At 33.8% G+C, this 58,751-nt stretch overlaps 6 protein-coding genes across 6 annotated transcripts; 2 read left to right on the top strand and 4 right to left on the bottom strand.

Annotated features, from left to right (window-relative positions):
* The first annotated feature begins 3,944 nt into the window (after window positions 1-3,944).
* Window positions 3,945-27,971, top strand: LOC148235551 (uncharacterized). The gene is made up of 12 exons (XM_088184592.1): window positions 3,945-4,090; window positions 18,515-19,253; window positions 19,518-19,753; window positions 19,819-19,936; window positions 20,009-20,279; window positions 20,352-20,448; window positions 20,510-20,613; window positions 20,689-20,882; window positions 23,809-24,677; window positions 24,745-24,969; window positions 25,034-25,793; window positions 26,993-27,971. Exons 1-12 carry the CDS (start codon window positions 4,068-4,070, stop codon window positions 27,569-27,571), a joined length of 4,215 nt encoding a protein of 1,404 aa, XP_088040718.1. The 5' UTR covers window positions 3,945-4,067; the 3' UTR covers window positions 27,572-27,971.
* On the bottom strand, window positions 27,866-30,737 carry LOC148235550 (uncharacterized). The gene is made up of 6 exons (XM_088184796.1): window positions 29,801-30,737; window positions 28,767-28,818; window positions 28,484-28,609; window positions 28,317-28,421; window positions 28,097-28,252; window positions 27,866-28,032 (listed from the first exon to the last, which is right to left on the bottom strand). The coding sequence occupies exons 1-6, from the start codon at window positions 30,730-30,732 to the stop codon at window positions 27,976-27,978; spliced, it is 1,428 nt and encodes a 475-aa protein (XP_088040922.1). The 5' UTR covers window positions 30,733-30,737; the 3' UTR covers window positions 27,866-27,975.
* Window positions 30,738-32,309: 1,572 nt separating this feature from the next.
* On the bottom strand, window positions 32,310-42,890 carry tobi (target of brain insulin). The gene is made up of 7 exons (XM_088184665.1): window positions 42,760-42,890; window positions 35,375-35,612; window positions 35,189-35,302; window positions 34,070-35,124; window positions 33,634-33,999; window positions 32,823-32,979; window positions 32,310-32,751 (listed from the first exon to the last, which is right to left on the bottom strand). Exons 2-7 carry the CDS (start codon window positions 35,400-35,402, stop codon window positions 32,546-32,548), a joined length of 1,926 nt encoding a protein of 641 aa, XP_088040791.1. The 5' UTR covers window positions 35,403-35,612; window positions 42,760-42,890; the 3' UTR covers window positions 32,310-32,545.
* Window positions 37,651-39,015, bottom strand: LOC148235549 (uncharacterized). The gene has a single exon (XM_088184795.1). The coding sequence runs from the start codon at window positions 39,013-39,015 to the stop codon at window positions 37,651-37,653; it is 1,365 nt and encodes a 454-aa protein (XP_088040921.1).
* LOC148235547 (uncharacterized) lies at window positions 42,326-45,312 on the top strand. Its single transcript, XM_088184666.1, has 6 exons — window positions 42,326-42,491; window positions 42,791-43,004; window positions 43,122-43,310; window positions 43,600-43,718; window positions 43,782-44,585; window positions 44,658-45,312. The coding sequence occupies exons 1-6, from the start codon at window positions 42,396-42,398 to the stop codon at window positions 44,799-44,801; spliced, it is 1,566 nt and encodes a 521-aa protein (XP_088040792.1). The 5' UTR covers window positions 42,326-42,395; the 3' UTR covers window positions 44,802-45,312.
* A 1,048-nt stretch (window positions 45,313-46,360) lies between these two features.
* Window positions 46,361-58,455, bottom strand: Lapsyn (Leucine-rich repeat activity-regulated protein at synapses). The gene is made up of 4 exons (XM_088184667.1): window positions 58,224-58,455; window positions 48,354-48,543; window positions 47,328-47,895; window positions 46,361-46,868 (listed from the first exon to the last, which is right to left on the bottom strand). Exons 1-4 carry the CDS (start codon window positions 58,256-58,258, stop codon window positions 46,588-46,590), a joined length of 1,074 nt encoding a protein of 357 aa, XP_088040793.1. The 5' UTR covers window positions 58,259-58,455; the 3' UTR covers window positions 46,361-46,587.
* Between the last annotated feature and the right edge of the window lie 296 nt (window positions 58,456-58,751).

Raw genomic sequence — 58,751 nt, 5'->3', positions numbered from 1 at the left:
AATTTCCCATCATTTCAAGAACAATTTTTTTTAAATAATATCTGCAAAATATTTACAATGAGATAAATATATTTTTTTTCCAACTAATTTAAATACACAAAAACATAGTCTAGGCGTCTTAAAAAAATACCATAAGTATATATACATAAACACATTAAATAAATATAATGTAATCAAAACTACGCATATTTTTTTAATTGATTAGAAAATTCGTTCGTAAACATAATAATTATAGTTTATTGTGTGTGCAACTACATCTCTAAAATGCGTGCTTTAAATTGCGTCACATTCTAAAATATCAGTTCATTGTTTTTCAAAATTTTTGCTTTGACAATATATCAAGAAAAATGTGTAAATTAATGTTTATATATTGAATATATCACTTGAATTCCAAGAATATAACTCGGTCTTCGATACTGTTTAGAGACCATAACATAGGATACTGTTTAGAGACCATAACATAGACGCGTATATCTCATTATTGCTTAAATTATACAGCAACAATTATAAATGTAACATAAACAATACTTTATTGAAACAGGTGAAATTAGGTAATAATTTTACATACAAATATTATGTTTGCAGCAAAAACTTTTTTCATAATTTTAGAAAACGGAAATACCGGCATTGAATACATATATAAAAGTATATCTATGTATACAAACACCTATAAGCGGATTATTATAAACATGAAATAGCGATGGTGTTAGAAATCATAATAAGCTGTTTAAAAATAAAGGTTGTTACTGTTTCCATTATAATAAAATTGTATAATTATGTTGAGTAATATAATAAGAGTAAAAAACAAATATGAATACGTTGGTCAAACAAAAAGGATTTCTGTGGTTGAAACACAAACAGTAAGCACTAATTCCAGGAAGGAATGCTTAGTTGAGGGTCGGTCGGGTCTGAATTTCATTAGGCATATAAAAATATAATGCAATATAGTTAGTGTATTTAAATGTGTGTATTATAATAAAATTTGCTATATTTTAATATATTTACACTGTTTTTTTTAATTATATTCGTGCAATATCAATGCATTACACATTCATTGTAACATATGTATACATATAGTATATGTTACAGTGAATGTGTATTACCAGTGAAGTTATATTATCACTGGCGTCTTAGGGAGATCATATTCAAATACATTTTGACCTGTATTGGTAGATAAACTATATTTCTACTAGCAAAAATATAATTTAACCGATAGACGTTTGTGAAATTTTATGCTGCTCTAAAATCGCCCCGTATTGCTTATTAAAATTAATAAACAATAATATAAATGTATATTTTATATTCTTCCTTCTCAAAAGATAAAGCAAGAATCAACTTATAATTGGAGAAAAAATAATAAATATAATAATAATATAATTAACAAGCACGGTTTAAAATTTAGACTTAATTTTTTATTATCGCAATATTATATTACTTTTGTATAATTATTAATGAAATATATTCGTAGAAAACTAAAAATAGCGCTATCGCCTTCGTTAAATTATTAATTGAAAAACTCTTGAAAAAATCCTTGAAATATGAATAAGACATTATAACTTAAAAAACACGTGCCAAAAAATATTGATTATCTTACCACAATTTATATAAAATTAAGTTTAATTACCGCACAATCGTTTCACCATATTTTAAAATATAGATATCGTTGTTTATTTTTACACCCTATTTGTGTTAGTCGACAATCTGCAGAAAAGTAGTTCCAGATCGTTTTGCTTTCAGCGAATATCCATCTTCGTTTATAACCGCAAAATTTCTGTCTGCGGTCATAAGCTCCACAGACATGCATGCGATAAGCAGTAGAAATTTATTTAATTTTATCGATAGTCCAAATATTTTATACTGAGAGCTCAGGTAATTTTCTGAATTGGTATTTAATTTTTTTATTTTTTATTACACATCTCCTGTCATACGAATTACACGTATGTTAACCAATGGCCATGAATCTCAAAGATCCGAAACGACATCCTCTACGACCGTAGCTTTTTCCTCGATCTCGTTTTATTGTATCGCGTGACATTTTTCCATAGGGCGTTCCATTAAGCCCCCGAGCTTTTATTGCTAAAACTTTCCCCTGCGGTTTTCTTATTTCATAATAAAATTGCCTACTCCCCTTTAATAGATATGTTGCGTGAGACGTCCGGATGAACTCGCACACACGCCGGGTTATAAATTTAAAACTAATTAATTTCAGAAAATTCCCCCCCGTGAATAATGAAAAAAATCTGCCAGAGATTAATCCGCGGGCAAATCACATTCAGTCGCATGTATAAATTTCAAAGCGAAATAATTGTCTAATTTTCAAATGAAAAACGAGGGTTCATCCTGTGCCCGAGTTCGGAAGTCCATTTGAAATTCCATCCGGTCGTTTAAATAACTTAGCAGTTATCCGCAGGGATTTATAAAATGTCGGAATTCTTCGATGTGTTTATTCTGTGGTAAAAATTATATAATTTTGGGCATATTATTCTTACAATGAATACAATGTGCAAAAATTAGATTAAAATAGTGAAATATAAAATATTCAAAATGTGAAAAGCTTTTAATCTAATTTATTTGAAACATGCCCACCATGACTTGTGTTATGGTCAAGATGCTTGGAGCAACATAATCGGGAATTCCCGGCTCATTCGTATATAGTAATAGGCGGCTGAAAAGTTGGATGCATGATTAGTCTACGTATTGTAATGTATATAAGAAGATGAAATAAAGTATTTCACTGGTTCTTCAAGCCCGGTAAAACGGTGTTTGCTCAAGGGTCAAGTTAAAATACCCCGTCTTCTGCTTAGGAAGAAGAAATAAACAGCTATTAAAAAATAGCAAAATACAAAAATAGATTAATTATTGATAATGACACATAATGTACGGGTAATTTTATTACTGTTGTGAATTAAAAATAATTTATTATTAAAAACTTTGTATTAATAAAAATAAAATAGGCACTAAAAATAGGTTACTTCGGATTTTTTTGTTGAATTACGTTAAGTGTCATCCGTCCTTCTTTGAGAAGGATTGTTTTGGAAAACCTGCCCTTTTCGAGATTTGTGTTTTTCTTTGTTTTCCTCGAACATAAATGTCCGAGATGACCTTAATTTATGGATTTTGCGGGAGCTAAAAAAAGGTCATGTCGGACATTTTTGTTCGAGGACAGAAATTTTGCGGAGGACAAGATTTCCAAAAGGAGGATAATCCTCCTAATTATCAGTATAATACTCTTCTTATAATTAGCAATGTAATATTTGAATTTTTCAAAATAACTTATAACAAAGAATAAGTATATATAACTAGAATTGACATTTTAAGAATAAGGATAAAAATATGTAATTACTAGAAGAGAAACTTCACGTAAAAATAATAAACAAATTTATAAAAATACGGTCTACAGTCTGCACAAAAAAATAGTTCGCACTTAGGTAATTAAATTAAAATTCTAAATAAACTAAGCCTACAGTTAAAATCACTAAACTAATAATAATATATATTGTTTTAAATCACTAAAAAATATATATTAAATTTATTTTGTTCGGATAAAAATCTAGAGATGGCGTTGTGCTTAAAAAAAATAATAAATAGTTAATTTTCATCGTATTTAATGATAATTCAATTAGCATGGTTTATGTAAATTATTTTTGAGTAATGCCAATATTTTGCGGTGTTAAGACGTAATTTAAAAACACTAACAGTGACATTTTTAGGTTTTTGGTATTTATAGAGCATTTATTGAATGTATAATCAATTGGAGTCATATAGTGATTTTATATATGAATTTTAAATTATATTTTACCGCTCGTTTAATCGAATCCATTGCAAAAAGTGTAACGTTAGAAGTGACGTTTGAACTGCGTTAGTTTTAAATTGGCGCCGTTGGCCTTAACGATCGCGTTGCCATGCATGCTCTCGCCCAGGCCGTCGCGAACGGCGTTCGGGCCAGTGTTGTGACGATCTCGGGTAAGTTTGGAAGTGCGATACGTTGTTCGTTATTTCGACGGCATGTTTGCCGGTGTCGCTAGGAGATCACTTTTCTGAAAAGCGTCCGACGGCAATCGCGAGCTATGGTCTTCAAATGGCTGAAACGGTGAGTGAGACTCGGAGCACAATTCGCGCCGGTGCGCAAACTTGAAACTTTTCGCAACAAGTACGACGCGCGCACGAATTGCATCGCCGTTGCCGTTGCCGTTGCTGGAACACATTTCGACATTTTTTATTTCACCCCCTCCCTCACACACCCCTTGCATCACTTAAATGTTTTTCGCGAATCAATTAAACATGGCCGTTTCCTGTCGAATCAAAGTTCCAGAAGCTGCAAAAGGCACTCTTAAAACGCAAATCTAATAAGTTTATTTCTTCCGCCATTTTTTTTTCTTATACCCCCACTCCTGCAAATTTGAAACAATTTCGGAAATCGATCAAACATGGCAGCCATCTGTCAAATAAAATGCAAATTTTAAGGTTAGCTCACATTTATCATTTTGATGGCATAAATTTCCATAATTTGGATTGTAAGCAGAAATTTTAGAAGCGGTTTAATAAAATCAAACGTTCCGCTACACCTCCACCTCCACTTTCGCTGTTACAATATCGCAACGTTTTATTGCACCGGTACATCGTGTGAAGTTGTTTTGTGATCATTTTTTCGCGACAAACAGTGCATGGGTCTAATTACGCAAAAATGCATTTATTGTTGCAAGTTCACTGTCGTATCTGGAGCAACGTTTCACACGGAAGAGATCGCAATCTGTCGCTATTTATTGTATCATCATAATCACAATATCGTTGTCACGCGACTTTTGGAACTTTTTTTTACCTAATTTTGGAACTAATGAATATTTTATGCCGTTTCCTGTCTAATCGATAAATGCTTGGGGTGCATTCAGTCTTCAAATAAAATAGTAATGTCATTTATGAATAATGAAATTTATGTGTATTTTTTGTGTTCTCCGTGTTAATTTATATATAATATAATATAGTCATTATCGCTTTTTTCTAGCCGTTCTAAATACATTTTATTGCCTAAATCAAAGACAAAAAAATAAGGTAATTCTAATATCAATAAATAAAAAACCGAAAGAAGCCCTAATTTTACATTTTATTAGTGTAAATGTGCACGAATTTTCATCTGTTTTATCTATGTATATTTACTTTGTAGTCGAAATTAGCGTTATTATTTTTAAAATATACCATTAGATTTCAGTGCAACCCCTTCTTAACCCTTTAGAGTCCTTTGTCTACATGTATTGGACATCTGATTTTACTAGCTACTCAAGTTATTTCAAATTAATAATATTATAAATGAAATCAAGAAGAAAACTAAATAAATAAGACGTATTTTACTTTTATTTTATTATTAAATGCATTATCTCTAAGTAATATAATAAAAAAAATTAATTAATAAAACAATTCTTATAAATAATAAACTTTTACAATCTAATCAGATTGCTATTAGTATATTTCTTGAATTAATATCATTTATAAAAATTAAATTTCAATAAAAATTACAGATTCCAATAAAAAAAAAGTATTAATCAATAAACTAATATCATTTAATAAATTATTTAATATTTTTTAAATTAATTTAATTCTAAATTTCAAATTATTCATTTAAAATGGCTTGGACTACAAAGGGTTAATAAATGTAAAATTATTATTAAAAAGATAATAAAATATATTGCAGTTTTAAACATAAATAAAATTCATGTTTTATAGCGTTTACAAGTAGGTGTGTCAAATATCTTCCGCTAGCTGTACGGAATAATTTTGAGTAGTCATTCTCTCGTAATCTCTAATCATGTGCACGTTAGTTGCATATACGCTCGCCAAGCATTTCCAATTTTTTTTACCAACATTTTTTAAAATGTTCTCAAGTATTTTTCAGGTTAGAATTTTAATACGGTTATGGTCAGAATTTATATTAAAAGGTCAAAATATAAGCGGCCTGATTAATATTAGATGATAGTCAGAATTTATAATAATCACTCGAAATTTATATTAAATGGTTTGAATTTAAATTGGACTGATCAGAATTTATATTAAATTGTAAGATTTATTTTGAAGAATAGTACTTATGTGATATGAACTGCATTTTACCCACAAGGACAGTTTTATGTTGACAGATGGCAAGCATAATAATACAATATCATTATCAAGGTGTTTTGGGGCCAACTTGTTCGATTGGGCTCGCAATATTGTCAGATATATGTCGTTATTCCCACTTTGTTCGTCGCTCTGAATACATTTGCGTCCTTTACAATTAAATATATTCGTTGAGAGTAATTCATGGGGTGTTCAATGTTCTGACCAACTCTCGTTCATTCAGAGCGACGAACGAAGCGGGAATAACGACAAAGCGGCTGCAAAGAGGACGCTTAGCTTGTGGTATTGAGATCTGACAATGCTGCTAGTCCAACCAAACAAGTTGGCCTTAAAACACCTTGATAACGATAATAATCTGCCGATATGCGAATGACAAATCGACCAGTTGTACCAATATTAAGCGTTATGACAATAACAACACTACAACGTTACCACTATTGCCTACCGAAAAAAATGATTCTGATTATCTGTCAAAACAATTCTTACCATATAATATAAATTCTGACCAGTCCAATTTAAATTCCAACCATTTGATATAAATACTAACAGATGTATTATGACCCTGAATAATATAATTATTACCAGGCTGTTAAAATTCTGACCGAGAGTTGATTTAAATTCCGACCATCTAATATTAAATACCACCCAAAAGTGGATTTAAATACTGACCAGAAGGGAATTAAAGTATAATTTAATAATTATTAACTATGCACGACTTAGCTCAATTTTGTCATTCGATTATATTCATCCGTGAGATCGGGAAAATATAGGAAAACTTAACTAGGAATGTGAATGTGTAATTATCAATTCATGTTGGATTTGAACCTAGCTCTTTTATGAATTAGTCGCCGACTGTTAAATTACTATAATTATTGGAGTTTATAACTATTATAGTTTACACTATTTTTAAGAGTCAGTAGATAAAAACAAATACACGCAGATTTTACGTGATCGCTGAGAATTAAATCGGGTGAATTAAAACAAATAAATATATTTTTCAATACATACTTCGCGACTCCAAGTTGTCTCCAAAGATCGGATTGAACTCTTAGACCCGTGACTTGCTTACGGTTGCTTTATCGGTATTCTTAATGATTCTTTCGGTTAATGCGAAGTGGTAGAAAAATTAAGTTCTGTTATATTCTTTTGAAGTTGGGTTTTTCGCGATTTTGTAAACAGCTGTTCTAAATAATATGACTCATAAAAATTCAATGGCTCTCAAAACATAATATATTAAAGACTCGCATATGTAGCATATAATTGAATTAAATACGTTGAAAACAGCCTGTCAGTTTTATGATAATAATGCATCTCAAAATTTGATTCGCGTAAAAAATACTATTGCTTTCAATGTTTTAGATTGTTTAAATCTGACATATGTACAGTTGGGAGAGGTGTTTCGCTCTTCCTACTTTCGTTCGTATCCAATACAATATGTTATGCGTTTATTTTTGCATAATGATCATTATTCAAATAACGACCCGTTTGTCAATTCTGCAGCTTTCTATGGATCGCATAATCTCTACTAATCCGAACCACCCGACCACTTCAATTTGGGTCTTTTAATTTGTTTCCGCCTATGATTTTTTTATTTGGTCTGTTTTATTGCTGGATCACATTTAGGCCGTTGAGCGAGATATTTCGTGGCATTAGTAAAATGCAATCTATTTAATCGCTTTTGTATTGATAATATGATGAGATAGCGTTATTCTAGCGTTACACAAAACCGCCAAAGTCACGAAAAATTTCTCAAACGAATCGAATGAAAGACTTGCCGCCTATGTTTCTTTAGTGTTCCGATCCATTCCTAAGAGATGTTTCGTACCACTTGCGAGTTCCCATGACGATTCATTGTTTTCAGGCCGCGCAACGATCCCAGAGAGCAGCGGCGACAAAGCCGTCGACCTATATCTATATACTGATACGTAGAGCGCGTGGTGTGCGGCCCGCCGGAATCACGCTCGGTGCTTCGACAGGTGAGGCTGGCCGCCAGCGTTCTCTTGTCATCGCAGCCCAATAATGGTGCTCTACTTGCCTTGAAAATTAACGAGGTCCGACTGAAGCCGTTCTTTGTTATGCTCCTTGCCCGCCCGAGCGAAGCGGCGGGTAATTAAGAAAACGCCTAGAAAGTAACAACTTGGGAAGATGGTCCTTCTACTATTCGTATGCAGTATCTTTATGGCAAAGAAGAAGTCCTCTGACTTAATTACATAATTGCTACTGAATACATATGCCTCTACATGTTGAGAAGCTTTCCTTGATGCTTGATTGGCTGAAGGAACTAATTTGGAGCAGCTGGCCGAAGCACCTTTACTTAAAGTCTGTGTTTAATGTTCCTTCTAAATCTGCTTATTTTAACAAGATAGATTGTTTCAATGGTTTGCCAAGAGTTCAATTTCAATTAATGTTATTTATCCACGGGTCTTGATGAAACACAATTATTGATACCACTGATTTGATGTTCTTATTTTGGGTTATTTTAATGTTTTCGACAAATTTCGTCACAACAATCACTAAATGAACTTACCTTCTGTCTCTATCTACCACGAAACCCTGCGTTTGTGGTTGATAAACACACTTGTGTACCGTCCCTCATAGTCGCTCGACGAATAATATTACTAGATTTTTAAATGTAGAATTATTTATTATAACTCATTTTGAAATAACTCATTTTGTGGTTATAATTTGGAACATTAAAATTATAAATATAATACGTATATATTCAAAAGAATATAATTAGTACAATTAAATTATTTATTAATAAATTTAAAAAAATATATAATAAAATTAGAGGCATAGTAGAAGAAAAATAACAATTACACTAGACCCACCAATAACACGGTAAATTAGGGACGTGCTATTTGGGGTGCGTGTAGATGGGGGACTAGAAAATATTCATAACATTTTTTGCAATACTTACGTACGAATCAGGCCCTTTGGCTCGCTGACACATAAAGTAACCGACATCAAAATAGCACTTCCCCAATTTACCGTGTTATTGGGGTGTCGACTGTATAAAATGATACGATATATGTATTATTTATTGAATTAATTTTATATAATTAAAATTTCATGGACTCATCATTTTTTTTTTAGTTACTTTTGCAATTATAACCACCGCGATAGACGAATGGTATAAGTCTCTGACTAATAACCTGAAAGACCTGGGTTCAAATCCCATGCCGACCTATGTTTTTAAATTTCTATATTGTAAGGGAGATTAGTGATTATTATATAATTATCATTCAGATCGATCATCACAGATTGGGTTTACCTAAATTTTCCTAATCTCACGGATGAATATAGTGATGATTAATTAAAATCGAGCTTGGTCGTACATATCTGGTATTGAAAATTTTCTAATTTCGAGATAATACAGCTGAGGTTTTAAATGCAATATATTTTAATGAATATAGTGTCAAACTTTACAGAAAATGCTTTAATGATGTGTAGATCATCGTCAGTCTAATTTCATAATTATGTAGCTGTTTTCTGAATTTAAATTTTGTATTTCTAATCGATTTTCTCTCTAGCGTTTTTTGGTTACCATTATTTAGAATATTAAAGGCAAAATTTAATTTTCATACATATTATATATATGTAAAAATATAGCACTATTTTGAATAACCTGAAGTGATATTAATTTAAATTTACTTACAAATCCTCAAACGCAAGACATAAGATGACTATGAATATGTGCATAATAAATGATTTTATACGATAATATATTTTGAAACCTGTAATTTTTTATTATATTATATAATCAATATGGTTATAAAATGTTTAATTTTTATCTAAAATTATACCCAGTATTTTCTATAATCTCATTTTGTAATTAAATATATAAATTCAATGTCAAAATTTCTTAAAAGAGTCCATATTTCTTATTGCCTAATAGATTTTTAAAGAATATATTAGGTAATCCCGGAATTAATGTCGTTTTTTATTAAAACTCAAACTTATTTTTTTTTTTCAATTATTTAATATTTTTTTAATACAAAGTAATTTCTAGTGTTATCTACGACTCTTTGCCATCTTGTTACTAGATCTAAAATTCCTTATTCATAAAAGGCTTTTGGTTTAGATTCGAAGAACTCCGAAAGACCCGATTTCAGTTTTTGTCGAATTGTCGAATTTTTTGTTCCCTAATTGCGTTTCTAAAAAGCGAAATAAGTGAAAGTTGCTCGGTACCAAGTCCAGAGAATAGGGTGGATGCAATAAAACATCCCAGCTAAGGTCCTGGATTTTTTTACGGGTAATATCGGCAACATGCGGCTGGGCGTTATCATGTTGAAGAATGACATTACTTTTATTCACAAGAGCAGGTCTAATTTTTTGTAACGTCGTATTTAATTTGTCCATCTGTTCACAATAGAGGGCTGCAGTAGCAGTTTGCCCTTGTTTTAAAACATCATAATAAATTACACCTTTCGAATCCCACCACACACACAATAATGCTTTCCGAGGATGTAGTCCTGGTTTTGGTGTTGGAATTGGGGTTTGACCTCGATTTAACCATTGTTTCTATTTTTTTATATCATGATAAAGAACCCATTTTTCGTCTCTGGTGATAAAGTCATGGAGAAACGGGGTAAAATGTTGCTTTTCTTGCAGTATTTTGCATGTGTTGAGGCGTTGAGCTTTGTTGCGTCGGTGAGCGCGTGAGGAACCGAGATACCTTATTTTTTAACTTTTCGCAGTTTCTCAAGATAACGATGGGTGTTCGACCGTGATGTGCCGACTTTCTTCGATAATTCATCAATGGTCATAATCGGATTTGCTTCGATTTCCGCCTTTAGAGCTGGACTATCCACTAGACTGGGCCGTCCACTTCGAAGCTCGTCCTTCAAATCGAGATTGCCCGTTGGAAATTTTTTGAACCCACTTTGGCACTTTCTTTTGTCCAGTATATCATCGTAAACGTCATAAATGCATTCTGTTGCTTCTGTCGCAGTTTTTTTTTGAATGAAACGAAAACAGCATACAGTTTCTTAAATGTGTTTCCGAAGGACACGTCTCTGCCATTGTTTGTAAATGGGGTAGAAAAGTTTTTTTTTGTTTAAAAGAAAGGCAAAGGATCACAGAAAAGAAAAAAATTACAACGCACGTATTCACTGCTCATCGGACCCAAAAATACTAAGCCAAAGTTGCCTATTAAAAAAACGACATTAATTCCGGGATTACCTAATATTTAGATAACCTATCTCCCAAACTCTTAAGTTCTGTGATTTTTTACTGAATTTGAGATGAAATTTCCATATTTTTTTTAATATTGCGAAGTAAGAAAGTATTTCTTCAAATGAAATGATATAAAAGATTCAGAATATTTTTTTTCTCAAATGTCTAATTAATAGGTACTCGTAGTGTACCTATTAATTAGACATTTATACCTATAAACCAAAGGTTCTCTCAGTCGATCCCAATATTACGATTGTGAATTTTGAAAATATTAATGATTTCTTTAAATTTACAACCATGAATATTAAAAAAACAATGTAACGGTCGTAGTACAAATTCGTTCTTATCAAAGTAAAGGACCATTTTTTATGGCTCTGTTGTTTATTGTTTGACAACGGTTCTTTGTTCAAAATGTCTATAATTGACTTCTTGGAATCCAGTAACATCGGCTTTATTACAGTAAAATCCCGATAACACGGTAGATAGGGAGCGTGTTAAGTGGGAACGTGTACTCGGGGATAAAAAAATCTAAAATGGACATAAAACGGAAGTGTACCGAAAAGATTATAACAACATTTGGAAGAACATATATTATAATTCAGGATAAAACAACTAGTATGAAACAATCAAAAATTGAAAATTATTCATATGAAAGGAACAATCAAAATAGAACATATTTATAATATTTTTAAACCCTTTATAATATATGAAAAGTCTTGAAAAAAAAACTTGTTCTAAATATATTCGAGGAAAAGCTTTCTCTCGAATATTGAATTCCTATTTTTTTAATATTTAATTATTTTAAAATATTTCGCGATTTTGTAAACAGCTGCTTGCTCTAAATAATATGACTCATAAAAATTCAATGGCTCTCAAAACATAATATATTAATGCCTCGCATATTTAGCATATAATTGAATTAAATACGTTGAAAAACAGCCTGTCAATTTTATGATAATAATGCATCTCAAAATTTGATTCGCGTAAAAAATACTATTGCTTTCAAAGTTTTAGATTTGTACATCATTGTGACATATAATGCCTAATGTCATCAACGCTATTTCTGCTACAACACTTATTTTTATTTCAATACTCTCCATCGTTATTGACTTTCCCGTGATGAGGCTCCATTGTTAATTTGCTCTTAAGACCCTGCATAACGATCCTCGAGAAGCGACAACGAGTGGCACAATCGAGTTTTCGAGTAGTGGAAGTTAAATGCGTCTCGTAACTTTTAAATGGAACAGACGAAACCTTGCGTTTTAATTGCCTTTTCGTTGTATTCCTAGAATTTAAAACACTTCCCCGTCGTGTCCGATTGTCTCCCATTATTCAAATACAATAGTAAATACGATAGTAAATGAAATTGCGTAATCGTACACACACACGTGTGTGTGTTTTGTTGTTATTTTTTTAACCGGCGCTCGTTAAGCTAAATCGACTATATACACACAGTAGAAGAAAAAAAAACTGTTGCGCTTCAATGTAATTTTTAATTTCGACATCGTGGTGGGGTAATCCATTAATCTGCACATGTAAGAATGTTTATCGCACTCGAAGCGGAACGGTTCCGCGATCCGTAAAATTTGAGAACATTAGTAGTAAAGCGATTTGATAAATCTGTATGAGTTAATAAATCGACAGAGAGCGAACCTAACTGACACTAATATAATCTCATTCGAATGCCGTTGGTTGATGAGTTTCTTGTACCATGCTCTGTCATGAACAAAATTCTGCCCTCTGGTTTAATTTTATACTATAATTTTGCGTGTCATTAATAAATCCAGTGGTTGTAAAAGTCTGCAGTATTTAATTAAGCTCGACTACTCTCTCATTCTTTAATATATGGGCATATTCAGTAGTCACTCACTTACCATACGGTCCGTTAGTACACTAATAATATCGATCTTCACACAAATCGCAGCTAGCTTGTAAAAATAACAATTGTTTTATGTCGTCTCTATAAAGTTGATCTATAAGTTGGAAAGATTTAGAGTTTAATTAGGTTACCTTAAACCCTCCTCCAAACCTTCGCTAGATTTTTTTGTTGTATTGCTATGGTAGCTAAAAACAATTTTTGTTCAAAAACTATCTTGAAACTTTTTGTCCGAGGAAGATAAAAAAGAACATATTGCTCCAAAAGCTAAAAAAACAGGTCATTTCGGAAATTTTTATTCTTTGTTAGAAGACAAATTACTGTGGGAGCTAAAAAAATAAATAAGGTCATTTTATATCTTTTGTTGAAAGAGGACAATCCTCTTCAAATGAAGATGTCTGGTCACCTTACATATACATACATTTACGTTACTACCTTTGCCTGTGTTTTATTCTCAGTTATATCATATTTCTCACGTAATAAGATTTTTTATCTGAAATGATAATTTCTATTTACGTTACGATATATGTAGGTGTATGGACGCGCAACGAGAATTTTTTTATTTTTCTTCAACACAAATCTGTATTAAAAAAAGTCGACAATTAAATAAAAAAATACTTTTTTTAACTCCGTTAGATTTTTATCAATTTTATTCACATATCTTATATTCTAAATTAAAATATTGATTAGAATCTTTAAAAATAAAATAATAAATGCAATTTAACACACGCAGAATATTTACAAAAACCGGATATCTAATTTAAAATGTTGTTAATTTATATAGAAACTGCTTTAGAACGGTTATAGTAATTCAAGGTAAAGTTTTTCATTCAATCATAATTTTTAGCAAAAATCGTAAAATGTCTATATCGCGTTACGTGAAAACCGCGCGTTTAAACGATTTTTAATTTTGAAATTGTATAACACGAATAATAATATGCACGCGTAACTTTTGAACCGAAACAGTGATTAACAACCTTTCGTGTTTTAGGAACAGACAGTCGGTAAAAAAATCAATTCACAATAGAAAGCACAAAGTCTGACGTAACAGTTTACGAGTCGGTGACTCGCAACCTTTTCACCGGAAATCGGTCGATTTTTTAAATATTCAATCTAATTCGATCGTTTTTTTTTCACTTGTTATTATTATTCGAAATTGTCAGTTGTTGTTGATAGCTTTCGGTTTAATTTTCGATTGTGTGAATATCGTATATTTTCAGCTCCAATTCTCGCTCGTCTCGGATGACTCGGTCCATCAGTGGGTCACCAAATAAAATTAGAAAAAATATCGATGAACGGCTGTGAAGTAACTACATAGATTCTCGGTGAGCAATAGTTTGTGTCGCGGTAATTGGACGTCCAGTCACGGATCATAAGCTGCCATACCACAAAATTGTGTCTGTTCTTATGTTGTATTGTGTAGACACCTGTAGTAGGTAGATGGTAAATCTTATCTAATCATAAATAATTATGATATTAGAAAAACAATGGTAAAGAACATTACAAAATTAATCAAAATTTTTAAGAAAAACATTTTTTTGTTACGTAAAAAATAACAAAAAAAAATCTCTGCTCCTGGTAGTTATTTTTTTGTGATCAAAATTCCTATAGAAAATACTTTGACCAACACTCTTATATCAGAAGTTCGTAGTAATATCAGTAAGGATCATATTTTTAAAACAAAGTGTAATATCCAAGTGCAGGCAAACTATGGAGCAATATACGAGACACGACGTCTCTCTGCACTTCTTCTTCCACTTCCACTCATTTTCCCCTGAGAGATGAGTTGGCTTAGTTTGTATTTTGGACTTGACCCAATTAAAGTTCTAAAAATATAATTAATCATAGTACTTTCATTATACCTGCACTACACTCTAGAAGTTGACCAAGGTTGGCCAAGTGGGTTACTTGGGTCGAGTTCGGTTCTGCCCGCTCTAAAATCTCTCGGAAGTTGTCCGAGGTTACCGAGAACGGGAGGTAAAGTGGGGGTAATTCAGTCGACTTGGCCAGCTTCGAGCGCTTCCAAACATTGTCGGCATTATTTTCCGAGTCAAAGAGACCAAAGTCAGAGCTGCTCTTTCGAGCGCGAGCGGTGAGATACTTCCCCTTTCGCTCTCTCGCGTGTTAAGTGACGAGATTGAGAGAGATAATGATATGGTGTTTCGCAAACTGAGATAGAACGAGTAACTCGGTTCAATTTCAGTATGCGCGTAGGCGTCTTATGGTTAACACGCATGTCGAGCGCTGCATCGTGACTACGTGGTCAAGTTATAATACCACATGCTTATCGGGGACTTCAACAAGACTCTTACTGACATCTTTGAATATTTTAGGGCACCAAAAGGGATTAATTATATTGCTGATAGTATATTCTTCTAACAGATAGTGTAATTATATTTTTTTTCATATAAAATTAAATAATTAAAAAATAATTAGTGGTACTTGGTTTTATATCCTTATGTATTTTCCTAGATCGGTTTATATAAATGTCACACCATAACGAATTCTTATTTAGAATCGATGGCGACAAATTCTAGGATAGTCACAGATGTGGTGCTCGTATTCTGAAGTATCATTTTTATGCCTTATGGCATTTTGCAAAAGCCGACAAAGATTTTGCGTAAATTGAATATTTACGACCGAAAAGTTTTCACTGATATTGTATTGGTGAGTGCCCACACAAACTTTTATAATTATCAGTAGCGTAATTTTAATAATATGACAATTTAAAAATTGCGATTATTTGACACATTTTTCGATCGCGCGGAAATATGCCGGTTGTACGTGACAGAAGCCGCCGTCCGGACGGCATATGAAATTTGCGACAGTGTGGTCGCTTACTCGAAGTCGTAGATCTCGGCCAACTTCAGTTGTAACTTCGGTTCGGACAACTTCCAGAGAGTGTAGTGCAGGCATTAGGTTAGGTTTGGGTTTGAACAGCAAATGGACGTTTCGCAACTGTTTAATTGTGTTTTATAAACATTTTAAAGCAGTATATAATTTCACTAGCGCCTATCGGTTAACTTATATTTACGCTAATAGAAATATAGTATATCTTCTGGTGAAAATATGTTTATATGTCAATACTAAAAATATAATTTAAATGATAGCCGCTAGTGAAATTATATGCTGCTCTAAAATGCCCCCTCCTCCATTACATCTTGCTTATGTTCTTACATCAGAATGTTCCTTTATACTAGTGGTGTCTTAACTTTTTACTTTCCAGAGCCACTTGCTAAGAAAAATTGTCTTATAACATATTGTTAAATAAAGTACATAGGTAATAATGCTCCATTTATTTTATTTTTTATCATAAAATTTTGAAAAGATAAGGCAACATTAAACTAGTGGGATATTTGACCCTGATTTTTTGAGATCAATCTATTAATATATGGTTTCATGGAAGTAGTTACAATCCTTAGTAAGTTTTCAAGGTGTGTGCTCGTCAGAAATATTTGTTTTTACTTTATTTTTCGTGTGAGTCATCCTTGAAAATAGATTCTCACGAATGCATGTACAATGTACTACCAAAAAGCGATGACATGAATAGGGCGTGATTATGAAGCGAGAAATATTTTTCTCTGTAAATATAGCTCTTATAAATGTCTAAAAAGATACACAATTACTTGTGTTTTAATCGACTGAAAATGGAGTCTAAATATGCCGCTGTATCAACAATTAATATTATTTACAAATTCTTTTATTAAAATGAAAATCAAAGCTATGTATTTTTTGCTGTTTACAGGACTAAAATACATAACGTACGAATATCATACGTCAAGATTAATTTTATATATTATTATTTTTGGTCTGGTTCAAATTTTCATTTAGATTCCATAAACAACTAATTTTACGGTGACACCAGCCAAGCAAGATAACGACGTTTCTTGGAAACACTTTAAAATTTCTTTTCGAAAAAGATACGATAGCGTGATTGAAAGATCATTAAAAAATGCTGTCTTATCACACGTTTTTAGCGCTTCTAAAAAAACCTTATTCGCCAGGCATCAACCAGGGCTTTCAACAGTTCTGCACCACGCAAGACAGTTGATCTTGGGTCGTCGACCAGAGCAAAAAGGACAGCGCATTGCGAGTTCTATGCATGATATCAGAGTTACTTTAACCCTTAACTTATTATACTAAAAAAAAACATTTATTCATAGATATTATATTCGTTATCAATATCTATAGAATAAGTTCTTTCGTTTATTGCCAATTGATAAAATTTTAAATTAGCAGCTTCGGTCCCCTAATCTTTTTCGATATATTTCTTTGGTTCATAGTCAAACTGATTTAAACGAAACGAAAAAATATTTTTCAAATACAGTTTTTACGCTTTCGTGAATTTCCGAATAATAGATTGCTTTTTCCTTTTTGCATTCAAAATTGCTACTAAATAACTAGCTTTTACAATATTTTTTTTACTTATTGAGATAAGTCTTTTTTTAGTTCCACTAATTTGTCTTTATGACACATTTCTTAATACTGTTTTTTTTTTCTTATAATGCCTTTTCAGTGTCCTAGTATTTGGAATTAAGACAAAAAAGACTCTTCCTTTTTTGTTTCCATTTTTTTTAATATACAAGCTATGCTTTTCTAGAATAAAAAATGTTAGGAATAAATATTTTGTTAAAGACATAATACAAAACCCGTCATAAATTGTTTGTTATAATGCTATGAAATATATTTATAGCTAAGTAAATAATCAAAACTAAGTATAAACAAATCTAAATAACAATAATAACTCAAATTTAACTTGTGATATGCATAAAAATACATCGATGGTATTGCGCCATGGTATGCATCAGTTACCGACAAAATTTGCCTACGAAAAAAAATTGTACGATTTATCAGTTGCTTTCAATGTGTAATTTAACACCAAATATACCTGAAATTGCATTTTAAGTCCAATGCATACCATTAAAAAATATGTATAATTAAATAAACGATAAATTTTGGTAATATCTCAAAACGAATTTTAATAAAATTTACTTGGCAACTAATGTGTTAAATATAGTTTATGAGAACAAGTGTTTTGGATTAGCAAACTCCATGAAAGTGTTATTGTAGAGCTGATTTTAAAAGCTCCAAAGAGTCAATAATCAACACGTTTTGCTATTTGTACCAATTAAACAGTACCATGGAAAAAAGGGTCCTTTATTATAAAAAATATTAATTTTAATACCAATGCATACACTGCTATTATTAATCTTATATGTTTATATTTCCTATCTTTTATAATCTAATCTAAACGTGCATAACTGCTATATTTCAAGGCTATGTTTTTTTCAAGTCTTGTATATATTATATAAATAAATACTTTTATTAATTTATTTTATATTATTTATTTTTCAGAAAAAGCTCTAGTCGTCGTAGCAGTGATACGCAAGCAGCCATGGTCACTTCGTCTGAGTTCGGCTTTAGCTCTCCGCGCAACTCGTCGTCCAGATCCGAGCACTTCGATGATCCCATTCGGACTGAAGAGTACAAAAAGGCGTTAGACGAATTTTGCGCCCGAAGGTCGCTAGGGACCTCGCTGCCCGAGAAAGGCACCAATGTTTCGAAGACCCCTGATGGCAAAAATACCAGTACCAAAAAGGACGACCGCAAAACACAGTCGGAAAAAAAACCGAAAGTAAAATCGCTATCCAGCAAGACGGACGTGTCCCAAGAGACACCCGAAGTGCAATTCTTGTACGGAAACCAAATCTTCATGCCCGGCAGCGGCACATCGAGCAAGAAGAACAAGCGAGACAAGAAGAATAAAAAGAAAAAGTCTGACACCGAAGGCAGTCTGATGTCCACGTCTCCGGATCTACTTCCTCCCCGATTCCTGAGACACCAGCAGATCGACTTTGACGATATGAATGGCGTTTCAAAAATCCCGCCTGAAGATTTTTACCGAGAGAACTCGTTGCCGTACATTGATAAAAACGACGTATCCTTTGACGAGAACGTTAGCACTAATAAGACAGTAAAAGACGAGAAGCCACCGCCGGAAATCGTCGCAATACGTCTGGAAAACAGTGCAGGATCGGTAAAATCGGACTTGTCGAACACTTCATTCGATTCGGTGGCATGGAAATTGGAAAAGGTGAGGCTCGGTGGACCATTGTGGCTAATATGCCATTTTAATTAGATTTTGCACGATTGTATTTCGTACCATTGTTGTATTTTTGTGTATCCTGATCACTGGATATTTTGCATTGTCATGTCACAGTTGATTGTTGTCGATCAATGGATTTTAACCTTTTCGGACTGCGTGTCATTGAGTTGCTCTTTCTATCACCAGCTGAATGGACTTACTAATTTATAAAAATTACTCGGATACTCTTTATTAAGATTATGTTTTTTTTAGATGTGCCAGTTTGACAACGTCCCTAACTACACATATTTTAGAGGCATACCTTTAGTAAAATACGATGCTTTAACATTCGAAAATATCGATATTGGAATCAGCAGTAAAAATCATTGGCATCAGGCAACTTGGATGAACATGCCGGTGATTGTCAAAGAGAATCCCAAATCTTGGTGTTCTCCGGGACAAAAGATGTCCTTAGATGATTTTTCATCCAAAGATTTAGACGTATTAACGTGAGTGTGAATCTTAGATATTTTCAAATCATATAAGTATCTATAAGATTACATTTTATTTATAGAAAAATTCGACATCCTAATATTCTACTCTTGATGGGATTGTATTATGATAAGAAGAAAAAGATACAGACGTTCTATGAAGAGTGCGTTGGATCTATTTATGAAGTCATACACGAAAGGGTATTTTTATATGGTGATATTTATTGTATAATAATACATACTTTGGACTAATTTTTGTTAAAATATTTTTAGGGGAATGTGCTCTCTTGTCAAACATCTTTGCATTACCTTGGCGGAATAGCAAACGCTCTTCTTCATCTGAAAACCAATAATTTCATTCACACAAACATATCTAGTCATACAATATTTATCACATCTAGGAACGTCGCCAAATTATGCGACTTTGAACTTTGCAGTCAAATTATTAAAAAAGCTAACGTAACTAGTAATGTAAATAAGCAATCAATGAGCGATCCTATTAAGATAGACTACTCGTCTGAGCCGGAATACGAAAATTTAAGGAGTAAATATTGATTATTATACTATAATATTATGTGGCAGTAAACGTGTTATACTAAATAACTTGCTTTTATAGATCTTGATGGTTCAATTATGGACGAATATGATCCGGACTTGTGTCACGAATGTGAACCTCAAGAAATCTCATCTAGATCAATATTTGCACCATTCAGGTATTTCGTATATGATATAATATGATATGTTGTAAATACTAAATTTATTCTTTTTCTGAAGATGGCAAGCTCCGGAACTATTTGACGATTGTGTCGGATTAGTATTTCCTTGTAAACGCACTGATGTGTATTCTTTGTGTTTAGTTTTGTGGGAATGTTGTAATTGTAAGTATCATTTTATATACAAAATATATCATGTTGTTATTTTATTATATTATTATATTATTTTTTTAAATATAGCTACTATACCTTGGAAGTCTATATCATATGAACAACTAGGCGTAATATACTTTCAATTGAAGACAGGAATCAGATTACCGAAAGACGACAGATATCCAAAATGCGTACGCGATATTTTGGAATGCGGTTTGGCTCTAAACCCTCTCAAGCGGACCGATATTGAAGATTTAACCATGATGTTTAAAGAAGCATCGGTATGTTTCCATTTTTCTCATCTTACTCATTATTTTTTTTATTATTTACATAATTCTCATTATGCACTTACAATTTGATACATTAAAATTATAAAATATAATACATATACATTTAGAAAAATATAATAAGTACACTTAAAATAATTATTATTAGATTTTAAAAGAACAAATAAGAAATTAACAATTTAATAATGATATTTTTTAATTTTTTTGCAACTATTTCTAGTTGATTTTAGTAAATCATTCATTTTTTTAAATGCAATATATTTTAAAGAATTTGTGCCAAACTTCACAGAAAATGCTTGAGGGATGTGTAAATTATTTGCAGATCTAATTTCATAATTATGTTACTGTTTTCTGAATTTAAATTTAGTATTTATAATCGATTTTTTCTCTAGCATTTTTTTTAGTTACCATTATTAGTTCATACTACTTATAGGCAAAATTTTAGTTTTCATATACAGTAGACCCCCCCAATAACACGGTAAATTGGAGATGTGCTATTTGGATGCCCGTTACTTTATGTGTGAGCGAGCCAAAGAGAGGATATCTCACCACACGCGCCTTATTCGTACATACGAATTACAAAGAAATGTATAAGTATTTTCTAGTCCCCCAAATAGCACGTCTGGGGTGGTATATTGTATATGTCTTGTGTGAGCATCGAAAGGCAAATTAACATACTTTTAAGTGACTAATTTAAATTTATTTGCAAAACCCCAAACGCATGACATATACATATGTTAGATGATTATGAATATGTGGATAAATAATGTTTATCTTAGTCTTACACAATAATATATTTTGAAACCTGTATAAAATTTTTGACATTAGTAAAAAAAATATTATATAATCAATATTGTTATAATTTTTTTTTTTAATAGTATACCCTAGTGTTATATATGATTACTTTTTGTAATTAGAGAATTATTTACAGTGATTGTGATATCAAAATTATCATTTAATACCATATTTTTAGTTTTTGATTCATTAATTGTAAATTTGTTTAATCTCATCCATTCCCTAATATGGATCGAATTATTGGATTGGGACTTTGTTATAGGAATACTACGTTATAGGGGACTTGGCACCCATACAAAATTTGGGGTTAGGTTCATTCAACTGTATTTTGTGAATTTAATGAAATCAGTAAATCAAACTTTTTTTCCATTTTTATGTATTAAATGACCTTGTATTTAGTTTGTAAACAAGAGCATATGCCCTATGTTATTATTGTGACATGCGCGCGAAGAATGTCAAATGTCAAAAGTAAACAATAACGATAGAAATGAAAAAAGTTAAACATCTTAAATCGTGTAATTATGCATTTAATAACTGTACGGTGTCATCTAATATCACATTCCATCGAGACCTTTTTAATAACTTAATTTTATTACCACTTCTATTAATAACAGGATAATTTTCTTTATTGTCTTCTGTCTGCAATTCTCAAATTTATAATACGGTGTTTGACATTTTTCTAGTTGTTTTCAGTGGCGTAGCTAGGGTATGTGCCGCCCGGAGCAATCCTTAAAATTGCCGCCCCCCCCCCCCATACATTTTTTTGCAGAGTCATAAAATCAGCATTTTTTAAAATAATAAATTGATTATTGTTAAGCCCTTAATATTCGTAGATTTACATAAATTTTAGTATATTCAGGGTTAAGAACCACACTAAACGATTCCATCGCGAATATGCCGCCCCCAAGCAAGTGCCGCCCGGGGCGGCCCGCCCCCTCCGCCCCACCATAGCTACGCCACTGGTTGTTTTTATAATTCAGCAGATTGTTCTGTTGAACAATCGTATTAAATAAATTAGTATATTTACATGGTTCTTGGATTTAAATTTGAAAATAAAAATTAGCTCAAGTTTAAAAAGATAACGTATAAATATAAACGGCGTATTATTTTTCACCTGTCACAATACATTTAGCGAAGTCAAATAACAAAAACTACGCTGTAGGAGGGACTGCCACATACGCTATAGGAAACTTATATATAGGAAGGCTTACTGTATTAGCACTGTATCATCAGCATATAGTTGAATCCTTCCTGCGATTTTACATAGGGTTAAATCATTTATGTATAGATTAAATAGTAAAGTTCCCAAAATCTAACCCTGTAGAATTCCACACTTCATCTCCTTACATTCGCTATGTGTACCATTTATTACAACTATTTGTATATTACTTACATAGGTTTTTTATAAATTTAACGTTGGTCCTACTATTATAATTTCTCTAATAATATCTTATGGTCTACTGTGTCAAAAACTTTTTTTAAGCCTATAATTAAGCTGAAGTTTTATTTTTATTGTTTAAGTTTTGTTGTATTTCATTAATTAAATCAAAAGTTGCATATTTTGTATTAGATTTGTTTTTAAATATGAATTGTATATGTGATAAAAAATTATTTATTCTATTGGCTAGAATTGATTCAAATTTTTTGATAGAACAGGTAAAACATATCGGCTTTATAAAAAATAGTTATTTTTACAATTTTTAGCAATTTTTAAAACATTTATTGATTAATTTTACTATAGCAGGAGCAATAATACTTAATTAATTTGATTGTTTTAACTGTTATGCCATCAGTATTAGGTGCTGATTTATTATTTTAATTTGTTTGCATATCTTATAATTTAATATGGTGAAAATAAATAGATCTTTTAACTTAAGCCATATCTGTGATAGTGTTATTATTATCAAGATTAATTTGTATATTTGATCTGATAAAAATGTTCCAATTAAGATAAAATATTTATTAAATTCATCAGCTATCTGTTTTTATCTGTATTTTAGTTTCCATTAATATTTAGAATATCTTTTTTCTCATTTTTTTTTCTGTTGTGGTTTTTAATATTATCGTAATCTATTATTCTAATTATTCTCCGATTATCATTTTAAAATAATATATTTTTTTGTAGATAAACTTGGAACATATTGAAGAAGTGTACGTTTCAAAAGAAAAACTGAAGAGCACCATTCAAGATTCATTCGGCAACATCAATAAGTTGTTTAACGAAAGCTTATCTAAAGGCAACTCTATTCAAAATATGAAAAAGATGGACAGATCTGAATCGGATCTGGGTTTTAGCTTGTCTAATTCTAAAACGGAGTCTTCCCTTCATTTATGCAATTTTTACGATAACAATGAAACGATGCATAAAACGGACTCGACTGAATATTGCAGTCTGATGACGCCGACTGTGAGACGCTTCATGCTGAACAGCGTGACTTCTGGCATGCAATCGAAGCTGTCGTTCGACGAAGACGTCTTCATGGAAGGACACAACAGCAGTGCGCCGGAGAAGATCATTAAACTAAACTCGATCATAACGCCAAAATCTTACAAATCGCTCGATATCGAAACTCCGTCCTCGGATAAGATCGATACAATCAAATCGCTAACGAAGAGCTTTGAATTGAACCGGAGCGACGAGAAGAGATCGTCGTATTCGTTCCGCGTTCAAAACACGTCTTTACCCATCACACCAATTGCGAGGAGCACAAAGATTAGACGAAACGCATGGTTATCCGGTGACGACAACTGCACTTTCGACGACTCTAAAAGTTCCGATCTGCTAGATAAGAACGCAAGTTCTGATGAAATCGACGACTTAAAACTGTCGCATCAAGAAACAAAAGGTGCAAACTATGAATGTAAAAAGAACGCGTCCGATTCAACGGACACTAAAATATCCACAAAGGTTGTGAGTCGAAATAAGAGACGACATTCGTTGATAAATATGAAGTATGAAGCTACGACGTTGAATTGTATAGGCACAAATATAGGGTAAAGTCTTTTAAAAAAATATATAACAATTTTCTTCGCTTATCTAATATTCGTTGTATATTTTTAGTGCTAAAACCGAAAGTCTTCATTCACAGCTTTACAACGAAACTTCAGATGTCGGCGTGTTTAGAAGCAGGAGTTTTTCGTTAGACACTAAGTCGAATTTAAAACTTAAAAATAAAGTAGACACCGGTGTTGATATTAAACCGCTCGTCGCCATCCACGAAAAGTGGATCACGGACTCGAAACAAAAGATCGCACGTCCGTTCTCATTCTACGTCAGCGCTGTCAAGTAAGTCTCTCTTATATATCTGTATGCATATATCACCTAAATAATTATCTAATTAATAATCCAGGGGATCATCGCAAGCAGTTAAACCAGCATCTCATCTCACTGATCCGCTGGGACCCAAAAATTCGGCATCTCAAACGTTTGATTTAGATCAGAAAAAAGGAACGCTAAAATCAAACCTAAATTTAGAAGTATCGTCTCCGTTTATTCGTCAGAATTCGATTAAGAAAAACGGACCTTATAAGAAACCGGTTGATTTTTTCGAAAACATGCTGTGGCAGAAAGAAAAAGAAAAATGCTCCACTAAGAGCAATCCTCAAGGAAGCAGTACTCCGTATCATCTCAAAACACAATCTCTCACTGAACAGATTGGAGTCGAAAAATCAACAAATACTGAGACATTCGAAGAGCTGTGTAAAAAAATATTAGAAATTAGTAAATTCGGCACTAATGTAAAGAATCTTAAGAAAAATGAAAGTGAGAAGATGTCCAAGATAGAGCATTCTGTAGATTTTAAAGAAGTGAAATCTCAGGTGTTGAGCGAACTCAGTAATGTGTTTGAGAAACGTTTGATTGAAGGCAATAAAATTGGAAAGAGTGCCGAAAATAAAGAGCATGAGGATTTGAGTGTCACGATAACTCTCGATGATATCAAAAAAAACAATACATTATTTAATCATAATACTATGAATGACGACCGTTTCGATGGTTGTCAATCGTCGAGCGAAGATGACGACGCTGTTTCACTGCCCGATAACTTTACTCAGTCTGACGAAGTTGTCAATAAGGCGCTGAAGCGCTGTCAAGCATTTTCCGCACTTCAGGTAATTTATTATCATTGATTTTATAACCCAATAAGATTATTTTCATTTATCATTGCCTGACTTATGAAATGATAAATAATGAGTAGGAAATAGGATTGTAATTTGTCTCTAATCTATGACATATTTTGTTGCGTTTTGCACCATTAAAGGGTTCTTTATTTTCTGAGAGCATCCGGCGATTTGTATTATAATATTCTTAGAGTTTCGTACCTGATTTTGGACGTTTTAAAAAGCCTGAAAATGCGTCATGTTTTGATCAATTAATTTACAATATGTCAGTAATTCATCTACTATTATTTAAAATCTTCGAAAAATTCATGTTTGTCACCAACCATAACATAACAATGACAGGAGATATTTATATGTATCATCTGAAATTACACCGTTGAATTGAAAAATATTATTTATTTAAATAGTATTTTTAGTCGAGTTAATCTAAGAATGTATTGCTCATGTCTTCACAAATCAATTACGTCATCTTGGTAAATTTTCTACGCACATTTCATTAAACAAACATAATTACAACCATCATATCATAAACATTTATATCTATAGTCTATTTATTTTCAAGAGTCAGTGCGCAAGAACATTGTTTAACGCGTAATCATAACATGCTTTTAAATTTCTGCCCTGTGATTGGTCGTTCGCCGTAAGATCAATCGTTTCATTGAGAACGACCAAGCACAAGGCAGAAATTTAAGAGCACATTTTGATTACGCGTTAAACAATGTTCTTGCGCACTGACTCTTGAAAATAAATAGACTATAGTCATTATCAGGATCATATATAGCAAAGACATAATTTCAAATTTTTGTGGGGGGGGCAATCATTATATCATAAACATTTATATTTAGTAATTTTCAGGATCATATATAGCAGAGACATAATTTCAAATTTTTGTGGGGGGCAAATCCCCTCCTCTACACACACAAATTCTGTTCTGATACATAGATTCGCCTAATGGTGTCGAACCCATGGACATATGCTCTCTGTGGTATATAGATGCACTGTTCCAGCCTTATCAAAAAACACTCCGTTATTATTTTTGGTGAAGTCTAAATGCTTCTCAGAACCAAAATTCCTTAGATATGAATAATTCCCAAGCCACTCTTTCTTAGAAGGCTTTTCTCATCCAGTTCTGAGAAGCTGTATTTATCTCTCATTGAATATTAGCCCTTAGTTTATTTTTTTTTTTACAGGACGCTAGAAGTACAGAAGACATGTACATTGACGATGAACTACCTGCACATATGGATATTCAAACATTGATAGAAAGCATGCAACTCATTCCGTTCGACGGTAATCTTCATGAGGCGCTGTGTAATAAAGAAAAAGAATGCTGTTTAGTAAGGATTCAAGATGAATCTCAATGTGACCGCTTACTGATTTATTGCGAACATTCACAAAAGAACAGGTCTAGAACTAAGAGCGAATCGTCATCCATTGGCGAAGCCGACAGTAATGAAAAATCCATGGCTAATTTACGTATAGAAAACTTACCGCCGATCGATCTCATCGATTTGAATTCCAACAACGGTGGTCTGCTGCCGATTATAGAGGAAAGGTCTAGCGAAGAAGACAACAGCGACTACGACGACGTTGCGATGAAAGCCGGTGTCCAAGATCTGATATTGATGTACGAGAACGAGAAGAACAGCAAATCGGACCAAAGTAATAAAAAGCAGTGTTCGAAAGGTGATTTTATTCTTGACGACAACACCAAGGAATCGAATGCTTTAAATTATTTCGACCTGGTGGACGACATCATCCATGTTTAAAACTCATTTTTTATTAATAAAAATATATTTTTATCTCTTAGTAATTTTAGATGTGAACATATGTACCAAAGTATATGTTAATTTTAGCATGATGCATATCTGCTGTATTTCGTTTAATATATTTATTATATATTTATCGCTTTATTTTCCAGTAGCTTTATATATTTTAATTTCTTTATGTACGCATTTAATATTTTTTTAAAAAAAAGAATTTCATTAGTTCCTATTCTATTTATAGTACTTACATTTAATGTTATTAAATTTGCACTAAACTATTTTTTTTATAAGTGTATAGTGATTGTTAAAAAGTTGTGCCTTTATAAGCAGACTGAAGTCATACACGATGACTTGATAAAAATGTTATATCACAATTGTTTATACAATAAATAATTTTAAAATATTTTTTAGTTGTACTTTACAGTCCTGATCAAAGCAAAGAATGAATATGCACCACGCATTATCTGCAAAAATAAATACAAATTAATAGTTGCTGTTAAAATAGCTATATAAATATATATAACTTACAGTGACAAACGTCGAATTGGATATCGCAGCAAATTTTCCAGCTGTGACCTCAACTGGTTTCTGACTCCTAGCAATCAGTATTATGACCAATTTCTTGAAATATTTGTCTGTCGAGTACCAATTGCAGTTATAAGCACTATCAGCTACTCCCATTGCCTACATAAAATTTTAAAAACCATAAAAATATTCAATAATATACATATATATAAAAGGCTAATACTTGTAATGTAAGCTCGTTTCCAGAATAACACTGCAGTAGTAGCTCGCTGACTACCGTGAAGAACAAGGCTATTGCTGTACCGCACCGTATTGAAAGTATGTCGTTCTAAGAATATGTTTGAAGAATGTTTATTAGAAGTAAGTGTTTTTTTTTAATTTAATACTTACTACGTATATTTGTATCATGACGTGGCATATGATGTTCAGGTTGTTGATGACGTGCGTTAAAAATCCAATGTTGTAGACTTTTTCAAATTTCTCTACACATCTAGAATTACAAAATTTAAAATCGTGAATAATATATTATTTTTATAATTTAATTTACAAGTCCTACATTTAGCTACATTATTAGCAGCTTTTCCTAAAGATATGTAAAATAATATATTGCCAAAAATGATTTAAATATAAAGAGCAGTAAAATAAATATAATAAAAGTAAATTAATATCTTACATAATTTTGCCACAAATTCATTTTACCGCGTTCTTTGTTAGTGTTATCTCTCCTATCCATTTTCAATATATTTAATAAAAGCTAATACGGGTGATCCAATTTAAGTTTATTATGTTGACAGCACTGTAAATCAGACAGCTGTCAATAATCAGGCGTAAAAAGAAAATATGTCACTTGCAAAATGGTGACAAATTTAAAAACTAAAAGTTCATAACGAATAGAATCATACATAAAAGTGTACTTAATAAAAAACGTTTAAAAACAAAAACTACATCGAAATAAATTTAAAAAAAATATAGTTGATTTCCTTAAAATATGTTTTATTGTATCGAAATTTACGGGAAGATTGTGGTGAATTTCATCTTCCCAAAAAAGGGACATTTCGGAAATTTTGTTTTAAAGTGTGCGCGCCGAAGTTTAAAACAAAAATATCCGAGGTTACTTTTTTTAGCTCCCGCATCATTCCTAAACAAACTAAAAAATTCTAAATGACCTTTTTTAACTCCCGCAGCAATTTGTCCCCCTCGAACAAAAAAATTCGAGTTGGCCTCTTTATTTTTAGTGTCATTTGCAGGGGCGGGCGGTAAAATATTATACTTTTCCTCTCGATCGCCCGAAATTTACGAAAAAGTCATTGAAAGGTTCGGCTGCTGGAAAAGGTCCAGAGACGGGCATTTATTTGACATGTTTTCATTCAGGTTGCTCCTCGCGCTGCATATGATCATAATACATAGTGTATCACTGTCGTTCTTTGTACAAAGGCCTACGGTTAATATTATTATTAATTATTGTATCCCATATCGAAAATTTCTCAATCTAAAAAATGACTAAATTTAGATTGAGAATTTTAATAATATTTTAGTGTATCGCAAAAGAAAGCCTAAAATATAAACATTTTATTCGACATATTTACATTGTAAAATGCCATGTACACTCGGTGTACATCACAGTAAAAGAAAAAGTCAATAGCAAAGTTTTTTTATATACCTTCAATTAAAACAAAATCGCAATCTAAATCAGATAATAAAACTTACGATATAATTGAAATGTGGTGTTCAATGCACTCCTTCAGACATTTTAGCATAATCCTGTTCAAATCCTCATGCGAAAGCTTCGCTGTCAACATTTTTGAATTAACCATCATCCGCTCTTCTATTCCATCGACATTAAAATGCTTATTAAAAATCTTATCATCTTTTTTAAACTCCACCTTTCCGTTTTCCTCCGCCAACTTTAAAATAGCCAAGCTGTTCAAATTCTCCAGTACATATCTCAGATTGGCGAATCTTCCGCTGATATGCACCATTACAGTAATCATCAAAGTGTTGATGAGCACAACTATATTTCCATAAACAGATATACCCAAGATTTGATACGCAAAAGCGATTGAATACACGAAATCTGAGCTGATCTCGAACGGAAGAAAAACTGGCATTGGTAGTAATCTGTTGGATGGTAGAAAAGTTGAGTTGTGTGAATCATAATGGATCTTTGGAGAAGCAACTGCTTTGAAAGTTCCACCGATGATCAAACCAATTACAGTCATATTCGCAAAAATCATAACAGACATCGTGAGCTGTTTGCTAATAGTAGTAGTCTTGTTCATGATCTTCTTATTTTGACTGAACTCACACATTGTGATCTCTATGCTTTCTACTATCTCTTGCATCGTCTTTCTCTTGAATACAACGAGGTATAGTTTGATGAATGATAACGTGAAGGTGATGCTGAAGCTCAGATTCAGCATAAGATCATCTAAGTTTTTGTAAATGTATGGTATTGCCATTACCAGCGTGATCGTGAACAGAAATACCCACACACCAAGTTGGATAATGGAATAGAGCGAGTAGAAATGGTTACGTTTTCCATTGGGATTGTTGAAGATGCTCAAACCGAAGAATTTTAAGAGTGAGTAATGAAAATGGAAGTATTTTCTATCCATTGTTTCTTCCGTCTTCTTTGCCATCTTGCGTAGATGTGTTTCTAAATAAGAGTGTATTAGTTTCTTATATACATTCTAACAAACGTGTAGCATAGTCAGGGCCGTATTGATACTTTTGTCACTAATATAAATCATTTTTCTATTGTAATATAATGTACTAGTAATCACAAAATGTTTCGTATTTATTTAAAGCAGTGGCTCAAAAATATACAATCTTTCATATCCCCCGCTAGCCGAAGCTGATGAATTTTATATTTATCTTTCATGCGCGTGCAATCTTTATCATAAAATAAAAAGTCCAGCAAAATACTTAAAATGTCAACCGCGGCAAAGGCCGACCCGGGCAAAAACAAAGTTGCTCCCCCTCCCACATATTATCAGCTCATTACCTTTAAAACATGAGCTGATATGCATTCAAATATCATACACCAATACTATTTTATCATCAATCATCTTTCGCAAATAATTTTAAAATCAATAGTGAATCAAATTAATAAATAGTATTATAATTATTCAACGCCAAAAACAGCATCGAAAACAACTGGGTGGTAACCACAGAACAAAGAATATAATAGTAGCTAATAAAAATATTTGTAAACCCTTTGCTATAATAACATTAAAAATATAACATTAATTAGTGAAATCCCTTATAAACGACAGGAACGTCACTTCAGCTTTTTTCAGGTGTGGGGGAAAAGTTGGTGAGTCAGTGGTCGTTTTTTTATTTTTTCGATTTTATTAGGATTCATAGTATTGCATTATAATGGATGCATTTTTTTGGCCTAATTCACGGGAGTCCCTATTTAGAACCTACGGCAAAGGCAATAAAAGCGTTTATATTAAAAAAAAATTATGATAATATTACAATAAGTTAAAATCGATAAAAACAATTATCCCTTCTCAGAAGTCAAAAATCCACGTCAAAAGTATTAAAATCGTGCCAGTGCCGTCGCAGTGGGAATGCTCGCTACCGAGCGTTCCCATTATGGTGCACAACTAAAATAATTGCGCACCATTCTACATTTTTTTTCCAGTTCCTGCCGCCGAAGACATCATTGTTTTTGACTAGCTCGTTGAGAAGCTGCTTGGCTTGCACACGAGATGCGTTTTCCAGCGCTAACATCCTGACCACGGCGGAAAGAACAAAGGAAGCGATCGGAACTCTAAACCACGCAGCTGGAAGTCGTTGAGCATTGCCGGAATATCGACATCTTTATTTATCAACTTAAAAAAATGCTCCATTAAGTAGACGCTACCACAAGAATACACTGAATTGTATCTTAGCGCTTCTAACAAAAAGGTACTAGAATACAAATACGTTTACGACCTGTACTCCTTATAGATACATATATATTTTTGGATTCTCTCTGACAACATAAAGTAATTCGCTTCTCTAGGATTACAGATGTATAATTGAATACAGATCTTTAAAAAATATATGTGTTAAATAAACAAAATTATTCTCCGAATTCGGATTCGAGTATTATACATACCTAAAAATGTGATCGTATACTTATTACCTCTCTCGATAATTCTATAAGTAAACCCCAAAAGGTATCATTAGAAAAATCCCCAAAAACAATAAAACACGCATGGCTCTATTATTTTCACACTATCTACTTATTTATTATTTTCGACAAGAAATAATATTTTTCTTGAAATTAAATACATACAAAGAAAATCCGATACTGTTATCGCGTTTGTCACACATAGTTTATCGCTGACATGTTATTATATAAACACTTTAAAATGCTATTTCTCAACTAAGCGTTTTTAAAACTTGAAACTTTATCTTTCCTTGGGAAAGTGCTTCGTTAAAAATTCATACATAATTGTATCAAATCGATATAGCTTGATCATCTTTGACGAAATAAGGCAAAACATCCAAGGGAGCCGAGAAATTCTTAATCCATTTGGGTCCTTTCTCAATCTTACTGCTATCTCCATAAGTCAACCAAGTCCCTCTAGGCAAGTAGACGTCCCTGGACTGTGCACCTTCAATCATCACTGGAGCCACTAATATAGATTCCCCTAGCATATATTCTGAAAAAATAAATATATTAATAGACTGTATATGATATATAATATAAGGCATATGAAATGTAATAACTTACCATCCCAAATTTTTTGCGCTTCTTTATCATTAGGATCTGACCACCAAATTGGGGGATTTACAGGATCGCCATTTAAAACGGCACTATTGATCGCCTCATATATTACATCCGTATAATTTGCGTGTATATCGGTGAACTTGTGGCTTATGCGAATAGTCTGTAATTTATAAAATATAAATTGTGAAACACCATCATAGCGCTACAGTTGACCTTGAAAATTTTCTAGTCATCCACATAAAAAATTGAGTAAATTATTGCTGTTTCTGTGCCATTAATGAACAATAGAAACAGCAATGGACCTAAGTTGGATTCTTGAGGTACTCCAGTAGAGGTATTATATCGTTCTGAAAATGAGTTTTGATTACTTGATGATTCAGGTAATTTAAGAATTGCTTTATGAGAAATTAGATATTTTTCACAAGTAAATCGCTTATCTAATGCCTTTTCAAAATATTTGTATTTAATGTCCACTAGTGAACTAGAGTCCAATGATCTCGAAGCAGAATTAGATAACATAAGTTTAGTGACAGTGGATCGAGATTGACGGAAACCATGTTGCTGCTCAAGAAGCATATACCGTTGGATATTTTGTGAGGTTACGCTAAAAGTATTTTTACGCCGACAAACTCGGAAATTTGGAGCACATTAAAATGTGCTTTTAACGTATATTCAAAGCAAAGAAACACCTGTTAGCTGAAATTAGAATCCTGCCAATCTCAGCGCTGACGTTTTTTTTAATATAAATAAGAGTTTACATATAAATAAACCCATCAATGCAGACAATAACACATATGTTAAAGAATATCGTTACCTCATTGTCATAATCCCATGGAACATAAGAATACTGCAAGCTCGGCATGAAAGTATTTGCTTGCAACCATCTAATGAACATCTCTTTACTTGGAGGGTCGTTATATCCGTTTCCTCCGATCATATCAGGCAATACCAATGGATATCCATTCATGTTCATCTGAAGCAAAGTTGTAACCAAAGTTGGGAGTCCGTTCTCGAAAGTCCACTCAGAATCCTTATCTATCATCCTGACGAAAATTGGCAAGTCTTGCGTCCTTACGCCACTTCTCACTTCAACCATTGGACCAAACTTGGCGCATTCTTGAACATATCTTCTGGTAATATGCGATGGATGCTCATCAACGAGTCCATTTTGAACTGGAACCTATATATATTATAAAACAACGATTATTTTATTGTCAATTGGAACATACTAATTTAATTATCTCAAATACCTGAGGAGACCAACTTGTTTCGCCAGCATCAAATTTAAAGCTGTCAATCTCATAGTCTTTCTGAAGAGCAATCAATCTATCCACCCACCATTTAGCGGCCGCTTCATTCGTAAAATCTATATAAGTAGCAGTCGTTCCGTTGTCATTCCACCAAGAAGTCTCCACTTTGCCTTCTTCGTTCTTTACCAAGTACCCTTTGGAGAGCGCTTCCGAATACCAAGGTTCGCAACCCTTGTTGATGAAAGGGTGTATCCAAATAGTGACTCTGAATCCCATCTCTTTTAACTTCAGATTGAGTCTCTTCAAATCGGGAAATCTATTTTTATCAACAGTCAAAGAGCCATAGCACACTTCCCACAGATCGTCTATTTCAATCTGCGAGTTATTAAATCCATGTTCTAAAATTTCCTCAGCAAAGTCCATAACTATAGATTCATTGATGGGCCTCTTGTACTCTGCCCAAGTGGACCAGATTGGATGCTGAACCATCCTGTAATCGGGTAATCCTTTCGGCTTTCCTAAAAAGCTTTCAACAATCGCCCTATGCGTAAATTTCGCATCCTTTCCGTATCCAATCCAAAAAGATAGCTTATTATCTTTACGGTTAACAGAATACGGTGCCTTAATATCAGCAATGAAGCAAGCAGAATTATTTATCTTGTTATTTTGATCCACAAAGAGAGGAGTGACTTTGTCGACATATAAGAACACTCCCTCTGAAGACAGCCAATAAGGCTCTGCAATAGCTGCATTGTCTGCTTCTTTGCTCACGTAGGAGTATTCGTCAAATTTCAACTTTTGTATCGGCCAGTATTGCTGCTTCTGCTGAGGTCCTCCATACCATTGAGCATTACCCAAGTCGAGACAATCCATCAAAGCTTTAGATTTAACAGCTCTCCAATTTATATGCAAATAATTCAGACCCATGCTATTTTTGCTTTTAATGTCAAGCTTAAAGTCTTGATTATATATTGAAACTCCATTATTCTTAACAATCTGTACTTGATCATTTTTAACAGTATGCCCAATCTTTCCTAAAGTCTTCACCGCACCATCTATGTACAAAATAATTTACTTAATCAATAAGCTCAGATTTATCATTAAATAAGTATAACATACCCTTTGTTAAAAGAAGATCCCATCCAAAACCAGTTTCAGAATCTTTCAATGAGAAAGACTCATCTATGTAAACATTTTCTGATAAAGTTGTTTCAAAGAGAAATCCAAAAATAACTATAAAAGTAAAGATATAGATTTATTATTATTACTAAATATAATATACAATATAATAATTTAAATACTCACCGAATAGTGTAAATTTTAACGTTTTCATTATGGTAGCGCGTTATTGTATCTTACCTAATGAATTTTCCTTGGGATTGTCTCACCTTTTATACATTAAAGAGTACTTGAGATAATGACAGCAATTTTTATAGCATTTAACTCAAGATGATCAATTGTGTTCACAGTAATTTAAAAAATGATTGTTTGTAGTGCTGTTATGCTATAAACTTATATTTTTTCATTTACAGAATCGCCACTTCTAAAAAGAGGAAATACCGATTATTCATTATGTAAGAAAATCATTGTATTTGATAAATAACTTATTATATTTTTTTAATGATATTTATTATTAAGCTGCGACAGATGAAAATTAGCATTTTTTGTGTCGGGATCACCCGTAATTGTTGCAACGAAATTAGATGTGAAGGACTGGCAAAAAGGATTTTTTTGCTTTTCTAGTCGATTTAAAACCAACAATTTCGTAACTAAACAGAGATTAAATACCAGTCGTAAATAAAAATAGGTCAGTGCTCAGTAAACATCTCCCACATGTCAACGTTTTTATTAAAAACGTTAAAAACTTTTTAACCAAATTTTACTGTTTTCGAATTACCGATAAACTCTGCTACTGTCTAATAAGATATATATTAAAATCTAATACATATCTCGTCGGTCGTTAATAAGGAACGTCATTTCAGCTTATTCCAGGGAGGGGGGGGGGGGGGAATTGGCAAGTCAGTGGTCGTTTTTTTTAATATTTCGTTTTTAATAAGATTCATGGTATTTCATTGAATAACATACATTTTTATGGGCAAATTCCTTCACTTGCCCTCCCATCACATGTGACGCCTTTACCAAAGACAATAAAAGCATGCCTTTGCAGTGGAAACGCTCGATTATCTAACGCAGTGGTCGGCAAACTTATTGGCCGAAGAGCCAAATATGTACATTACTGTGGCTGCGTCGCACCCGCACCGCGTCCCGCTGACTACTGCCCCCGCGACCGCAGTATTGCCACTATGCCACACGCCCTCCTGATGCCCTCATCATACATATTCTTCGAGATAGCGAGGCCGTCGTCGCTGTCGTGCTGGTCTGCGAACGGCTTCTTGGTCGGTTGGGGCCTCCTCTGCTGGGATTCGATGCGGCGAAGGACCGTATGCCTGCAATAGCGCACCTTCGACCAATCTGGTGCCATGCTCTTCCTCCGGGGCTCTTCTCAGGTCTAAGACGTGCCGTGGGATTCCGTCTACGATAACATTGGTTGATGATATCACGCCTGTTACTCGTCCCTTGGCCCACGTCTTCGTGCACGACGGTTGAGCTGGCTTGACTAGTACCATCTCGTTGACCTCAAATCTCGCCTGCTCCGTCGGTGGTTCCTCAACCGCTACCGCCGGGTGTCTCCATATGTATTCATGCACCATTCTTGCCGGTGCAGAGGCGGCGTCTTTTCCATCCTTCGGTGCAAGATTATACCAGAACACTGCCCGGGTCGGTGACACGTCACTTCTCGCAGCTGTTCTCTTGATTGTTCGGTGGTGGCGTTCCACAATTCCGTTTCCCTGAGGCCTGTATGCTGCTCGGAATCTTCTCCGAACATTCCATTGCTGACACAGCTCGGCTACTCGTTCGGATCGAAACGCCGTTCCGTTGTCCATTAAAAGTTCTTGAGGCGGCCCCCTTTCGGAGAATATTTGTTCCAGGTTTGTCGCGATTTCGAGCGCAGTTTCGGAGCGCAACTTTCTCCACAGTCCAAATCTACTTGGGCCACAATCCACAACTGTGAGATATTGGCACCCTTGATGGTGTGTAACGTCAATCGCTAGCCTGATCCAGTTTTCTTCGACTCCGAGCGCGCCTTCGTCGTGCTTCGTCGGGTGCGGGTCGATCAGCTGACAGGTTTGACACTGGCGTACGCACTGCTCGATCTCACCCCGGGTGGCGCTGGGCGCAACCATACGCGCGAGGTGGAGACTCCGCTCCACTCCAAAATGGTGCATGTCATGCAGTTCTTTTATGGTGGCGACGCAGACTGGTTCAGCTCTTCTGACCTGGTCCACCCAGGACTTCTTGACTCTGGTTAGGGCGTCCGCTCGGTTTTTATGAGAAGGTACGAACGTGATTTTTACGACCATACCGTACTCATCAAACAGTTCGCGTAGGACGCCCAGTCGTCTCCTGACGAGCATCTCTGCGGCGCCGGACACTTTCGCCTTCGGTCCCGACTCACACGCGGAGTTCAGCCAACTAACGACCGTCGCCGAGTCTGTCAATATTGTTAGCTTCCGAATGCCCTATTTGACGGCCAAGTTTACTCCTTTGAGGACGGCATCTAGCTCTGCTACATTGATGTGTCCGACATCCGTGAGTTTCCGAAGCCAAGCTGCGTCCTCCACCACCTCTCCGTCGATTTCGAGCGCCACACCGTATGCAATCGAGCTCGCGTCACACCAAACTCTTCCATGCTCCGTTTGCGAAACGTTCCACTTCCCTCGCACTGGATCTTCTGCATCCACTCTGGCCAGGATCTCTCGCATAACCTTCTCTGCTCGTTTACCGATGAGGTCTTCCCACGACGTGCCTTCGCATGCACGCTTTACGAAGCTGCAGGCCACTCTTAACCAATTGCCTATCGGATAATGGCCCACCAACTTTCCGCAGATGGAGAATAGCACTCGCCTCGTAATTTTATTTCCCCTCTCAAGCGTCGGAATGGCATTTCCCCGCCTAAAACGAAGGTCTCCGTCTGCGTCCCGTCTCACCTCCAATCCCAGCACTCGTCCGCCGTCCAGGTTCTCCGTCGGCTTTGACTTTAGTCCGAATCTCTTCAAGAGTGCTTCTACTCGACTCGCTTTTACGATGCTCTCGTCCACAATTATATCGTCGATATAATTATCGGTCCCTCGTCGAACCTCCGCGTCCTGCGATAGTACGTACTCCACGATTCGACTCATTATTTTCGGAGCGCTACTAAGTCCAAAGCCGAGTCTCGTAAGGCAGTATGTTTTTCCTTCGAAACATACCAGCTGGTGGCGCCACAGGCTCTCGTCCACTTTGACTTGTAGATAAGCCGCCTTCAAGTCGATCAATTTAAGCGGTCCTCTCATTCGCCTCCACTTGCGCACAGTTTCGTCGCACGCAGGCGCTTCCATCCCCGAGTTGCACTCCACGAACTTGTTGAGTTCGCGATAATCAAGTACCGGCCTAACTTTTTGTTTATTCGGCTGAGCTACAGCCATCAGCGGCAAAATCCCTCTTTGTTCCGCCCTCCATGGTTGCAGCCATCCCTCGCCAATCCACTTCTGCATTTCAGCAGTGAACTTCTCACGAAGTTCCTCTCGTTCGACGCTGCTGTAGTGAGAGACGTTGTTCCTTAGCATCGCCGGAGGACCGTCTTTCCAGTTCCAGGTCGCCGTCCATGACTCGCCATCGAACGCTGCGCTAAAATCGCGATCTTTGATTGTCGCAGGGGGCAAACTCGCAGCTGCGGCCGCTTCAATCTGTCTCTCACCGACTCGCACTCGCCAGCGCCTCGCGACCGGCGCAGACGACGATTTGCCGAAAAATCGCACACTGTCACCGCAAATCTGCACCCCCCCGAACTGCCGAATAACGTCCATTCCGCACACTATGTCCACGCCGGGCAGCAGATTTTCCATCGCGAGACACTCGACAGTCGTCGATTGACCATCGATCGTCAGATTCACTGTCGTTGTCCCTGTGCATCGCACTCTCGAGCCGTCAACTGTTATTACTGTCACTGCACTTGTCTTTTTTACTCCTGCCGACCGGCACGACACTATTGTTTGAGCGCATCCCGAATCGACGAGCGCACGGGAGGCCCGTCCGTCGATCGTCGCAGGGACAATCGGTAACGCCGCGACGTTCACTTTGGGAGACCCACCGGCGCACTGGACCTCCCGACCTCTTTTCCCGCCGGGCAATCGCGTTGAAAATGGCCCGACCCACCGCACGACCAGCATTCCACCCTCGTCTTGCAGTCTCGTTGCAGATGTGGGCCACCGCATCGGAAGCACTTCTTGCTGCCCCCTCTCCCCGCGCCGTCGTTCGTCGCTCGTCTCGCGCCGCTGACAGCGGCTCCCGCCGCCCCGACACTAGCGCCCTCCATGCTGGGTTGCCGCTCCACGTACTGCTCCAGGAGTGGCCTCGCGAACTCGACCAACTCCGACGGGGTTGCCGTTCCGCTCGCGTCGCGCGTCCCAACAGCGGTCGCCACTTCAGCTGGTAAACAGTGAACAAAATGGCGCGACAAAAAAGCATCGCTGTTGAGGCCTGCGACCGTCGCGAGCTTCCGCATCTCCTCCATAAACACTTCTGGGTGTTCGCCATCCCATTTCCGCTTCATCAGCATGGTGTAGGCCTTTCTGCCGTCAGGAGCGAACACCTTGAACAGCGCCGCTTTAATGGCGCCCACGTCGTTCTGCGCTGTCTCACTGAGCGCGTCGACAATGGTGCTAGCGCGTCCCTCCAGAAACAATGGCACGATGGCCGCCACGTTTTCGTCACCTCGGAGCTTCGTCACTCGCTCCAGCTTGGCGAACCAGGCCACAACGTCGCCCTCGCCGTTGAACGGTCGCACCACGTCACAAATGCGCATTCCCGCCATACTGCCCGGATAGCTTGTGGCTGCGTCGCACCCGCACCGCGTCCCGCTGACTACTGCCCCCGCGACCGCAGTATTGCCACTATGCCACAATTACAATGATTTAAAAAAGTTCTGAGAGCCAAATCTGTTTTTCAATTTAGTAAACCTTTATTATAGTTTTAGTTGATAAACAATAACATGAAAGTAAGGTATCCATAAATTTAAATCATGACAATGACTGACAAACACTTAATGCGAACAATGTCCTTGGATCTCCTTGGAAAGCTTCAGTAAGTCAGGTTTATATGTTGTTGTTTTTAATTTTAGGCATGATTCCAGGTTCTCATCAATAAGACGACTTCTGTTTACTCTTGATGAAGTTCATGTTTGAAATGGATTGTTCACATGAATATGTAGAACCAAAAAGGGAAAGAACGGCAAACGCAAGTTTTTTCAGCTGATCGTAAGAGTCAGGAATACTATTCCAGACGTTGAAAATGATCATGTCTTCATTCTACAGGTCTTTCAAAGCAGACCACTTGTGTTGTGAACTAAGATCACATTCGTTCTTCTCTGATATTTCCAACTCAATACAAAGACGTTGAAATTTAGAGCTCCATATTTCCTTGTTTTTTAAACCCTGCAATTATATTTCAAAGTTACCAATGTCAGTGCCAAAAGGAAAAAATTTCAACTCAGTTATTGTAGCATTAAGAGAATTTTTGACGAATGCTAAGGTCGCTTTGCTGTTTTTAAACTAATGAAACCTGCTGAGAAATGCTTACCTCGTATTTAAAATTGTTGTTTTGAAATGGTGTTTGTCAATAGAGGAATTATTTTCTTGGCGATGCTTCAGCAGGCTCGGAAAGTGAAATAATGTTTCCTTTTCAAAATCTTGAGCAAAAAGGGATAATTTGTTTTCAAATGAAATGACTTCTTCTAACATCGAAAAAATTGTGTTACCTTTTCCTTGTAGTTTACGGTTAAGCTGATTTAGATGAGACGTAACGTCTACCATGAAATAAAAATTTTGTATCCTGATTGTAAGTTCTAGATAGTGAACACCCTTCTCAAGAAAAAATGCTTCAATTTCTGGCAATAGGGACGCGAAACGTTTTGAAACGTTTCCTCTTGATAATGTTATAATCGTACTTCGACGCGCCACGTTTCGATTCATATCCATGCGCGAAACGGACCTATCGGAGACGAGATACCCACACCCAATCACAGAAGGGCTTTCCCCCACCAACCAATTGCATCCGGCACGTGCCTCGACTACTATATAAGGAGGGTCACGGCCGGATCAAATCACTCTTTCTTGGGAATCCAAGCCGGGAGCAACTCTCCCTCTACTCTTCATACTTCTCGTTGGGAATCCAACTAGGGAGGAATCTCCTTCGTCACATCAAGAACTTCTGATAGGGAGGATTCTCCTTCGTCCCATCAAGAGCTTCTGAATGGGAAGACCTCTCCCTCTTCAAGAACCTGTCCACGTCCAGGAGGAGTCCGGAGTCTAGACCGTCCGCGCGTCTACGCTTCGTTAACCAGTCCACGAGCGACTTTTGTATCATTTTAACCGTCGAAATAAACACATTTACAACCTACCTCTCGCCTATATTAATAGTAGCATTTATAACAATAACCATCGAACCTCGTTATGAAGCAGAAGATCTGGACATAAGGACACTCGACCAGAATTAGTGCCCGGGCCCGTGGATATTTGTGCCAGAGCCACGCTCAAGAAGCCAAAGAGCCGCATGCGGCTCCGGAGCCGCACTTTGCCGACCCCTGATCTAACGTTTATATTAAGACTTTTTGTAACAATATTTCGTCTTACAATAAGTGAGAATCGAATGAAGCATATCTAAATCAAATGTTGACCAATAGGGGGGTGCAAGAAATAATCCCTTCTCAGAAGTTAAAAATCCACGTCAGAAATAATAAAATCGGGCCGTCGCCGTTGCAGTAGAAACCCTGGGTTATTTAGCGTTCATATTAAGACTTTTTTTTAATAATATTACAACTTGCGAATGAAGCAAATTTAAACCAAATTTTTACCAATAGGAGAGCGCATTAAACAACGATTATCCCTTCTCAGAAGTGAAAAATTCACGTCAAAAGCAACAAAATCAAGCAACATAATGAACGGACGCAGGGTAAGCCTATTTGTAAAATTTGAAAAGACGAAATATAATAAATAAACCATGTCCATTTATAATCCAAAAAAATGCTTGGGCAGTGAACAACTCATAAAGGTTAATATCAGTTTTACATTATTATTTTTAATGTCTTTTTTTATTATAATAAATCGGTATTGGTCGAGAAAAAAGTTGTTAGGACCAACAAGCTGTGTAAGAAAAATTGCTTGACACATGACAACTGGCCGGTGGCTGATAAAATGTCACTGTTTCATTAAAATTCTGACATTTTAATATGGGAGAAGGCGATCAACCTGTGGTCACCGAGGCCGAGAAGGTATCCGTGGCCAAGATCAAAGAAAAAAGAGAAAGAAACAGACCTCCGACTAAGGTAATTTATGGTTATGGTTACATGTTTATTTATTTACCGATTGCATTTTAATCGATTTATAACATATGCCTAACTAGCGTATGAAACTTAATGGTGGTATTTAAGACTATCAAAAAGTATCATCTGATAATAAAAGTAAGATGACCAGATTTTAAAACTATCTAGAGACACTAAATATAAAAAAAATTCGGGAGCTAAAACAAAATTTTTTTTTGCTTTCGAATTTTTGTTTGAGGAATATATTTTTTAAAGAAAGGCGTCTGGTCACCTTAATAAAAGTTATGATCCTATTGTTTTAGATTATTTGTCGGAGGTTGCCACCGACAATGACCGAAGAATCTTTTTTGGAGCAAGTTAGTCCTGTGCCCGAACACGACTACTTCTACTACTCGAAGCCCGATATGTCACTGGCGCCCAATTTGTTTTGCCGAGCTTATATCAATTTTGTTAGTGTTGAGGATATATACATATTTCGCGATAAATTTGATGATTATATATTTCTGGACGACAAAGGTGATAACCTTTTCATATTTATTATTATCGCTTCTGATTTATTTATCTAAAATATTTGTACAATCTTCCCAATTATCTGTAATCCGCATATCTTTTAAAATATATTATGTCTTTCAGGTGTTGAATATCCGGCGATCGTAGAATATTCTCCGTTTCAGAGAATGCCCAAAAAAAGACGCAAGAAAGACATAAAATCGGGAATGATCGAGAGTGACCCGACTTATTTAGAATTTTTAGAAAGCCTCAAAGAGACCGATAGCGATTCAAGAGAACCCAAAATGGAATATTCATATCAACTCAACGATGGTTATACATCTTATATCTATAGTCTATTTATTTTCAAGAGTCAGTGCGCAAGAACATTGTTTAACGCGTAATCATAACATGCTTTTAAATTTCTGCCCTGTGATTGGTCGTTCGCCGTAAGATCAATCGTTTCATTGAGAACGACCAATCACAAGGCAGAAATTTAAGAGCACATTTTGATTACGCGTTAAACAATGTTCTTGCGCACTGACTCTTGAAAATAAATAGACTATAGATCTGTTTATTGTTATCATATATAAATCATATAAAATTAAAATATTTATTTTAGACGTTGAGAAAAAAGAACCAACGACTCCTTTGCTGGATTTTTTGGCAGCTAGAAAACGCGATGATAAACGTAGACGTGAAGAGAGACAAAAACGTAGACCTCGAAACCGTAATTCAAAGGTGATATGATTTTTTTATTTTATGTATGTATATTTTAATAACTTTGTGATATATTTATTAAAGGATGATGATTACGAAGAAGATCCAAAAAATATTAAATCATCCGAGAATGATATCGATAACGCGATTGATAACGAAGACGAGTTAGCCGATAACGAAGTTGAAATAAAAGAAATTCACTTTCAAGCTAAAGGACGTTCTAAATTGTACAAGGATCAGAAACGATCTGCAGAGGATCATCGTAAAAAATCAGACTATGGTAAAAATGAATCGTACGACGATGATAAAAGTAGCAAGAGAGATCGTCAGAGAGAGAGTTATAAAGAAAGGAATAAAGAGAGATTCGGCGAGAAAAAAGATAAGCTTAAATTCTTAGATAAAAAAATGAGTAAGATAGACGAGCAAGATAAAGGTTTTAAAAAGCCTTCGGAAATATCGACTGGTTCAGAAATTAAATCCGCTCCGATTACGATAGCAAGTAAGAGTACTGATAAAGTGGCTAAAGTCGGTAAAAACATTTTAGTGAGTAGTAAAATAAAACCTTTTACAACTTTGCCGCAGTTGAACGTATCTGAATTATCGAAAGTTATAGACGAACTTGATAATAATTCTAAGAAAGAGAAAATTTCGAGTAGCAGGGAAACATCTGAGGAGAAGGTCGTTGTGAAGAACATGGATGATGTGAAGAGTAAATCGACTGAAACGCAGCAACGGCGCAATAGTTTAGAATCTAACGAGAAGCCGAAGGGAAGCGATAGTCCATTGAAGAAGCAAAAATCACTCGACGACAAATCTCAAACGGATACATCGGAACACTCTGAGAGGCATAGAGATGATCCGAGGACGGAGCGAAGAATTAGAAATAAGGTATTACTTAGATATTAAATCACTATATGAAACTATTTATATATATTTTATATTTTTTTATATCGTATTCAGGATCGTCCGAGCCTCGCAATTTATAAACCTGGCATGGGAAAATTCAGTAAGCAGCGATTGGAAAGGGAAAAGGATACCAAGTGTACCGATAAAGGTGGACAATCACTTCACAGTTCCTCTAACAGCATCAACTCTCAAGAATGATATTTGTTAAATGTCGGAAATCGACAAAAATAGTTGCACAACCGGTAAAAGTCTCATCTGGACATACTTTTTCATAAAAATTGTTTCAAAAATCATTTCATCTTAGGTGAGAGTTGAAAAATATGAAATCTCTGAATATGAGAAAGGTGTTCTTAGAAAACATAGCTGATTAATGTCTAAATGAAGTTTTGGTATGATTAAAAAATACCCAAATTAAAAATGCAAGAAAAATATTTTAATCAACCCTTTTATAGTTTCGTATAAGAGACACTCGAGTTACTACTTCGCTTATTGCTTGAGCTACGTTTACTTCTTTTACATTATAATATCAAATTTACAATTTCGATAAAAGATAAAGTATCAAATAAATTATTTTACTTGCATTTTTCTATGTGGAATATTTATGTGATAATTTTTCCGATCATGTGATTTATTTTATAACTGACTAACCGAAATCTGCAAGAAAAGCTTAATATTGATCGAAAAATAAAAGCATTTTATATAAATTAAATTATTGATTCTCGACTATTTTATTTATTTTTTATGAAAAAACTATAAAACAATATGTTTAATATAATTTTATTTATATATTATTGGGCGTATGCACTTCAAACCAATTTAAGAAGAAGAGCGCTTACCAACTACTCGGGGGGGGGGGGGAGGTATTTTTCAAGTCTGAAAAGGATAATAATTGAATTAAGGAGAGGTTGTCTACACCGAGCATTTTGTGCGTTGAAAGTGAGAATCTTAAGCAAATAAATCTTGATGAACTCTTAAGGCGATTTTGATACGATAAAATCTAAAATAAATTGCTAGTTAAAATATATTCATGCAATCTTTTAATCATGACATATTGTATTTATTAACAAAATCTTACGTTCTCTAGTACTTTTTATTATTATTACTACTACTCATTTTTATCTTATTTTATTGTTTCAATTAGAGTATACTACTCGTACATTTGGGGGCTTAGGGGACCTCACTACATAGGAGTTATATAAATCAGGCCAGCTCTTCTACTGTCAGGACCATCCTTAATCGTTGCGTAAGATTCGTTAAAAAAGTCAAATATAATTTAAAGAACAAACAATTACGTCTATCAACAGTTCCGAAACAATTGTAGTTAAAACCGTTGGACCCTACTTTAACAAAAAAAGGTCAGTGTCGAATCTTCACGAACATAAAAAGCATAATAAAATTGAATTCTTATAAGTATTTGCGATTTGTAAGACAAGTTTATTCATATACAAGCGCATGTGATGATCAGAAAAATAGACGGACTAGAACCATTTGCAAATGTAAAGTGTGAAATTTAAGAATTAAACCTTATCTGGTGACAATACTAATTGATTTGCTGCTGTTACTTAAATATTACAAATTTATAACAATTAGTGGTTCTTAACTTTTTATCTCAATTTTAAATATAATAATTTACTTTAGTTTCATAAGTAAATTTCATTCAATAGTACGCTCTTAGAGTATTGCCATTATAATATACTTACCGTTGTGTGATAAGTAGAATAGATTTGTATTAAAATTAGGTAAAAGTTGAACAAAAATATATAAAATGAATTTATTCACAAGATATAAATTTGGCATTTCATTAAAAGTATACATACAAATATATAAGAAAAACATTTATTTACATTTAAAAACCTATATTCATTGTTTATTAACCTAATTATAACTATTAGTGTGTTATATGAGTCTTAAATGTTCATTTGGCTTTGACTGACTATCTAACAGTGTAAATATATAAACTTATGTATAATTAGTTAGTTAGTAACTATGCACTTTCGAATGATCCTTTTCCGGAAGTCTTCAAAAGATTCCTCGTGTTTTCGATTTCGCGAATCTCGTTCTTCTTCGTCTGTCTCGTGTTTCGTCGATGCATGCAATACAAAAACACCACCGCTAACATTAAAAATCCGCCTAAACTCCCGGCTATGATAATCCATGTTTTCTTCGACGCCTTTTCGATTTCTTTCACTTGTATTCTGACTTTGCACTCATTGTAGCTAAACTCGTCGTCTTCGTCCAGCGCAACATGCGGACACCGCTTCAATTCTGAAATTATATAATTTTTAATTATGCTGATGTCATTGACATAGTTGACAAATATTTCAACTGTCTCAATTATATGTTGAAATGAAGAAACGTAATAATGTACAACAATTCTATACTTTTTTGCCACAAAGATGTAATAACTTAATTTAAAAATGAACTTATACGCTGGTTTTAGCTGTATCAATAGTTTTTTTAATGTAAGGTCTTAGCTTTGGATATAATTTTTTACTGGTTGATAAGGTTAATAAAAAGTAATTAGTGCATGGTTAGCCTAAGAATGTTTCGCTTAGGATAAATCAAGTTTTTATTAATTTCTATTGCTAGATACACACTTTCGTTGATGAAGAAAAATATTAACGGAAAGGTTAAACAGTAATACATTCTTAGAACAACCACAACAAAATTAAAAATTATGTGTACTGGTAAAAAATCTCGTGAGTAGAAGATTAAATGATATACCTTCACTGTTCGGATTGAACATGCTGTACGTTTCCGGTACGGTGACGATCCTCTTTTCAATGAACCACATAGCTAAAGGCTTGTTTAAGCAAACGTCTTCCTTCGGATAGTAAGCGTCCGTCAAATCGAGCATCTTCAGTCCGCACATTTTGCTTATGTTCTTAGTGCCGAGATCTCTGAACATGTTGCCCGAAACGTTCAAGTTTTCCAAATCAGGCAAGATTCCGAAATCAGGAAATCCTTTCAGAAAGCAATTGGCCAGGTTGAGGTATTGCAGCGGCGCTATGATCGGCTTCTCCATCGCCTCAAGATCCTGAATAAGATTATCCAGGGCGTTGTCGGCCATGTACAGCTTTCTCAAATGTGGCCTGTTCAGTATGGAAGGCGATATCGTCCTCAGAGCATTCAGCGATAGATCCAATACTTCTAAGAAGTACATCGGTTCGAAAGCGTTCGAATCGATGTTTTGAATCATGTTGTCTCCTAAATATAAGAAACGTACTTTCGGGTAGTTGGCGAATGTCGAGTTCTTCAGATCTCTGATTCTGTTGTATGATAAATCTAAAATCTGATATAACAAATGTTAAGATTATTAGTAGATCTATCAATACATATACATATATTAAGTTGTCCAATAAGTCATTTATAATTTACTTTAAAAAACACCATTTACTCTTTCATTAGTTGTATTTTACACAACTAATGAAGGAGTTAACGGTGTGAAAAAATAGTATACTAACTAACTCAAATATTACAATTGTCATCCAGCTTTTTAATATACAGGCATTGTTCGTTGATCTGTTCAATGTCTGAGCTGGTAGTCTGATTCATATTGGTAATCTCTTAATATTCATATTTTATATAATCATTCTTGTTAAATTTAATATATTTTTTTCAACCATTGTGATAACCTTTCAGGTCATATTCTAATTAATAATCGATCATAAAAATGAAATGGAATCAATACATTAAAAAAAATATGATATACATAGTAATAAGGTTATATATTAAATCATTGAACCATACCTCAATATTTGTTCTTAATGTATTTGGCACATAATGTAAATTTAAACCGGAGCAATGAGCTCCGTTCATGGCATAAGCTCTCTGATAAGTGCATTTCTGAGGTCTGTTGGTAGACGAAGTCGGTAAGACGGCCGATCCTTCCAATCCGTGCAGCAGAAACAGCATCAGAAACCACCATCCACAAAAATACCTTAAAGAAATAAATAAAAAACATCAGTTTATATAATACAACACATCAATAATCTCAATTGAACGTCGGCCATTGTCTATGTGGAAATTACATTTCGTTATTGGGCGTCGCTGATAAGAAGGATATTGACATCGTCGATGCCGTCTTGACTATTGTGTTTATTGTCACAAGTGTGTGACATATTTTTTTTTATTGTAATGTTTGCACAAAGCTTAAATGATGTGTCTAATCACTCTGTATACAATGAGGCACATCAGATTCAAAGCATTTATTTATACATACAATACAAACGTGACAGATTTCCGCTTTTGAAAATCATAGGAGCAGATGATCTAGAATTCATAAATCAGTAAATATAGTGTTTTTTTCTATAATCCATGTGAGATCTATGTATATCATAATTCTCAAAGAGTTTGTCTCATTTTTTATAGGATATTCTACTGCAAATGTACAGTTCAATCCTTTTAAAGGTAGGAAATATATTGATTAGTCAAAAGGATCGGTATTATCAAATACACATTTTTAGAATATGATTGTAATTAAAGCGATGATCCTTACTGAGATATTTAAAAGCAAGAATTTGTTTAGCAGTGTCATATAAGTAGAAGCTAATATTATTAAGCTACTAATATAAAGTTTAACTGGTAGCTTTATTGAGAAAGACCTTTAATAGTGATGCTAATAAAATGATAACCATAAGTAGCCATATTAAAAATGCTACTAGGTACAAATTGAATGGTTTAAATTAAGCTTATAATAAAGACATATTTCAAAATTTATCAAAAGTCATCAATTATCATGTCAGTAAATATTTACACGTTATATCTGAGTATATCTGCTATTTTTTCTTAAAATTCATCTCGATAAATTGTGTAATGTTCTTATCAAAATCATTAAGCATGTTTGTCATATTTTTCTGTATAATTGTATTTGTATACTTGCCTTGTATAGCTTTTCATTATTTGTCATATATATAATAATAATAAATAATTGATATTATTAGACACATCAGACGACCTTAAGAAATTACCACTTGTTTTTTATTGTCAACACTTGGTCTGTTATAATGGAGTGACTGATGTCACTTTACTACTTTTAAGTGAGCCTATCAAAGGGCTACTTATAAATGCACCTTATCATTTTAATTGTAGTCATTGAATTGTAATTGTATGTTATAACTTTTGCATTTTTTTATATATTATATACAAGATTCTTACTAAAATATTGCACTAATAACAAAAATATGAAATTCTAATAAAGCTTAAATCTGAGATTGATTGATTATCTATTCCATAATTTCAAACTTATATACTTTAAATATATTTAAAATTATGTAAGATATTTGATCTCATACATAATATTAATCCCATATTGAAAACTGTTGGAAGTAAATTTCTATAATAAAAATTGGTAAAGTAAAAATGACTCAATACGCTGCTTTCGTATAATATACTCTAAAAAAATATTGTAGAAATTAGGGCTGTCAAGTGTACATGTAGCTTATTTGACAAAGGAACTTGTTGAGCTGCCACATAAATCTATTAAGACTAAAATTCACATAAGAGTGCATAATTTGAATTCCTTGAGTCGCAGTTGGAACGCTCGGTAACGATCGTTCCCACTGAGATGGCGAGGGAACGATTTTAATGCTTTTGATGTGGATTTTTAATTTATGAGAAGTGATAATTGTTTTTTGCGCTCTCCTATTGGTCAAAATTAAACAGAAAATAAACGTTTCACAACTGTCAAATTTGCCCGTGACGCTGTGCTAACTAACAAGTATCTTTTTTATTACAAATCTGACCATCATGACTTGACAGGTTTTCCCAGTGCGTCATTATACGCCATCTATCGCCGAAAACGTTCCCGTTAGAAAACTCCTTGAGAAACTGGATGGCTCGTGTAAGAGGAGCGTTCTCAAGCGCTGACGTCCTGGCAACAATGGTCAAGTATAAAGAATGTGATCGTGACTATTTAGGACACTCAAGTCTCGCAACTTAAAAAACGTTGATTACTTTTTTAAATCTTCCATTGTAACTTGAAATGCGTAAACCCAATACGTTACAACAGGGTAAATCTGTACCAACTGGGTCAGGCAATCATAATTAAAGACGAAATAGCTCAAATGAATAACTCTGAAATTGAATCACATGAAAATCTTCATGTGATTTACAAGAGGGTATTACATGCGTAAAAAGTGACTGTTTGGTGCGCATTGTGCTCTGGCGGCGTGCGTCATTTGGTCTTATTTTTTTGTAAATAAAAGTTGGACTTTAACAGTCAATGGTGAGCACTATAGGCGCATGATAACTGATTGTTTTGAGCACAAAATCTAAGATATTGATGTGGAAGACACGTGGTTCTAGATGTTTTGCATGGAAAGTTCCCAGGTTACATTATTTCACGTTTCGATGATGCCAAGATTGTGCGATTTAACGCCGTTGGATTTTTTGTGAGGTTACGCTAATGTCGTGTCTACACCGACAAACTGGAAGCGTTGGAGCGCCTAAAAACCAACATCTGCCAAGTTATACCTAAGATACCACCTGAAATGTACGAAAGAGTAATCGAAAATTACGTCAAAAGGATCGTATGTTGCAAAAAGTCCAAAGGCGGCCGTTTAATTGACATTATTGTACATAATTAATGACATACATAATTAATGACAATGTTCGATTAATAAAAAAAGTTTGGAAACTGAAGTTGGACTACCGTATATTATATATCATACATTGAGTACCTTGAATGTTGAATATTGTAAATATAAATTGGGGTCTGAAAGTCCGGACGTTTCAATTATTTTTCAGCGTCATCATGAATCACTGCTCTTTTGTCGTTTGATATCATAATTAAACAATTAAGATTTTATTATCGCAAACGTTTGTTTTGTAGAACGCTTTTATATGCATTACAGAGAATCTGTACGTCGCACGTAGTGATTGTTAGCATTTTATTGTACACAAAGCGAAAATGAACCGTGATTAACTTCACATACGTATTACAAAATAATACACATCAAAGGCAAGATGCACAGCTCAAGGTTGACGATTGACAATATTCGAATTACAGCGACTACATATCGGATGAGTGCAGTTAATAAAGCAATTGGACCATGGAAGCGGAAATACGTCATCGAACAATTTTAATACTCTTCAGTTCGACTAATAAATTATTCATTCAAGCGATAATGAGACTAAGATAAAAACGTTCGATAACCTTTATTCTTTATTTTTTACAGACAAAATATTATTATTTAATCTGATTTAGACGTTAACGCCCTGCAATTAGCAGATTAACTGATTGAGTTTATCATGGACTTAAAACACACCTTATACTCAAAATATGATTATAACTTGAATTGTGATAAAAATCATCACGTTAATACGAATATAAAGATATCTTTTTTCTAGTCATTTGATATGTAATAATTTCGAATACCATTATTATTTCTATGAAGTTAATATGATTCGTTTTGATTGAATTGAATCATATAGTTTTGGTTCGCAGTCACAATTTTATCTAATAGTTACTAAATAGTACATGAGTGATTATATAATTACGAAATCAAATCATAATAAAATAACTTTGTACATATTAAAAATATGTTTGTATAATACAATTAGATTCGTCAATAGTTAAAAATTTGTAAATATAATGTCAGGACAATTAAGATATTTTTTTAATTTATCGCAGATTTGCTAAAAGTCTGTAAGTTTATTTGCTTCATAGATTTAAACTTTCTAAGAATGTATTTTTTCTCGTTGATATTATACAAACGTGCATGCTGGGCAGACATTCATTAAACAGTTCTAAACCAATTGAAAAATATACCTGAACAACAGATACGGTAGGTGCCAAATACGAAGGAATGCGTTTCATGTCTCCGACCACAGGTAAAATATAATTTACATCATAGTTAATACCACTGATTTTTAATCATCGCACGTAGATAACAGTATATGTATGTATATATATATTAGTGTCCTCGAATATGACTCCATTATCTGGAATCCAAGTGAAGCGAAGTACTAGGATATCTCTTACGAATTGTATTCGTATTTGAATCCTAGTGCATTTTTACTAGAAACTTGGGTTACAATTCATTTAATTCTCAGCGTAGCGTCTAATCAATGAAACACTTTATTAGTTGCTAATGAAAGCTGTCGGAAACTTTCAGCTACGAGTTCTATATTACCCGTTGTGATCAGAACGTAAGCGCTTGAGAATGTTCTTCTTACAGGAGCCATCCAGCTTTTCAACGAGCTTACAAACATATTTTTGGCGACAGCTATGAGGAGCTGAAAAAATTATGTGAGATAGTGGTTATTTATTTTAAGTCTGCACCATAACTGTATTTTTTAATAATATTATTTTTTAAATGTTTAATTGTTAAATATAATATATGCGACTGTTTCGCGCTATATGCTCAATAGTACAGAATTAACACTCATAATTTTGCGCATTGCGTTTAAAACATTTTTTGTTAATGAAACTATTATTATTTATTTTAAATCTTCCGTTGTACCCTGACAGGCGTTAGCCCAATGCGTTGCAACGGGGTTAACACAACAACCACTAAATAAACAGTGAGTCGACTGTCAGTCGCATGTAAATAAATAATATATATATATTATTACACATGGAAAAGTTGAAATTATATAATTTTACTAGCATCTGCCAGATAAATTATATTTTCACTGGTTAAAATGTACATCTACCGGTGAAAGTATTTTATATCAGATTTCACTAAAATGAAAATTTTCAAGAAATATTTTCGGGATAGATTTGGTACTGTTTTTTTTTAGATTTTCTTTGAGGGATAACCCAAGAATTTCTAGTTTAGAATTAGGGACGTCATTTCAGCTTTTTCCAGAGAGGGGGTAAAAGTTAAAGAGACAGTGGTCGTTTTTTAATGTTTTGATTTTATCAAGATTGGTAGTATATTATATAACATATATTTTTTAGCTAAATTCAAGGGGGGTAAATGCCCCACCTGCCCCTTCCCCCCCAAATGACGTTCCTGGTGATACACTAGACTGAAAGTCTGTAAATCAGTGGCACATATTTTATTACTTATAAATTAATATTAAAATTTATTACCAATAGATCATGATCGATTATAATTATATATTAATCAATGATTTATATCTCCCAGATACAATATACATTTTTAAAAAAAAATTTGATTCATATGAAATTTGAATAGGTGGGTCTTTTAGGTATTGTTTATCAATTGATACCATTAGTCTATTATGCTGATTATTTTTACAGAAAATCAGTATATAATTTTATCATTCATTGATTGTTGTTGCAAAATAACATATTAATACTGTACAGTTGTTCAAAATGTTCTATTGTATTTTTAACATCTGGCAACACTAAACCGCGCGCTCTTTAAAATCGCAATTTTAACACCATATAAGAAAAATAATTAAAGGTACACTCGATAAAATTACTATAATCTAAAAATAAAAACTTCTATCCGTCTTTTTTTAACATTTCAATGCATTTTCGAACGACAATAGATTTAGAAATAATTCGTTTGACCTTAGCGCACGTCAAATTCTACGTGCACGCCCATAGCGTTCCGAATGATTTGCTTTTGTATGTCGTACGATGCTGCTCCCATCTGATTTCGTTTCGTTTTTGATTACCTACTATAAATAATGCACGTGTATCTACTCACACGGTCGATAAACATCATTAATATCTTGGTAATTGATCCCTTTGTCTTTATCGTGAGCTGTATATCAATAGATAGCTACACGACATGTTATTTATTTTAGATATATCAACCGATTTCTTTGTCTTAAAGCATATCTTAAAAAATGATGATAATAATAGATAGTTAGCTAAATATTATATCACCAGAATAAAGCATATATATTTTCTTGCTCCTCTTGCCCGGCGGAATTCTTTTACAGTTTAGACGGAGGTGTTTTAATCATAACTAATTCCGTCGATGACTTAGGAGTGATTTTGTATTCACATTGCCTAAATTTTGCGATAAGGCGTCGAAGATGCTCGGCTTCGTTATGCGGAGCGCGTGATACTTTAACAATTTATTGTCGATTCGCGTTCAATGCGATATAAAAATGGTTCTCCTTGTATTTGGAGAGAGTTAAATTATTTTTTAAAGATGTATATACAAGAGAAATATGAGCGTTATAATACAATTTATTGCATTCTCTGCTAGGCATTTACTTAATGAAGCACTTTTTAAAGTTGCTAAGAGGTGGTGTCGACAATCCGTCAATACTCAGCAATTTTCAGCTGCGAGATTTGGAGTGCCATAGAAAATCGCGGTTGCGTCCCTTACGTCTTTTGGCACGCATGACTCATCCAGCTTTTCAACCAGCTTGCCAAACAATGTTTGCGGCGATAGGTATAAAGAGTTTATATAATTTTTATTTAATGTCATTATAAGAATTAGGATAAGTTGTCAAGTCATAATAGTCAGAGTTGTAATAAAAAATAAAATATTGCAGTTTACGTAATGTAAGATTTCTTAAGTTTGATTAGCAATTACATCACAATAAACCAGTGTCATTTTCTAATTGCAAATAGATGACACTGGTCAGTTATTTCATTGCCACAAAGAAAATATATATCAATTTATATGTATCATCAATAAATATTTATTTTACTTGCATAAGTTGTTTTCGTGCTTTTAATTATACTGTATACTTAATAATTATTTATTATGTATAATATAATTAAAAGCACGAAGACACATAATAATTATTTATTTTTATTGTTACAAAATATTTTTTGAGCATTGAAACGACAATATTTATTCGATCAAATTGAATGACGGAAATTTTGAAAAACCCTTGACTTGCAAGCGAGATAACCTAAAATTTGATTTTCTTTACTTACTTTAAAGTACAACATTGGCAAAAATATACATTGCTTATATTTAGTATAATGCTTACAGCAGTCACCGCGCTGTGAGCAATTTATCAATTGAAAGCTTCGCAAAGTCAGGGGGAATAGGTCCCCTTTATTGCAAAATTAAAAATGCAATGAACTCACTATATCTACTCATGCCAAAAATCACGTAAAAATAATTATATGATAATATATGCTTCAGAAAACGAACCGTGAAAATGGCAATTAGTCGCGCAAAACTATCTTCGTTCTGACGACAGCTTTATTCTGAGCCATTAATTATTTCTTTGTTGGTTTTAAAACGGTGATTAGAAAAAAGCGCGTTATGACCAAAGCCGTTTTACGACGAATATGAACTATGAATGTATGAAAAACGCCATTTAAAATGTCAAAACAATGGACATTCAAAATGGCGGATTCACAATCGATGCGATATTATTTTATTTATCGGTTTCTTCCACGAAAATAATAATGATTATTTTATTATACTGGTATTTCCATTGATATAGATATATTCATCTTTTATCAGTTTTTGAAATAAAGGAATTAATAATTTATCGATAAAGCAGTTATTTATAAATTATATATCGCATGTGTATTGTTTACTTTATTAGGATTATTTAAATAAAAATGAGAATAATGTATAATATCTATGTATTAGCTATTTATTAAAATTAATAATTAACTATATATAGGAATATTAAATCATTAAATTACAAAATATCGATCACCGCTCCATTATTTGTTTACCATATTATTTAAAATGGAATGAGATAATTTATGTTTAAATATAAACATTAACAGATATGTAAAATATGTTAATTGGTAAATAATATATGTTAAAATATTATTGTTTTTGCTATTTCTGTTATCAAACAATATAAACAAACAATCACAAATAAATTATTGTAATGTTTGTTTTTATATATTAAATAAAAATTTTAGTAAAGCCATACGGTTTTACTAAACATGTATTAAGATTTTATTAAAGTATTTGCTGAATATAAAAAAACAGTACTCTTACTATTCGATATTAAAAATATGGTATTTAATTCTGATTTAAGGCCAATAAAATTATTTTTATGACCTTAATATATTTTTTTAAACTGACGTTTCGGCAGGTATGTTCCTACCATGATTAGTCCATTATGTATTGCCGTTCTTGTTACTGTGTTATGGTGTTTCTATTATATGTTTAAATTAATTCATATACTATCCAAAATTAAAAGTATGTTATATTGAAAAGATGATTTTTTTCACTGCGCCGTCAGGAAAAGTGTGACTATATTTAAAGTGTTTTTAGAATTCACAAATGCATATTTATCTATTTAATATAAATCTTTCATTGCAACATGACAGGCGTTAGTGCAGATTTACAACGGGGCCAACACAATCAACAACTACAAAGTAAGTAGTGGCACGCCAGACTGAAATTAAATCAATGATATCTATTTTTTACTAACGTAATTTCGCATAAGTAAGAATTAATTCATTTTGCGGTTTAAATTTATTACTTTAAAATAATACATATATTACGCATGAATTAAAAGAAATATTTTAAATTATAAAATTTCAATAATTATAAACTATTTACTAAGCTGGTATATAATAAACAGTAATTTTTATTTTACAGACACGATAGTAAATGAAAAAACTAAAGTCTATATGGGATTCGAACCCAGATTTTTCATGTATTATTCCACTAGTCAGTGGTGAGAGCCTTTGTTTATACATAGAAAATCATAAACTATAGTTTGTGGCTCTTAATATTACAATATTTTTTAAGAAAATTAGATCAGTAAAAGAAAAATAATGTTAAACAAAACATCACAGTGCTTTTGATGCTAGAATAAGTTATCTTATTTGATAAGAAGATTTAGATAAGGGATCACCGATCAAAATATTGCAAAGAAACCAATGCCATTTTAATGTTGAATTTTTTGAGATAGATATATTAATTATTAGTGAATCTTTTCTGCGAAGATTTTTTTTGCGAACGTTTGCTACAAATCATCTCATTGCCAATGTCAACGAATTATAATTTTCGCAATATTGCCACTTTTGATATGCAAATTTGTAGAAAAAAATTGCAATCTAATTTTACAACACCATTTACAACTTTAAGTATATATTTGTTTATGGTTACATCTTAATAAATAAACAAATATAATATGTCATCGATTCACTAAAATTAAAACCTAGTTTTCGAAAGCCATGAATATGTTCATGGCTTTCGAAAACAATTAAACTTTTGTGTTAGTCATATTTTGCTCTTTTTGACTAAGAGTTCGAAGATCGGAGTTTATATTTATTGTTAATATCAATCACTTGAGTTTAGGTTTATATCTGAAGAATGAATATAGCGTAACATTATCATAAAAGGTTATTATGCTATATAAAATTTGTGTTTAAACCACTACTTTTTCATTGATATATTTTGGGCTAAACTTAACAAAATTGTATTTTAAAAACTGTTTTTTAATATATATATTTTTTTCATAATGTTACCATTACCAAAAATTATATTTAAAATTTAACGTACAAGTCTTCCGCTTGGCAACCTTAAATAACGCCAAAACAATACATTTGACGATACAACTTTATCAATCTTGAATCGCCTCAGGCCTCGATGGTAAATTAGTGTCAAAATGCAGTTTGACCGCTTGTTAATAAGCTATATTAACACTTGAACGATAACTGATAAGCACACGATATTTAGAAAGCATAAAATTAAATCTTCGAGTATTTGTTTTAAACATTCGCGCGAATAGATTGAATTAACAGTTTACCCGTAAATGGTACGTCCGTCAGGTATCTCGCACATTTTCACACTTTTCACATCACGTTTTATATAATCAACAATGCACTCGTACGGAGAGTCCTGGTGCTATGGTCATGATCCCGTAGTCCATGGCATGCCATCAAAAAATGTCGTTTCGGATGCGTGGTCGTGATCAATCAAATCCAATTGAGCTTCCTCCCGCTCTTGGGACCTCTCGGCTTGAGGTACTAATTGAAACTGAAGCAACTAAGATGCGAGAAACGTCGACCGAGCCTCGATAACATGGTCCGAAGTGCATTTTTCGTACTGTTAAAATTCGAAAGATATGTAGCTCTTATACAGAAGAAAGATAGATTATGATCTTTCTGATTTATCGACGCTCTTTAACACTTACTGTTATCAGAGGATCAAAAAAAAAGATTAATATTACAGTTTCGCGTATATTACTAAACAAACTGGCGTTGTTACAATATCTACATATATTGTAGTTTCATTATAAAAAGGCAGGTGTATATTACAATTTTTAGCCAATTTT

The sequence above is a fragment of the Plectrocnemia conspersa genome, unplaced genomic scaffold (genome assembly GCF_051122295.1).
Source record: "Plectrocnemia conspersa isolate PC_06_02 unplaced genomic scaffold, ASM5112229v1 ptg000004l, whole genome shotgun sequence".
Taxonomy (NCBI): domain Eukaryota; kingdom Metazoa; phylum Arthropoda; class Insecta; order Trichoptera; family Polycentropodidae; genus Plectrocnemia; species Plectrocnemia conspersa.
The sequence above is the reverse complement of the archived record's forward strand: the minus strand, read 5'-3'. Positions and strand labels throughout refer to the sequence as shown.

What these genes read in the sequence shown, in the direction of transcription:
- LOC148235551 (XM_088184592.1), top strand. Translation starts at nt 4,068, where the DNA reads ATGGTCTTCAAATGGCTGAAACG. An exon ending in ATGAAGTCATACACGAAAGG is followed by an intron (nt 19,937 to 20,008) that starts GTATTTTTATAT and finishes AAATATTTTTAG; the next exon opens with GGGAATGTGCTCTCTTGTCA. An exon ending in TTTGTGGGAATGTTGTAATT is followed by an intron (nt 20,614 to 20,688) that starts GTAAGTATCATT and finishes TTTTAAATATAG; the next exon opens with CTACTATACCTTGGAAGTCT.
- LOC148235550 (XM_088184796.1), bottom strand. Translation starts at nt 30,732, where the DNA reads ATGGCAAAGAAGACGGAAGAAACAATGGATAGAAAATACTTCCATTTT. An exon ending in CACCACATTTCAATTATATC is followed by an intron (nt 28,819 to 29,800) that starts GTAAGTTTTATT and finishes GAAAATGGATAG; the next exon opens with GAGAGATAACACTAACAAAG. An exon ending in TCATGATACAAATATACGTA is followed by an intron (nt 28,422 to 28,483) that starts GTAAGTATTAAA and finishes ACATATTCTTAG; the next exon opens with AACGACATACTTTCAATACG.
- tobi (XM_088184665.1), bottom strand. Translation starts at nt 35,402, where the DNA reads ATGAAAACGTTAAAATTTACACTATTCG. An exon ending in GGATCTTCTTTTAACAAAGG is followed by an intron (nt 35,125 to 35,188) that starts GTATGTTATACT and finishes TTTTGTACATAG; the next exon opens with ATGGTGCGGTGAAGACTTTA. An exon ending in CATGGGATTATGACAATGAG is followed by an intron (nt 32,980 to 33,633) that starts GTAACGATATTC and finishes TATAAATTACAG; the next exon opens with ACTATTCGCATAAGCCACAA.
- LOC148235549 (XM_088184795.1), bottom strand. Translation starts at nt 39,015, where the DNA reads ATGGAAAATCTGCTGCCCGGCGTGGACATAGTGTGCGGAATGGACGTT.
- LOC148235547 (XM_088184666.1), top strand. Translation starts at nt 42,396, where the DNA reads ATGGGAGAAGGCGATCAACCTGTGGTCACCGAGGCCGAGAAGGTATCC. An exon ending in GAAACAGACCTCCGACTAAG is followed by an intron (nt 42,492 to 42,790) that starts GTAATTTATGGT and finishes CTATTGTTTTAG; the next exon opens with ATTATTTGTCGGAGGTTGCC. An exon ending in TATATTTCTGGACGACAAAG is followed by an intron (nt 43,005 to 43,121) that starts GTGATAACCTTT and finishes TATGTCTTTCAG; the next exon opens with GTGTTGAATATCCGGCGATC.
- Lapsyn (XM_088184667.1), bottom strand. Translation starts at nt 58,258, where the DNA reads ATGTGCGAGATACCTGACGGACGTACCATTTACGG. An exon ending in GACGGACGTACCATTTACGG is followed by an intron (nt 48,544 to 58,223) that starts GTAAACTGTTAA and finishes TATTTCTTTAAG; the next exon opens with GTATTTTTGTGGATGGTGGT. An exon ending in CATTAAGAACAAATATTGAG is followed by an intron (nt 47,896 to 48,353) that starts GTATGGTTCAAT and finishes TTGTTATATCAG; the next exon opens with ATTTTAGATTTATCATACAA.